Below are 72,089 nucleotides of genomic sequence, written 5' to 3' on the forward strand. Positions count from 1 at the left end.
CAGATAAAATAGTTTAACATATTGTAATTCATCACTTTTCAACTTGTTTCAACAAAATAAAATCAATTCATATAAATCGAGTAATTAACATGGCTTATGAATTTTTTAAAAGATTTGGCTCATGCCAAAATCATTCTCATACTCAATTATTAGGGATACCTTGAACGCGGGCTATCCCAAACCGAGTCCGCCAAAGCTATTAAAAAGTTATGTACTCATAAATCATGTTTTTTATTTTGAAAACATAGTCGTTCCTTGGCGTTGGCTGAGTTCGCTCTCACGTGGTGGTTTGGCATGAAGTGAACTCTAAAAGTTATAACTCTAGAGTTACCCTACTCGCCTCTCCAACCAAGGTAAAATATGTTAGGATTTCGTACCCCTCTAATAGGTTAGTCCACAAAACCCAACCCACTGTAGCAAGCATAACCCACCATACAATAAAATTTTGACAGCACGACATGACTAATATTATACTACCCAGCCTGTAAATGTAAAACAGAACAATTCATACAATTCACAAACCACAATCCCAGCCAGTCATGCCAACACATTATCATAAGCCATCAATTAGAACCATAAATTTACAACACATCAAGTGGTCTCCAATTACTCTATTTTCAAATCCATCATTTAATATCAAGACAATTTATAAAATCATTTCATTTAAACACATTTTGTATATAAAACTGAAAAATTAATCATTTAATTCATTTTCCATAAAATCACAAAAATCGAATAAAAACCACTTTAGATAATTAAGACAATAGAAAGGTTACTCACAGTACTAGGAATTCGATATATTCCTATTCCCGATCTTCGGGCACAATCTCTTTACCCTTGTTAAAGGGCTCACCACCTATACATCATACGTGACACGAATTTCAATAAATTGTGTCAATTTATCATAAACTATTTCAGGCTTTATAGATCTATATGAATGCACGAAATATGATGCCAAATGTTCGAATAGCCGTTTTAATACAGTATTCGACCTAATTTGCATTATTCTCGGTGTAATTGGCTAAAACCTCCAATTTAACTCAAAATCGATTTCTTTCACTTTCTACACTCCAATTATACTTAAAATACCTCAATGACTGTGAATATGATTCAATTTATCAGTCCGAACCATAAATCACCCATGTCTATACATTAGGTAAAAATTTAGATTTTCATGCCAAAATTTCCCATTAAATTTCTAGCCTCAACAATCATTTAATACCACCAAAATATCATGAAATATCATCAATTTCAGCCTCAATATCCTCCCTAGAAAATTTGGCCTCTTGTGGGTTTTTGAAGAACAAAGTGATTCCTTGCTAGATTTTCATAATTTCCATTACCAAACAACTAAAAACACTTAATTAGCTTGAAATCTAGCAAAATCAATGCTCAAAACCACTCCTCTCAAATTTAGCCAACATGGGTTCATCATGCAAACTTGAGCTCTAAGCATGAAAAATGAAAAAGAAAACATGGGTAGTGTAAATCACAAGATAAAATCACAAAATTTTACCTTTATTAGCTTAATCCTTTGAAATCCCACACTTTTTCTTCGATTTTCCCACCTAGGGTTTGTGTTCTTTCTTTTCCTCTTCACTTCAAGCTTTGGTCGGCCATATGGGTGAGACTAAGAAAGTTTTAAATAGATTTTACAAGGAAATTCTAGAATAATCCAAGCTTGACACATGGCATGTTTCCATTAGTCCATGTGTAATACTTATCTATTAAGCAATCTCTCTCCACCACATAAAATGTTTCAATTATCCACAATGTAAAATGTTAATGGCTGAAATCCATGGGCATGACAAGTGTTAGGTGGTGTAAAATTCCAAAATTCTAACTTTGCCCCCGTAAACTCATAAAATTACCGTTTTGCCCTTAGGACTCCAAAAATGTCAGAATTTAAATTTTTCACCTCTCAAACTCAAATCATACTCCAATGAGTCAAATGTGATCAAAATCTTTTCTAAAAATTCTCATTTTGTCCTCGGGTGACAAAATTATCATTTTACCCCTAGAACATGAAAATTCCAAATTGACTCCAATTCAGCCTTCGAACTCCAAATCATCATTTTGAATCATTTCGGGGTTTTAAAATTCTCAATTTAAGCTTAGGATCTCAATTTAGACTAGTTCGAGGCTTAAATCAACTTTGTTCTACCTCTAGGTACAATACCTACTTTTGTAAATTTTTTGGGACTCTCCTAGCATGCAAAAATGCTATCCATCACATATATGTCATGACAAGTATTTTATAAGGTCGGGCTTTACAGTTTATATGGATGATCTCGATTAAGCCACATGTGTTATGTTGGCTAATATGGTTCCATATCTTCAAAAGCAACATGAAGTTATGAATGCCCTAGATATTATTCTAAACTTTAGAGAAATGTTCAATAAGGAAAGTCGCAAAGAAAGATTTGACATTTCAAGGGAATTGTTACGATGTAAGATGTTTGAGGGAATCCCAATAAGGCCTCATGTGCTTAAGATGATAGGATATATCACTCGACTTGAGCAGATGGGTTGGGTTACGAATCATGATTTGAGCATGACCTTGTACTTTCTTTGCCACCAGAAAGCTATTCACAGTTTGTGTTGAACTTCAACATGAACAAGATTGAGGTAACCCTTTTAGGCTTATTAAATATGCTCACACAGGCTGAGAACACCATTGCGAATGAGAAGTCTTCAGTTCATTTTGTTTCTTCTAAGACAAATAAAAATAAGAAAAGAAAATTTTCTAAAAAAGGAAAAGATAAAAAGGCATCAACTTCTAAAGGTATAAAGCCTACTGGAGGAGTAAAGAAGGATAAGACAATGACAAATGCCATTTCTATGGCAACCTAGGGCATTGAAGGCGCAATTACAAGGGTTATCTCAAATCCATCAAAGGGAAGAAACAAAATGAAGCTTCCACTTTAGGTATGAATCACGTGATGATTTATTTTTCACTACTTCGTATATGATACCTTACTCTTTATTAATGGTTTTAATATGTATGACATATTGAAGGAACTAATGACAAGGAGTAGTGAAGAATAAAATCATGAAAAGGACAACCTTATTTGATAGTGATCAAACTTGTCAACCTAGATTAGATTGTGGAACAATAAATAATTTTAAAACATTGAATGTTTTCATGGCATGATTGCCAAGATGAGATGTTTTGGTTTTGGGCCTATGGCTGAATATTTTATTTTATGTTTATGAAACATAGATTTATATTTTGATAGCATGAGATGCTTAGCTTATATATATTTATATATTTACATTACATCTCATTTTATTTTCGAATTGTTCTAAATTACTTATCCTTAAGTATAACCTTGCGTATATGATAATTAATACTAAGTCATAATGATAAGATCATTGTGAGATCATTTTTTTTATTATGAATCAAAAAGGAAATTGATAAGATGACTTAGATAAATTGTGTCCTAACTCAATGAATTCATAATAGGATTATGAACATATTTAGCAAGGAGCATTCTTCTTGAAATCCTATATCTAAACTAAGATTGCTTAGAACTAAATAACAATTTATGATCATATTGAATTCATAAGAGATGAATCACAAAGCATTCCAAACCCAGTTAATCACATGAATTAACCTTTGAGAGGATTTCATCCCATAACCAATGATGAATGACTAATGACATGTAAGTATACATAAAAGTTATGGATATAACGCCCCAAAGGAAAGTAAATAAGTTTACTTTGCAAGATTTCTATACATGATAGAAATAGTGGGAGCTAATGACACTTTAAAGGTCAAAGGTCATAAAATTATGAAATCCAATAGATAAGATCTATGCACAAAGATTGATTTAATGAGATGCATAAGGATGCATAATTCATGAGATGAATCCATTAAATACAAACCATTAGTAGGATGCATATTGATGCACTATTTATACAAGATGAGTCTACTAAATAATCCAACATGAATGATTAGATAATAATCTCTATTCAACATAATAAATTCAAAATAGTTGAATACATTGAATAAGTAAACATATTTTGTGCACATCATAAAATTAATGGGTGTAAGATAAGTTACTCATTAAAAGTGTATAAGATACATTTGCCAGTCTAAGAAAAACAAAATTGGACCAAAGAGTTAGAGCCTAAAAAGGGACTTAACAAAAGAATTTAAGATCACATGTTAAAGGAGTTTAACATAGAGACAATCCTAAATGTTAAAAGTGACATAAAAGTCATGATTGAGCAGTTGTATTGGAATGGTTTCAAAACAAGAGATAACTGCATGATTGTTTCTATAATCGGATATAAACCTTTTGTTTAGGCTACAAAAGAAGAGATATTTGGATCATTGGTTTAATGAACCAATAAATGATTTTGTGTTGTTAAAGTAACAACAAGAGCCATAATAATGGAATCAAGGTCTCATTGTGATCTAAATTAGTATTTCGATTATGCCAATGGAGATTGTCAAACATATAAATTAACATATTCTCAAATATTGCAATTTGAGTTGTCCTAGTAGAGACACCAACATGTAGGTGTTTGTTAAAGAACAAGTTCACTGAACATGGCCCGCTATGAGAACTCCATTTGGTATTTCACTCAAATGTTTATGGAATATGTTCTCATGTGATAGTCATGCAACTAGTCCTTGTACTTGAGACATCAAGTCATCTTGTATGGGGACTGACATTGTTGCTAGCTAAAAATAATAATAATCTTGCCTGTGTAATATGTAAATATGCTCAAACTGAATGTAAATTACTAGCAAAGACTTTGTGCAAGTGTACACGGTCGTGACAAGTAGTAAGTGATGAGTGGGGTGTCGAACCTTGAGGAGTTGGTCTAATGATTACTGCTAATTACCAAAGTTGACACAAGCTAACCTTATCCAAGAAATTAAAATTTTTTTTTACTATGACTAAATAGAAAATGTAAACTAATTAACAAAAATCTACTCTAAGTAATGCAATTAATAAATGGAAATGGTATCAATGGTTTAATAACCTAGGATTATGGTGTCCTTTATTACTTCATTTGGAATTGGTCTTGGTTAGTTATTTAGTCTCAATGGAATTTGATACCAGTCTAGGATCTTAAGTTGTGTGTAATCCTCTGTTAAGGTATTACACACTTGCCTAATCTATTTACCTCCTTATATGTCTATAGGATACAAATAATTTAAGCTCTTTAAGTTAAAGAATTCTTAATTAACTAAGTGTGGCAATTAGTTGTATTTCTACCCTAACTACACATCAAAGCACCAACATTCAAATTTTTTAGTGTTTTGAACACACTTTACTCAAGCCTAAGTCTAATTTAGATTAACTTTTTCAAGTGTCACCCAAATACTCAAACTCAATTAATTGGTGATCAGTCAATTAAATGGACAATAGATTCCAGCTTGAATAAACATCAAGATTTGCATTAAGAATAAACACCCAACCAACCAATATCCCAACTAAATAATAGAGTTAACCATAATCCTAGATAAGTGAGTTTAGCTCAACATTTCAAAGAAATAGAGTACACAATACAGCAGAAAGAGCATAGTTTTACAAAATGAGAGAGAGAGAAAGCTTCAAATCTAGAGAGAGAGATAAGAAAATAGTCTGTTGTAGCTTTAAAATCTCCTCCCCTTGAATCTTCTTTCTTTTCCCATTTTGTTGCAGCTCCTTGTGCCAGAAATGTCTCCGCTGAATCTACCTTTTTCTGTGGCAAAAGAATTTTATTTATAGTCCCCCTCCTTCAGCCTTGACCTAGGATTTCGAGCCCAGAATATTCCTCTTCTATGATGTGTTCTTGCTGCAGCGAACTAAAGCTGATACGGCATGATGTTGACAAGTTCCTCATTTTCGCTGTAGCATGATTGGATTCTCGTCTCAGCAAAAATCCTTCTGCTTCTTTGTGCTATGTTCTCGCTACAGCGAGAAACTCTCTGCCTGGCTAATGTTGTTGCTGCAACTTTGAGCCTTATGCCACCATGTTTTCCTCCTTCAAGCCACCAGGTGCAGAGTTGTTGAGGTCCTTAGTGTCAGCTTCACTTTCAGCCACTATTCCTTCAAAATCAAAGAAAAGTTGAATGATCAAAAGTTGCATAAAAGGGATTTTTGTCAAAACAGATAAAGCTCAAATTGAATAAATGACACTAGACACAGTAAAAATTAACTCCTACTAAAAAGCATGAAAATTTGCTAAGAACTATGCTAGAAATTAGAAAAATAAGTACAATTCATGCTCTACAAACTATATGATAACTCTATGTAATAGAGTTATCACACCCCTAAACTTACTCTTTTGCTAGTCCTTGAGCAAAAATTTAAAGTAATCCGAGAAACTTAAGACTAAAAACATTAAATGATGAATTCATTGCACCAACTCATAGATTACCCTTAACTCCTCATAAGTTGCCTAATTTTCCAAAGCTCACAGCAAATCGCAAATATTATTCAAGTGCATGCATCAACAAACTTACAAGCTCATTTTCAATTGGTTTCCCGTGAGTGTGTGTAAAATTTCTTGCAATACATATCATGTCACTCAGATTAGCTTATACTCATGCAAGAATTTAAATTGTCAAGAGCTTCATATGTTTGCTATTTGTTTCTGTCTCCACTAATGTAGGCTAACACTCAATCAAAGATCCATAGGACTCTATCTAGCTTGTAATGAGTGGCTCGGGGTTAAGGTATGATAAAGGATTAAATGTAGCTCAAATCACCCTACACGCATGATTATTCTAAGATTTCTAACAAGTTTTGCTTCTTACTTCTCCTAGTCACTACCCTTTTTCTTCAATTCATCATCCTCTCAATTCATCAAACACTTTATTTTTCCTTTTTTTTTTTGAACAGACACCCCTAAACTTATGTCATTTAATGGTAAGTAATAGGGGTGATTTTGATTTTTTTTTGAATAATTGGTAACTCCAGTTCTTTACCCTTTTTTTTTTCAACATGTTTACACTCTCAACAACTCCTAAAATTAATCTATGTGCTTAGGAGTGATGGGTGTTAAAAGTGAAAATTTTATTTACAAGTTAAGGCTTTTTATTGAGTGTGATGAAAGAAAGGAAAAATTTTGGCTCAAACAAGGGTGACTAGGGATATAATTGTAATTGGTAGGCTTGAAAAGCTCAATCGGTCCAACAACGGCCTAAGTCATCTCCTTAACTAAGCTTAGCCTAGGATTTCGTCTCGAGAGAAACTAAAGCAAATTCTAAAACTCATGATTTATAAACACTCTCACATTCGCATAAACGTTTTCTAAGTGATCACGATTAGTTAAAGCAAGAAACTAGTGCACCAGAAGATTAGAAAACACAACCTACAATGATGCTTAGCATTCAAGTTCAACAATACACTCAAACCATATTCATAATCACTATGAGCAATAGACTAAAAGGTAACTAATTTTCTTCATCGGATGAGTAAATCTAAGTTATTGATGCAATGAACCATTAAATCCACATTTGCAGAAATTTGAAAAAAACTGACTTGAACTTAAAAAGAAACAAACAATTTAAAATTTTAAAAATAAAGACCTATAAAATAAAGAAATTTTAAAACTCTCCCCCCAACTTAAATCTAACATTATCCCCAATGTTAAATAAAGTATAAGAAAGAGTACTCCCCTTCAAAATGAGTCGTTGTTCTCCTCCTTGTTCTCTTCATCGGTTGTCTCCTCTGTTGGTTGAGGGAAATTAGCCATTTCCATTTCTATGTGCTCTGTCATAGCTCGTAACATCTGCTCCATGTTTCCCATTCTTCGCTCTAAGCGGTTGATTTGTTGAGGCAGTGTCACTAGTCTGCTACGCAATGCAGGCCTTGGTGGAATCGATGAACTGGCACCAGCAGCTTGAGATTACGAATGCTGCATCCTCTGCATGATCCCACTGTCTACTGGGGCTTTCGGGTGCATAATTTCCTTGTAGGAGCTCCATTGGACACCCGCTTGTTTACACAAAACGATGATGAGTGACGGGTACCAAAGACCATCCCTAGCCGAACCAACAGTATGAAGAATGTTAGAAAAAATAAATTCACAAATGTTCAAGGACTTACTTGAGAGGATGGCATAGATCAAGACCGCCCGGTCCTTGGTCACCTCACTTGTATGTTTGTTCGGTAACAACTTGGCTGAGACAAAGTGGTGCCAAACCTTGTATTCATTCTTGAGTGCGCTGGCCTTGAATGTTGTTGGAACCTCCCTAGCCAGTCTTCATGTTGTCCCGAGGTTTCCTAGCAGACTAATAACCTCCTCTAGGTCCACCTCCCCACCAATATACTGAGTATACTCATCATTTTCTATGTCAGGGGTGTTGTAGAACCGATTGATTGTTTGGCTATCAAATGGAACCCTTTTCCCTCTATAGAATGCCACTCCACCTTCGTGCTCTACCACATTGGCGTAGAATTCCCTAACTACGGGAATGATAGCTGCCCCAAGTTGTGCACAAAAAGTGCACCATCTTCTTTCCCTCACTATATTTGAAATGAAATTATACGTAATTTGAGGCAGGTCAATCCCTCTTTTTGGAACCGGGGATTTGTGTAGCAGAGACTGAGTATGCCGATGTAAGGCCTCTGCTGACACAAATTTTAATCCATCGAATCCTGCATTGCCCGTCCTAACTCTTTTGGGTGCCATGATTTTCTTCAATTCCGAAATTCACAATGCCTTTTTTGAAATTGTCGCTAACCACACCCACTAATCACTAATTGCTTATCATAATTGAACTCCCAATCCACAGGCCTCAACTAATTTAAAATAAATCCCACCAATCAAAAACTCAATCAAACTTCTTTTCCAACAACCTTAGAGTCTCACTAATTCAACTAATTTTCTAACAACCAATCGCAATCACAATCAATCTACTAATTAAAATTTGTGCAGCACATTGAAATTAACCAATCACACTCAACAAACCTCAAATGATAGAATTCCCAATTAACAAACCTCAAAATTAACCAATCGTATCGCTAAAACTCTATCAAGTCATACCAATTGTACCACTACTTCTAAAGTTAATCCAAACCCAATACAAATCAATCACCAATCAAACCCAATATAAACCTCAAAATTCCACACAATCAATTTCTTCCAAACTACAAAATTTAGGTAAAAACTTACCCAAACCTTGACTTTAGATGAAACACCCTTGTTTTAAGCCTCAAAAATTGGATTTGGTGGCAAGAATTTGATGTGTAGTAAGGTTTTTAACAATGGTTAAGAGAGAAATTTGGAAGTGTAGGAGGGGTTTTGAGAGGATTCGAGGGTTAGGGCTTTGATTTGGGAAAAAAATGGGAGAGAAAGGAATAGTTGGGCCTTTTATAATGAGGAGGGCCTGACATCGCTGCAGCGAGTTTGGTTTCTCGCTGTAGTGAGAATTTCAGAGGTCAAGGGGCAGCAATCTCGCTGCAGCGAGAAAGTTTCTGGAATTAAGGGTAGAATCTCACTACAGCGAGCTTGGGATTTCGCTGTAGCGAGAAACCTTCTAGAATTTAGTTTTAGGCAGGTCAAATTTCGCTGCAGCGAGTTTAAAACCTTGCTGCAGCGAGAAAGTTTCTGGAAAATGGAATTCAAACTCGCTACAGTGAGTTTGGTTCTCGTTGCAACCAAAAAGTTTTTGAAAATTGAGTCTCGTTCTCGCTGCAGTGAGATTGGGTTCTCACTACAGCGAGAATCTTTTTGCTTCTCGCCCTTTGCTGCCATTGTTCTCACTGCAGGGAGATTGGGTTCTCGCTGCAGCGAGAAACTTTCTGTTTCTCAGCTTTTTTTTGCCTTAATTTCTCTGCAATGACCACCTTCTTCCTGTCAAACAAAATTTTAAAAACAACATAGTTAAAACTATAGTGCTAAGTGTAAAATTGATATGTAAATGAGACCAAAAATGGTAGTATCAAAGTAAACATGGAAGAAATAAGACTAAGGGGTAAAAATGGAAAAAGATAAAAATGTAAGCATTCAACAGCGAAATGATTAAATTTTAAAGCAAGAGACTAAGGAATAAGGAACTTGGGTTGCCTCTCAAGAAGCGCTTGCTTTAAAGTCTTCAACCGAACTCTTCGAGCACTTAGTGAGGGTCGGCTAAGTGCATTGATGAGAGTTGACGATTAACATCCCCTCCAAAATAGTGCTTCAAACGCTGTCTATTAACCTTGAATGTTGCATTTGTCTTACTATCTAGCACTTCCACAGCACCGTGTGGAGAAACCTTCGAAACAACAAATGGCCCTAACCACCTCGACGTTAGCTTTCCCAAAAATAGTTTCAAGCGAGAATTGAATAGTAGCACTAATTGACCGGGCCCAAAGCTTCGTTCCACTATCTTTCTATCATGCCATTGCTTTGTCTTCTCTTTATACAATTTGGCATTCTCGTAAGCTTGAAGGCGAAACTCATCGAGCTCATTCAATTGCAACAACCTCTTCTCCCCAACTACTTGTAGCTCCAAATTTAACTTCTTCACTGCCCAATATGCCTTATGCTCAAGTTCCACCGGTAGATGACATGTTTTTCCAAAGACTAACTTGTATGGAGACATGCCAATTGGTGTCTTGTAAATAGTCCTATATGCCCACAATGCATCATCAAATCTTCTTGCCCAATCCTTTCTTGAAGGACAAACAGTTTTCTCCAAAATTCTCTTGATTTCTCTATTGGACACTTCAGCTTGCCCACTAGTTTGCGGATGGTAAGTAGTTACGACTTTGTGCTTAACTCCATACTTTCCAAAAAGTGCCTTAACATACTTGTTGTAAAAATGACTCCCCTCGTCACTAATGACTGCCCTCGAAGTGCCAAATCGAGTGAAAATATTCCTCTTGATGAACTTCAGTACCACCTTCATATCATTGTGAAGAAATGTTGCTGCTTGCACCCATTTGGAGACATAGTCCACAGCAAGCAAGATGTATCTACTACTGAATGAAAAGACAAATGGCCTCATGAAGTTGATACCCAACACGTCAAAGATTTCTACCTTCAGTATGTTGTTGAGGGGCATTTCTTGTCGCTTAGAGATGTTACCCACTCTTTGGCATCTGTCACATTGCACAGCAAACTTATAAGCATATTTAAACAAAGTAGGCCAATACAAACCTGATTAGAGATCTTTGACAGCAGTCCTTATTCTTCCAAAATGCCTTCCATAATATGAAGAATGGCAATAATGAAGCACGCTTTAAACTTTTTCTTCTGGAACACATTTTCTTAGAATTTGATCATTACATTGCTTAAGAAAGAAAGGCTCATCCCACACATAAGATTTAACATCATGCAAAAACTTCTTTTTTTGGTGAAAATTTAAATCAGAGGGAATGATATTGCTCACCAAATAATTCCCAAAGTTAGCATACCAAAGAGTTGAGCTCTTACTCACTTGAAGGATTTACTCATCCGGGAAGGTCTCTTTGATGATGATTTCCTCATTACCTTGATGTTCAGGCTCCAATCTCGATAGGTGGTCTGCTACTTGATTTCGGTTCCTTTTTTATCACGGATCTCTAAATCAAACTCTTGTAGCAGCAGGATCCACCTAATTAGCCTTGGCTTGGCATCTTTTGGCAATCAAATACTTAATTGCAGAATGATCAGTATACACAATGACCTTAGTGCTAACCAAATAAGAACAAAACTTATCAAATGCAAAAGCTACAGCTAACAGTTCTTTTTCAGTGGTGGTGTAGTGCATTTGAGTTTCAGTTAAAGTTTTACTTGCATAATAAATAAAATGAAAAATTCTAGATTTTCTTTAGCCTAGTACTGCTCCTACAGCATAGTCACTAGCATCACACATCAACTCAAAAGGAAGATTCCAGTCCAGAGTTACAATTATAGGAGCAGATACCAATTTTTTTTTCAATTCTACAAATGTAGCTTGACATGCATCATCAAATTTAAATGGGACATCTTTCTCTAACAAATTGCACAAAGGTTTAGAAATTTTTGAGAAGTCTTTAATGAACCTCCTATAGAAACCAGCATGACCCAAAAACTCCTAATACCTTTCACTGAAGTTGGTGGTGGAAGCTTCTCAATTGTCTCGATTTTGGCTTTGTCAACCTCCAAGCCTCTGCTGGAGACATTGTGTCCTAACACAATGCCTTCTTCCACCATGAAATGGCATTTTTCCCAATTTAGCACTAAATTGGTCTCTTCACACCGTTGAAAGACCTTAGCTAAGTTCAAAAGATTGTCATCAAAGTTAGTACCAAACACGGAGAAATCATCCATGAACACTTCAAGACATTTTTCAACCGTATCAGAAAATATAGACATCATGTATTTTTGGAAAGTTGCTAGAGCATTACACAAATCAAAAGGCATTCTCCTAAAGGCAAAAGTGCCATAAGGGTAAGCAAAAGTAGTATTCTCTTAGTCATTAGGGGCAATAGCAATCTGGTTATACCTTGAGTAACCATCTAAAAAGCAGTAAAATTCCTTGCCAGCCAAACTGTCCAACATTTGATCAATAAAGGGAAGTGGGGAGTGATCTTTCCTTGTTGCTCGGTTGAGCTTTCTATAGTCCATACATACCTACCATTCGGTTACCGTCCTCGTGGGAATCAGTTCATTGTTCGAATTGGGGATCACAGTCATTCCACCATTTTTAGGGACGCATTGAATCGGGCTCACCCATGAGCTATCAAAGATGGGGTAGATGATCCCAGCATCCAACCATTTGATGATTTCCTTCTTCACCACCTCCTTCATAATAGGATTAAGTCTTCTTTGATGCTCAATGGAAGTATGGTGATCTTCCTCCAAAAGGATTTTATGCATGCAAATGGAAGGACTAATTCCTTTAATGTCTGCAATAGTCCATCCTATAGCCTTTTTGTGCTCCCTCAATACCCTCAAGAGTTTCTCTTCCTGTAGGTTAGTAAGTGCAGAAAAGACAATAACAGGAAGAGTAGCTGAATTACCAAGGAATGCATACCTCAAATGTATAGGTAATGGCTTAAGGTCTAACATGGGAGGTTCTTCAATGGATGGTTTTGTTGGTGATGATGAAACAGAGAAATCTAAAGCTTCAAATGGTGCCCTCAACACTCGAGAAAATGCATCCAATAATTTCACACATTCAACAAAATCATCATCCTCCCTCTTGAAACTAGCTAGTATAGATGCTTCTAAAAGGTCTCGGGGGTAACTTTCCTCAAATACCTCATAGGTGACATTATTGACTACACTTACAGCAAAGCATTCATCATGGCCATTGGGAAACTTTAGAGTTCGAAGGATATTAAATGTTACCTCCTGGTCTTGAACTCTCAATATAAGATCCCCTTTTTTTACATTAATAAGAGCTCTTACAGTGCGTAAAAAGGGTCTCCCAAGTATGATTGGTACCTCTCGATCCTCTTCCATGTCCAGAACAATGAAATCTATCGGGAAACTGAGTTTGTCCACCTTGACTAACACATCCTCCACAATCCCTGGCGGATAAGTGAGAGAGCGATCAACTAGCTGTAGCGTCACTATGGTAGGCTTGATTTCCCCCAATCTTAACTTCCGATAGATTGACAAAGGCATCAAATTTATGTTGGCCCCTAAATCACTTAAAGCCTTAGCAAAGAACAGTGTCCCAATAGTGCAAGGTATTATGAAACTTCCCAGATCCTTGAGCTTCGGTGGCAACTTGTTCTGAATTATGGCGCTACACTCCTCGGCTAATGCCACAGTTTCATACTCGCCAAGTCTTTTTTTCTTTGTCAAAATATCCTTCAAAAACTTTACATATGAGAGCATCTGCTCCAATGCTTCAGCAAATGGTATATTGATGTGCAACTTTTTGAACACTTCCAAAAATTTATGAAATTGAGCATCTAATTTATGCTTTTCAAAGCCCTGAGGAAATGGAAGTGGCGGTGGGTTTGTAAGTTGAGTATCCTTGACTTGCTTCTGCTGGTCAGAACGTCCAGCTACTGCATCAATGGTGGTTCGAATTGGGTTTAGCAGGCCATTATAAAAAGTCTGCACTTGCAACCACTTGAGGAGGCCATGGTGTGGACATTATCAGAGCAAATCTTTATACCTCTCCCATGCTTCATATAAAGACTCAAAATCCAGCTGCGTAAAAGAAGTGATGCCGTTTCTCATCTTCGCAGTCTTTACTGGAGGAAAGAATTTGGCCAAGAACTTCTACGCGAGGTCATCCTACGTAGTGATGGATCCGGTGGGGAGAGAATTCAGCCACACTTTCGCCTTTTCCCACAATGAGAAAGGAAACAGTCGCAATCATATCGCGCCATAAGTAACCCCGTTATGCTTGAAAGTGTCATAAATCTCCCAAAAATTAGAAATATGCGAGTTGGGGTCATCGTTGGGCAAACCTCTGAATTGAACTGAGGTTTGAATCATTTGAATGATGGCCGGCTTAATCTCGAAATTGTTGGCTTAGATCGTCGACCTCTGAATGCTTAAGTGAAGACCGTGCACCAACGGGACACATAGTCTCTCAAAGATCGATTATCCACTGCTTCCAGCTGCTGTACATTTTATTCTCTCTTATTTGCACCCATGATGTCAACTTGCTCACCTTCTTGGGGATCTTATCTAAGTAGTCTTTGAAACGTTTCCCCTATCTCTGGATCACACAAAACCTATTCCAAGCTTCTTACCCTTCTCATATAATAAGGGTTCTACGCACCTAAAAATAAAGAAAAATAAAGCTTGAATTAAGACTGGCTTGCTTAGTATTATTATTAGCACAAAAAAAGAAAATAATTTCCCGACAATAGTGCCAAAAACTTATTGCTAGCTAAAAATAATAATAATCTTGCCTAAGCAATATGTAAATATGCTCAAACTGAATGTAAATTACTAGCAAAGACTTTGTGCAAGTGTACACGATCGTGACAAGTAGTAAGTGATGAGTGGGGTGTCGAACCTCGAGGAGTTGGTCTAATGATTGTTGCTAATTACCAAAATTGACAAAAGCTAACCTTATCCAAGAAATTAAAATTTTTTTTTGACTATGACTAAATAGAAAATGTAAACTAATTAACAAAAATCTACTCTAAGTAATGCAATTAATAAATGAAAATGGTAGCAATGGTTTAATAACCTAGGATTATGGTGTCCTCTATTACTTCATTTGCAATTTGTCTTGGTTAGTTATTTAGTCTCAATGGAATTTGATACCATCTAGGATCTTAAGTTGTGTGTAATCCTCTGTCAAGGTATTACACACTTGCCTAATCTATTTCCCTTCTTATATGTCTATAATACAAATAATTTAAGCTCTTTAAGTTAAGGAATTCCTAATTAACTAAGTATGGCAATTAGTTGTATTTCTACCCTAACTACAAATCAAAGCACCAACATTCAAATTTTTTAGTGTTTTGAACACACTTTACTCAAGCCTAAGTCTAATTTAGATTAACTTTTTCAAGTGTCACCCAAATACTCAAACTCAATTAATTGGTGATCAGTCAATTAAATGGACAACAGATTCCAGCTTGAATAAACATCAAGATTTGCATTAAGAATAAACACCCAACCAACCAATATCCTAACTAAATAATAGAGTTAACCATAATCCTAGATAAGTGAGTTTAGCTCAACATTTCAAAGAAATAAAGTACACAATACAGCAAAAAGAGCATAGTTTTACAAAATGAGAGAGAGAAAAAGCTTCAAATCTAGAGAGAGAGATAAGAAAATAGTCTGTTGTTGCTTTAAAATCTCCTCCCCTTGAATCTTCTTTCTCTTCCCGTTTTGTTACAGCTCATTTTGCCAAAAATTTCTTCACTGAATCTGCCTTTTTTGTGCCAAAAGAATTCTATTTATAGTCCCCCTCCTTCAGCCTTGACTTAAGATCTCGAGCCCAGAATATTCCTCTTCTCTGATGTGTTCTCGCTGCAGCAAACTAAAACTGATCTGGCATGATGCTGACAAGTTCCTCATTTTAGCTGCAACGAGAATGAATTCTCGTTGTAGTGAAAATCCTTCTACTTCTTTGTGCTCTGTTCTCATTGCAGCGAGAAACTCTCTGCCTAGCTAATGTTGTTGCTGCAACTTTAAGCCTTATGCCACCATGTTTTCCTCCTTCAAGCCACCAGGTGCAGAGTTGTTGAGGTCCTTATTGTCAGCTTCACTTTCAGCCACCATTGCTTTAAAATCAAAGAAAAGTTGAATGATCAAAAGTTGCATAAAAGGGATTTTTGTCAAAACAGATAAAGCTCAAATTGAATAAATGACACTAGACACAGTAAAAATTAACTCATACTGAAAAGCATGAAAATTTGCTAAGAATTATGCTGAAAATTAGAAAAATAAGTACAATTCATGCTTTACAAAACTATACGATAACTTTATGTAATAGAGTTATCAGGCATACTTTGATTTCACTCTTACAGGTCTAGAGGAGACCAGATGCCTAAATGGGGTGTTTTTAGGTATGCCATGAAACATGCGAAGGTGAATGAGAGGTCAAGAGAGGATTTATCATCCAAGTGATATGAAGGGATGTATGTCACTTGTTCTCAATTCTTGATTAACTTTTATAAAGCCTTTGGCCAAATCATGATGAATTTGAACAAAGTTAGTTTCCTAAATAAATAAGGTTAGTCATGAATTATGAGAACTAATATGGAATGTTATAAGTAGACACTAAGCCATACTTTATGATATATCCAGGATATTTGATGAAAGGATCGTATTGCATTGAAAGGCTCTATCAAATTTTTTAATTGACTCTCAAACATTTGGGTGGTCATGATGTATTTCTAGATGCCGCTTATGATCTATAAATATAAATCAATTATCAAATTAATATTTGATTAGGATTTATATTTATTGCCAACATGTTAGAAGCCTAATGGGTCACACACATTAAGTGACATGATTGAGATTAAATAAGAATAATCAATTAAGTTGGACTTAATTGGAATAGACCAAAATAAAGTGAAAAATTAATTAAATTCACAAAGACTTAATTGAATTAAAATACAACTATTTCATCTAGGGTTACAACTTAGTTTAGTTATATAAATATATTATGTTAGCAAATTAAAACTCTAAGCCTCTAGCCATTTTTCAGCTGTTTCATAAAATAAGAAAAGAAAAATAGTTTTCTTTGTCTGACAAAACTAACATTCGACAAGAAATTTTTGGTCTTTTTGTTTTGGAAACAAAACTTGCTAGCACTGTTGGTCCCAATAATATGTGCTAGAGGGGGGGTGAATATCACAATTTGGCTCTTTCAAATATTGCCTCAAAGTCTAGATAAGGGCAAGACAAATAAAGGAAAAAAATGAAACAAAACAGAGTAAATAAGAGACAACAGAATTTAGAGTGGTTCGGTCCAAGACTTACATCCACTACCTTGATTATTCAATCAAGGATTTTCCCAACAAATCCATTAAGTACCGATGAAATTCATAAGCTTTTACCAAGCTTTACAATGGCTTTTACAAGGCTCAGCGAAAACCTTTTACACTAGTTTTTCTCAAGCTCAACCGTAACCCAACACCTAACTTTTCAAGGCTAAGTTAGAACTTTAACACATTCAAGCAAACCTTGCTTGAAACAACAACTTAGAGTGACTCCCTCACTCTAAAAATACAAAAAGAGAAGTAAAAAAAAGTACATATGATCACAAGTTAATCTAAATGGTACAAGGTTGAGTGTAGAATACAAGTACAAAGAATGGGCATTTAGGTGCAGCAATGTACAAGAGAGATTTTTTGGTTGTTCAGCTTTTATGTCACTCAAATCTCTTTAACACTTCCAAGAATTTGTTTCTAACTATTGGGAGACCTTTTTATACTTGAAGAAACATCTCTGATGGGAGTTTGACAGTTTTCTAGCCGTTGGAGACAGTTGGGAGTTGGTTCTATCCATTACTCTGTCTTTTAGTGCAGATTTCAAACTTGCAAGTAGAATGCTCTTAGTTGACTAACTAATATCTTAGTCGACTAAGTCATCTCTTTTTCTGCTCCTTGTATTTGGCAGTTCTGGCAGTATGCACTTAGTCAACTAACCCATTTCTTGGTCGACTAAGTTGGTTTTGTCTTAAAGTCCAAATTTTGGCAGTAGCTTATTAGTCGACTAACTCATTTCTTGGTCGACTAAGTTGATTCTGTTTCCCAACATTCTTCAGCTCGCCATTTCTCCAATTTAAATTTTAGTCAACCAACATTCTTTATTATTTAACCAAAGTCTTTTCTTTTTGTTGATCAATCGTTTTTCTTCATTTTCATGAATTTTGATATACACATTTGAAAGATTGATTTATTATTTCCATATGACTTTTTGTCCTGCACACTTAGATAGAAATATTAGACACAAATGAAATGGGAATGTTTTATTATCATAAAAAACTAATGGAGCCAACAATCTCCTTCTTTTTTATGATGACAAAACATTCCTTGGTTAACGACATAGTATCTTTTATTCTTTTTAATTTTAGCCGAAAGTAAGGATTGCTCCCCCTAAGTGTGTTCTCCCCCTTAATGTGTGCATATTTAGCTTATTCATTTCAGTAGATTTTATTCATGTCATATAGAAAATAACACCGTTCATTCAGAGTATATATATATGCAGATCTTTTAAGATAATTTGCAGTAGATGAATGTCGACAGTTTGTCATCAAAATTTCAGCAGTGTCTGTCATTAACATACTATTACTAGATTTTGTCTATACCATTCAACAATCATCAGATACACTATACTTAGCATCCATATCCATTCACAAACATAATTTACAGTAAAGATCAGTAGTCAGTATGCAAATCTCAACATTAGTGCAATGATAGACTTTTATAAATAGCAGTTAAAATGTCATAAATAGCAGAATATCAGCTAGGATTCAATTATTAGTAGCAACATACTATAAACATATCAGCCCAGTATCATAAACATGTAAAAATATAAACAACAAGATTAAAGCTAAGTGTTCAATTTGCCATTATGGCACAAACACGAAAAGAACAACAAAAAAGTTTATATTCCCAAATTGCCCCTGATTCATTTCTACTTTCTTTCTTTCCTAAATTCCTGGTTCCTCCACCCTAACATTTTTTTATTACTTTCCTAAGGTTCTGCATTTCTAAGATTTTGCCTGCCTTTCTAAGATTCTGCCATACTTCCCATTTTGTCAACATCAAAGCAAAGGGTTTCTAGTCATCTGAGGTATCAGAAGGTTTGGATTTAGTGTCATAAAAAGGATTAAGAGGAAAAGAAGAAGGTTCTCGTAAAGGTGATGAGTTTTTAGAGGAAGGTTTTGGTGAGGATTTGTCAAAGATATTGACTAGATCTTGAGAAGAAGATACTGGAGCTGGCTTGGATTTTTCTGTCAATCGAGAAGACTTTCTTCTCTTGAGAAATACTGTCTTTGTGGCCATAGTTTTTTTGCCCTTGGTTTGTGGCTTTGATTTTGCTGTTATGGCTTCCTTATCTTGTGATGCTGTAGTGACTTTTTGTTTCTCTTTTCCAGAATTGGCTTTCATTCTGGGGGCTAGTGCAGATGCTGTTTGTTGAGCTTTTCCCTTAACTACTTATTTCTCAGCTTGTTCCTCCCTAGTCATTTGTTGGAAGACATCCATAATGGATACTTCTTTTGAATTTGGACTAGAGGGCTGCTGTTTCTCAGATCCTGAACCAATTAATTCTATTCCTTGGTCTGACTTTCCTTATTCTGGTGTTCAAATGATGGAGCCTTAGCTGGCTGATCAACACTAGGATGTGAGTCCTCTGTTTGAAGGACAGGACTGGCAGTTCTATAAGTGGAGCCTTCAGTCCGAACACCATGACTTTCTTCATGAGGAGCAGACCCTTCTACTTGCACAGCTGAATCCTCAACACCTTGCTGTGCTGGTGCAACACTTGGTGTTTTAGAGGAATCTGTAGTAGCAGATTCTGATGACATTTTCTCTTTTCTTTTTAATTATTTTTCTAGTTCAGCAAATTTCTCTTCAATCCTCTACAATCTAGCTCCTTGATCAATGAGTTTTCCATCTATCCTCATCAAGAAATTGAAAATCATTTCATTAGAGAATTGTGAGGATAGTGCCTCTGTTGGTGCTGGAATTGCAAATACCTTAGGTGTTCTAGTAAATTTCTCTCCATCCAGCTTATAACCCATTTTAGGTAGACTACCTAAGTAGATAGCCCGGTCTCTACTCTTCACCATATCAAGTTCATATCTTTTTGCCCAGACACCTTTTTTCTGCACTAAGGATGTGATCACATTTCCATAAGGCAGATTAATTTTCTCAAGTTTGCATGCTCCTTTCATCTTTTCAATCATGAATCTGCCTACATTCAGAGCAATCCCACTAAAAGCATGTTCCATCAGCCAAAGATCTTGAAGGCTAATGTAACTTAAACTCCCACTTCTGCCCTGGATATTTGCTGCAACAAAATAGTGCAGAATTCTTACTTGGGGACTGGTTATTAAACCAGCATTGCTCTTTGATGAGTATTTCTCTCTTCTCCTAGTGATGATTTCCCACAATGATGATGGGTCATATTTCTCGGGGATCTCAAACTCTCCCACCTCACATTCAACTTTTAACAGATTTCCAAGATCATCAGCAGTAACCACATACTCTTTACCATTCAAAAACACATTTAATCCATTTTCAATGTAATCATCAGAATTGTCTAGTTCTTCTTCTCCTAAAGCTATAATTATTTCATTAAGCTAGCACTGTAGGATCTATTCTTAAGTGTGCTATACTCTTTCAGTTTCAAATCATCAAAATAATATGACATGTTAGTCTGAATTTCTGGATTTTCACTAAAACTCTCCCAATCAATGTATTTCCCGCAGGTAATGAGAGCATTCTCAATTTTCTTAAACCTTTCTTCATGCATTCTATTTCTGAATTTAGAAGAAGAAATAGTACCTTTCTTTGGTGTAGTATCCTTGTTCTTCTTCTTCTCTAATTTATGCTTCTTTTCCTTCTGTTTTCCAAATTTCTCAGTCATTTCAGCAGACACAAATTTTTGTTTTTTCTTCTGCATTTCAGTTTCCGATCCTTCTTCCAATGGTCTTTTTCCTTTCTTCTTTTCAGTAATTTTTCTACTCTGAGAGGTTTTTGCCATTTCAATTTTGAAGATTTTGACTAGGATTCGAGGGTTTTGGTTTTGGGTGAGTCGGTTTCAGAGGTGAAAATCTAGAGAGACTGAGTTTTAGTTTCAGGGGAGAGAAAATGTAAGGAAAAAGAAAGTTGTCAGCAGTTTTAATTTCACTTGGAAAACCGTCCGCCTCCCTCTTAAAGATTGCCTCACTTTATTTACTTAAAAATTTTAAAATTCCCTCTACATTTTGGTTTTTCTCCTAGGCAATTTTTCTTCTTTTCTTTATTGCCCGGTACATATTATTTTATTCTTTCTTCATTTATTTGACTAAGTCTTATTATTTAAGACTAACAGAGCACTTTCAGTTGACTAAGTTTCACCTTAGTCAACTAAATACATTTTGTTTTATGAGCATAAGCCAAGATTTTTCTCACAATTCCTGCTGACTAATCATACCTAAATTCCTTTTAATTTCACAGAATTTATCTTCATTTAAGGGTTTGGTAAAAATGTATGCTAATTGATGCAAAGTATTCACAAAATCAATCTTAATATCACTTTTCACCACATGGTCTTTTACAAAATGGTGCCTAATCTCAATATGCTTTGTCCTAGAATGCTGCACAGGATTTTTTGAAATATTAATCACGCTTGTATTGTCATAGTATATTGGTATATTATGCATTGATAACCCATAGTCCTTTAGTTGTTGTTTAATCCATAATAGCACAACAACTACCTAGTGATATATACCCTACTTCTACTATAAATAAAGCCATTGAATTTTGCTTTTTGCTGGACCATGACACTATCATACTACCTACAAATTGGAATGTTCCACTAGTTCTTTTTCGGTCAGTTTTGCTACCAGCAAAGTCAGCATCAAAATATCCAACTAAACTAAGAGTTGATTCTCTAGAATACCATAATCCTAAAGTTTGAGTTTCTAAGAGGTATCAAAAAATTCTCTTAACAACTATTAGGTGTGATTCTTTAGGCTGTGACTGAAATCTAGCACACAAACCCACACTAAACTGAATATCTGTCTGCTTTCTATTTAATAGAGTACTGAACCGATCATACCTCTATAGAGCTTTCGATCTACATTCTTTCCTTTTTCATCTAGATCAAGTTTAGTGGATGGATTTGGTGTTGAGATTGGTTTCAACTTTAGCATATCGAACTTTTTGAGCATATCTTGAGTGTATCTTTCTCGGTTGATAAAGATTACTTCCTCACTTTACTTAATTTAAAGACCAAGAAAGTACTTCAACTCTCCCATCATGCTCATCTAAAATTCACCTTGCATTTCTTTGACAAAGTTCTTGCATTAAGCCTCATTAGTTGCACCAAATACAATATCATCCACATATATTTGTACAACAATTAAATCATTTAAATATCTTTTAATAAACAAAGTAGTATCAATGCTGCCTCTATCATAACTTTTTTCAACCAGAAATTTTAAAAGCCTCTCCTACCAAGCTCTAGGAGCTTGTTTCAGTCCATACAAGGCTTTATAAAGTTTGTAAACATGGTCTAGTTTTTCAAAATCTTCAAAACCTGGTGATTGTTCAACATACACTTCCTTTTGAATGAATCCATTTAAAAATGCACTTTTTACATCCATTTGGTACAATTTGAAATTCATGAAGCATGCAAAAGCTAACAATAACCTATGGCTTCAATCCTAGCAACGGGTACAAAGGTTTCATCATAGTTTATTCCTTTTTCTTGGTTATATCCTTAGGCTACTAACCTAGCTTTATTTCTTACTACATTTCCTTACTCATCTACCTTATTTCTAAACACCCATTTTGTGCCAACAATAGGGTGATTTGAAGGTCTAAGTACTAGTGACCATACATGATTTCTTTTAAATTGGTCAAGTTCCTCTTGCATGGCTATTATCCAACTTTCCTTATTTTCAGCTTTTTCAAAGTTTTTAGGTTCAATTTGTGATATGAAGGCTAAAAACTCACAAGTCTCTCTTATTGCTCTCCTCTAGTTCTAACTTCTTGAGAAATTTCACCTATGATTTGGTCTTGTGGATGGTCTCTTGCGAATCTCCAACTCCTTGGAAGGTCACTATGTTAATTTTTTGTTCTTTGCAAATTTTCTAGAGGTGGAGTTCCATTTTCTCTTCTAAGTGAGCTCTCTTCATTATTCTTACTGTTCTCTAAGCTCATTTCTTCCATTTGTTTTTCTAGGATTTCTACATCATCATCATCAACATGAATTTCCTTTTGTAAAGCATTTGACTTATCAAAAACTACATGGATTGATTCTTCAACAATTAAAGTCCCTTTGTTAAAAATCCTATAAGCCTTTGAGTTTAATGCATATCCTAAAAATATTACTTCATCACTCTTTGCATCAAACTTTCCTAAGGGTTGTTTTCTATTGTTTAACATAAAGCATTTACAACCAAAACTCCTAAGATGAGAAATATTTGGTTTCCTACCTTGTAAAGTTCATATGGTGTCTTAGATATCATGGGTCTTATTGAGACTCTATTAAGTACATAAGCTACTATGTTCACTGCCTCAGCCCAAAAATATTTTGGTAGGTTATTCTCACATAGCATAGTCCTAGCCATTTCTTTTAAGGTTATGTTTTTCCTCTATACTACTCCATTTTGCTAGGGTTTTCTAGGTGTAGAGAAATTGTGATCTAACCCCTTTTCATTGCAAAATTTCTCAAATTCATCATTTTCAAATTCTCCGCCATGGTCAATCCTTATGCTAACTGTGGCTAGTCCTTTTTCATTCTCTACTTTCCTACAATGACTTATAAAAGCTGATATAACATCATTCTTATGAGCAAGAAAATAAACCCAAGTATATCTAGAATAATCATCAACTATTACAAAGCCATAAGATTCTCCTCCTAAACTAGTTGTGCTTATTGGACCAAATAGATCAATGTGTAATAATTCAAGAGGTCTAGATGTTGACACAATCTTCTTAGTCTTGAAGGATGTTCTAACTTGTTTTCCTAGTTGGCAAGCATCACATATTTTATCATTTTCAAGTTTTAAATCCGGCAGCCCAACAACTAAGTTCTTTCTAATTAATTTTGACATAGTATGCAAGCTTATATGTCCTAATCTCCTATGCCATAACCAGCTGTCATTTTCAGCATTTGCAACAAGATATATTTCACTATTTATGTAAAGCCCGACCTTATAAAATACTATTCATGACTTACATGTGATGATAGCATGATTGTATGCTAGGAGAGTCTCGAAAAATTTACAAAAGTCGGTATTGTACCTAGAGGTACAACAAAATTTATTTAATCCTCGAACTAGATCAAATAGGAATTTTAAGGTGAGATTAAGAGTTTCACAGCTCATGGATGACTTAAAATGGTAATTTGGAGTTTGAGGATCAATTTGGAGTCAAATCGGAATTTTCACTAACTAGGGGTAAAATGGTCATTTGCCACTTGGGGACAAAATGAGAATTTTAGAAAAGAATTTTTTGGCCCCATTTGACTTATTGGAGTATAATTTGACTTATTGAAGTATGATTTGAGGTTTAGAAGTGAAAAATTTTAATTTCGGTATAATTTGGAGTATAGGGGTAAAATGGTAATTTTGCCACCTCAGGGGCAAAATTGTAATTTTCCACCACCAGGATATTTTTTCCAGCACATGGTCTTCCTTTGTCTTCATCTTTGACCCTTGACTAAACATGTGGTGGAGATAAAATGTTTAAATTTTTAAAATTTTAAAAACGGGCCAATGACATGATGCCATGTGTCATGCCTTTATTAATTTATTACTTTCCTTTTTAAAAGGCACAAAATCAGCCCATCTTCCACCCTATGGCTGGCCAAACCAGCAAGAAGAGAGAGAAAACAAAAACAAAACCCTAGAGAGAGAAAATCAAAGAAAAAGTGTGAATTTTCAAGGAAATTAAGTGAAAAAGGTGAGATTTTTTCTATTAAGCTTGAGTTTTCTTATTCCCAAGCATTTCTCTTTATTTTCCATGATTAAATTACATGTTTTCATGATGAATTCAATTCTGGAAAAATGGGTTAGGAGAGAGAAAGTTGTTGGATTTATTTGATTTTAATTTATGTTAGTGTTTTTAGTTAGTTTAGCATATTTAGAAACAAAACAACAAGAAAAGAATTTATTTTCTCCCCAAACCATTAATGGCTGAATTTACCATGTAGTGAGTGAGGATGAGTTTGATTTTATTCTAGGAGAATTGGTTAAGGAATAATGAATTATGAGCCTAGAAAAATAATGGAAATTTTCGGAGCAAAAATAAGAATTTTTACCCATTAGGGGTATTTTCGTAATTTACTGTTGGGACTGATAATTTGCACCACACTGAGGGACATTAAGTTAATTTGGGTGCAATTGAGGTATAGAAACTGAAAAGAATTAAATTGGAGTTTAAACGAACCCGTTAGGAATTTAATCGGGTGATAAGACGAATTAGGCCAATATCGGGTTTAGATAGTTACCAGTGCATTTTTGCATTCCATATCATGCATTGGTAGTCTAAATTAGTTTAATTTTGATTTAGTACCAACTTGGTGAAACTCTCGATTTTGTACTGTGTCAAGGTGGTGAGTCCTCCGATAAAGGCAAGGAAATTGCATCCGAGGACCAGTAGACAGAGTGCTTCGAAAGTCTGCATTCTAGACATTGTGAGTAAACTTACTGTCATTTTAATTATCTAGGGTGATTTTTAGATGCTTTCATGAATTCTATGGAAAAAGGAATTTAAAAAGGTAAATTTTCATGTTTTATGAAAAAATGAGTTTTAATGAAATTAATTTATAAATTGTTTTGGAATTAATAATGATTTTGAAAAATAGAGTACACGGAGATTGTTAATTGTGACAATTTGATTGTTTAAATTGGCTTATGATAAATCGAGCATGATTGGCTAGTTGGCAATTGTATTGAAATGCGAATTGTTTAGTTACCTTGAAAAACTACGAATTACAAAATTGCCATATCATGTTATTGAGTTTTATTATATGGTGGATTATATATTAATTAATCACTGCAGTAGGGGGTTTCTGTGGACCAGCCTTTTAGAGGGGCACGGTAAACCCCATTATATTCTTACCTCGAATGGAGAGGCGCGTAGGGTATCTCCTGGGGCAAAGTTTAGGGTTCACTTCACGCTAAACCACCACGTGAGGGGGAACTCAGCCAACGCCAAGGAACGGCTATGTTTTCAAAACAAAAACATGATTTATGTGAAATGTGAATTTTAATAGCCTTGGCGGTCTCGGTAGGATGCCTCGGTCAAGGTGTCCCCGAGAATGGATTTATGACACAAGCCTAGATTTTTATGAGATTCATAAGCCTTTTTACGTATTTTGAACGAGATGTGTTCTAATTGTATAACCCAGTTTATGATGATTTACTTTATTGTCTCCATATACTCAACTTTAGATGTTTATGATGATGTCTGTTTACTCATTGGGATTTTATAATCTCACCACCCTCATTTCCACCCATTTCAGGTTCAGTATAGACTGTAGATAGCTGATCTCATCGAGGACTACAGTGGGATCTGCATTTTCCAAACCGTAAGTTCATAGTCCTCTTTACTTTTGTTTATTCGGGGGCACTCTTGTTATTGTAAATTAAATTAAATATTTTGGCTTACTGTATTTAAGTATGTATAAATTTATTTAGCTTTTACGCTATAAAAATTATTCACGTATAACTCTATAAATATTGTTTTATAAGAAAATAGAATATTTTACTTAATATTTCTTTTATTTTCTTATTATATTCAAATAACCATAATTTCGTTTTAAATGAAGATTTTAGACTTTTAAACTCATTTTGAATATGAATTGTGTGTTTTGTACTTGTATATTACGTTTTAGCCAGTTTCGAAATTTTTGAGAAAAATGACCAAATTACCCCTATGAGACGAAAAATTAATATTTTATTTGTTTAAAGCTGGAAACAGCTTAAAATCTTTTAGAACACGATATTTGACAATGGTTGCTCACAAGGGAACAGAGAAACTAATAGTAAAGCCTTGCGGGGTTTCGGGTTGACATTCCGGGCAATAAGTGTCTACCGGGACACCGCGGCGGTTGTCACGGGCTCGAGGGGAGTACCGGGTCGTGACAATTCGATTGGTATCAGAGGTTTTGATTTTAAAGATCAAAGTTTTTAGTTTTTAAGTTGTTTTAAAAATTTACAATATCAGTGTGGCCCCGGATTAAGTTAAGTTAGGTTAGGTTGAATAGAATGCATGCATCTGCATATAGAGCCTAAGGTTACCTAAACTTGCTCGTATTTTTTATAGATTACAATGCCTCCTCGACGCGGACGCCCACCTCTCACTAAATCGGTTGGGAGGGGAAGAGGTCGTTCCCAACGTCATCAGCCAAATACAGTAGAGGAGGAATCAGCTGCATCTACCCTTCGGGCAGCACCTGCTGCTGAGCAGGCCGATAATCCTCCACATCCTCCATCTTCTCAGCCACCTACGGGTATTCCCGCCATGCCTACTGAGGCAGCACAAGCATTGGCAGCTTTCTTTGCAGCAATGGTTGGTCAAGCTCAAACTGGTCAAGTTCCACCTGTAGTGCCTCCAACTACTCCTTTAGTTCCACCACCAGTACAGGATGTATCCATTTCCAAGAAGCTGAATGAGGCTAGGCAATTGGGTTGTGTATCTTTCACGGGTGAGTTGGATGCCATGGTGGCAAAGGACTGGATTAATCAAGTTTCAGAGACTCTCTCTGATATGGGATAGATGATCTTTTTGATCAATTTCGAGGTGCTATGGTATTCTCTAAGACTGATTTGAGATCTGGGTACTATCAGTTGAGGATTAAGGAGCAGGATGTACCTAAGACTGCCTTCAAGACGCGTTATGGGCATTATGAGTTTCTGGTGATGCCGTTTGGTTTGACTAATGCCCCGACAGTTTTTATGGATCTTATGAACAGGGTGTTCCATCCATACTTGGATAAGTTTGTGATAGTATTCATCAATGACATCTTGGTTTATTCGAAGAATGATGATGAACATGCTGCCCATTTGCGCATTGTGTTGCAAACTTTGCGCGAGAGATAACTCTATGCCAAGTTCTCTAAATGTGAATTCTGGTTAAAGGAAGTGGTTTTCTTGGGACATTTGGTGTCCGGAGCTGGAATTTATGTCGATCCTAAGAAGATAGAGGCAATCTTGCAATGGGAGCAACCAAGAACGGTTACAGAGATTCGTAGTTTCCTTGGCTTAGCCGTTTATTATCGGAGATTTGTTCAGGGATTTTCTTTGATAGTAGCTCCTCTGACTCGTCTGACTCGTAAAGGAGTGAAGTTTGAGTGGGATGATGTTTGTGAGAATCGATTTCAGGAGCTAAAGAACCGGTTAACATCTGCTCTCGTTTTAACACTTCCTGTTAGTGGAAAAGAATTTGTGGTATATAGCGATGCATCTAAGTTGGGATTAGGGTGTGTGTTGATGCAGGACGAGAAGGTAATAGCTTATGCTTCCCGACAATTGAAGAAGCACGAGCCGAATTACCCTACTCATGACTTGGAGTTAGCAGCAGTAGTATTCGCATTGAAGATTTGGAGACATTATTTATATGGTGAGCGTTGTTGGATTTTTTCTGATCATAAAAGTTTGAAGTATTTGCTCACCCAGAAAGAGCTTAACTTGAGACAGAGACGATGGTTGGAGTTGATTAAGGATTATGACTTAGTGATTGATTATCATCCGGGAAAAGCAAATGTTGTAGCGGATGCTTTAAGTCGTAAATCCTCATCGTCGTTAGCAACACTTCGGAGTTCTTATTTTCCGATGTTACTTGAGATGAAATCTCTAGGAATCCAGTTGAATAATGGTGAGGATGGAACCCTACTTGCTAGTTTCGTCGTGAGACCTTCATTGTTGCATCAGATCAGAGAATTGCAGAAATCTGATGATTGGTTGAAACAGGAAGTTCAAAAGCTGCAAGATGGAGAAGCTAGTGAGTTTAGACTCAGCGATGATGGTACTTTGATGCTTAGAGACCGAATTTGTGTCCCTAAGGATGATCAGTTGAGACAAGCTATTTTGGAGGAAGCTCATTCTTCCGCCTACGCTTTACATCCCGGAAGCACCAAGATGTATCGGACTATTAAAGAAAGTTATTGGTGGCCGAGTATGAAACGAGACATAGCAGAGTTTGTAGCGAAATGTCTCACATGCCAACAGATCAAGACGGAGCATAAAAAACCGTCAGGTACTCTTCAACCTTTACCGATTCCTGAATGGAAGTGGGAACATGTGACTATGGACTTTGTATTGGGTTTACCGCGGACACAAAGTGGGAAGGATGCTATTTGGGTGATTGTGGATAGATTGACTAAGTCCGCCCATTTCTTGGCTATCCATAGCATGTATTCTATTGAGAGGCTGGCAAGACTTTATATAGATGAGATTGTGAGATTACACGGAGTCCCAATTCTATTGTGTCAGATCGAGACCCTCACTTTACTTCTCGATTCTAGTCGAAATTTCAGGAAGCTCTTGGAACTAAATTGAGATTTAGTACTGCCTTTCATCCACAGATAGATGGTCAATCTGAGAGAACTATTCAGACATTAGAGGATATGTTACGGGCTTGTGTCATTGACTTTATCAGGAGTTGGGACAGGCACTTGCCATTGGTGGAGTTTGCTTATAATAACAGTTTTCAGTCTAGTATTAGGATGGCACCATGCGAGGCTTTGTATGGAAGGAAATGCTGAACTCTACTCTGTTGGGATGAAGTAGGTGAGAAGAAATTGGTGAATGTGGAATTGATTGATTTGACAAACGATAAGGTCAAAGTTATCCGAGAGCGATTAAAGACAGCTCAAGATAGGCAGAAGAATTATTCGGATAAACGAAGGAAAGATTTGGAGTTTGAAGTCGACGATAAAGTTTTTCTTAAGGTTTCTCCTTGGAAAGGTGTGATTCGATTCGCGAAGAGGGGAAAGCTCAATCCAAGATACATTGGACCCTTTCGTATCATGGAAAAGATTGGGCCAGTGGCTTACAGACTTGAATTACCCCCAGAGTTAGATCGGATTCACAATGTCTTCCACGTCTCGATGTTGAAAAAGTATGTTCCCAATCCCTCTCACATTTTAGAGACACCTCCCATTGAGTTGCATGAGGATTTGAAGTTCGAGGTGAAGCCTGTACGTATTCTAGATCGAAAGGATCGAGTGCTAAGGAACAAGAGCATTCCAATGGTGAAAGTATTGTGGAAGAATGCTCGAATGGAGGAGATGACGTGGGAAGTCAAGAGCATTCCACATGGAGGACATGAATTGTGTGTTTTGTACTTGTATATTACGTTTTAGCAAGTTTCGAAATTTTTGAGAAAAATGACTAAATTACCCCTGTGAGACGAAAAATTAATATTTTATTTGTTTAAAGTTGGAAACAGCTTAAAATCTTTTAGAACACGATATTTGACAATGGTTGCTCACAAGGGAACAGAGAAACTAATAGTAAAGCCTTGCGGGGTTTCGGGTTGACATTCCGGGCAATAAGTGTCTACTAGGACACCGCAGCGGTTGTCACGGGCTCGAGGGGAGTACCGGGTCATGACAATTTATTTCAAGATCCTCAAGAAAAACAACATACACATTTTTCAATCTCTTTCCTATAAATGACACATTGTTTGTACCTATGCCTATTACTTCAAACTTATTTAAGTCAAAACATACTTTAAATCCTTTGTCACATAATTGACTAATACTCAATAAATTATGCTTCAAACCCTTAACTAACAACATATGACTGATTTGAGTTTGCGAATTCTTACCAACCGTGCCTATCTCATGAATTCTAGATTTTGAATCATCACCAAAGAATACTGTACCTCCCTTTCTTTTGTCCAGCTGAGCAAATAATATTTCATCTCCAGTCATATGTCGTAAGCAGCCACTGTCCATGTACCAAGGCTACTTCTTCTTGAGTTGAGCTCCTGAACATGTCTCCTTTAAGTGCAGCTCAACCTACAAAACAAAATTTCAGTTTTTCTTTATAGGTACTCACATTTTGATGGGTCCTTGAGAGTTAGTTGCAATATAGGATCCTTTAGGGACCCAAATTCTTCTAACTTTCTGAAAATTACTTCTCTTAAAGCAATCATATGATAAATGTCTATATATTCCACAACTATAACATCTAGATGATGCAAAAGCAGAATTCTTCTTGCGGTATGCATTTCTTTTTGGAGTTTCATTTTTTAAACATTTGAGAGCTATGTTTTCATCAAGTAATTTCTGCAAAGCTTCAGATTTGTTGTCCAGCTCTAGTTTTAAAACTTTAAAATCTGTTTTTGAGTGTTCTAATACAATTTGTAGAAAATTTCTTTGCTCAAAAACAAAGTTGAACTCTTGTCTTACTTTTTCCAAATCATTTTCAAGAGATGTAGCCTTTTTCTTTAGATTCTTATATTTTGAAAAAGTTTTTCAAATTCATCATAAAGACTGTCATACTCATCTTGTAAATCATCCATGGAAATATCACATGGGGATAAGGATACCTCGATTTCATCATCTTGTGCCATCTGACAGAAGTTTGCTTTTTCCTCAGATTTTTCATCTTCAGCTTCAGAGCTTGATGTCTCATTGTTCGACCATGCAGCTGCCACCATTGTTTTCTTAGATTTCTTATTTTTCTTTGGAGTCTCATCTTTTAGCAATGGACATTCGGACTTGAAGTGACCAGGTTTCTTGCACTCATAGCAGATCAACTCTTCATTTTTGTTGGAATCAATTTGTTTCTAATTTTCCATGAAGCATCTTGATCTTTTCTAAATCTTTTTCTAGCTAATCTCCGGTTTCTTCTGCTCATAAGCTTTTTGAATTTTCTTGCAACTAGAGCTAACTTTCATCATCATCACATGACAATTCTTCCAGTTCTTCTTCAAGGATGTTGGCTTTAAGTGCAATGCTCTTATTTTTCCTTTGCTTCCCTTTTATCTTCTTCTTCTTCCTTTTTAAGCTCCAGCTCATGAGTAAGGAGAAAGCCCCAAATCTCATCTAAGGTAATCACATTTCGATCTTTGGCCTCTCGGATTGCAGTCACTTTAGGCTTCTAATTTTTTGGTAGGCTTCTAAGAAGTCTTTTAACTATTTCATGCTCAGATATTAGCTTGCCTAGCTGACTCAATTTATTTGTGATGTTGGCGAATCTATCTAGCATGCTGGTGATGTCTTCACTAGGCTCCATTTTGAACATTGCATAGTTATGTGTCAAGAGGGCTATTTTGGACTCCTTGACTTAAGAGGTCCCTTCATGAATTATTCTAAGTTTATCCTACACTTGCTTAACTGTTGTACGGCTTGAGACTTTATTGAATTCAGTGGGGGTTAAGGCACAATGCAATGTATTGATGGCCTTAAAATTTGTTTGGACTTTCTTAGTTTCAGCCTCTGTCCATTCTGACTTAGGCTTAGGCATCAACTCATTGGTAACAACATTCAAGGTTGAAGGAATAAAGGGTCCATCAGTTATAACGTCCCACATTTCATAATTTATAGCTCTAATGTAAATTGACATCCTAATGCTCCAATAAAGATAGTTAAAGCCATCAAAACAAAGGTGGTCTGTTTGTTGATTGTCTCTCAACAACTATGGATTTTTCTTTTAGCCATTTGGATCCTCTCAAATGGTGTTAGACCTTAGTAACAGGGAACTAACTCTGATACCACTTGTTGATCCCAATAATATGTACTAGAGGGGGGTGAATAGCACAATTTGGCTCTTTCAAATATTGTCTCAAAGTCTAGATAAGGGCGAGACAAATGAAGGAAAGAAAATGAAATAAAACAGAGTAAATAAGAGACAACAGAATTTGAGTGGTTCGGTCCAAGACCTATATCCACTACCTTGTTTATTCAACCAAGGATTTTCCTAATAAATCCACTAAGAACCAATGAAATTCACAAGCTTTCACCAAACTTTACAATGACTTTTACAAGGCTCAGCCAAAACCTTTTACACTAGTTTTTCCTGGACTTAACTATAACCCAACACCTAACTTTTCAAGGCTAAGTTAGACCCTTAACACATTCAAGCAAACCTTGCTTGAAATAACCACTTAGAGTGACTCCCTCACTCTAAGAATACAAGAAGATAAGTAAAAGAAAGTACCTATGATCACAAGTTGATCTAAATGGTACAAGGTTGAGTGCAGAATACAAGTACAAAGAATGGGCGTTTAGGTGCACCAAGGTACAAGAGAGATTTTCTGGTTGTTCAGCTCTTATGTCACTCAAATCTTTTTAACACTTCCAAGAACTTGTTTCTAATTATTGGGAGACCCTTTTATACTTGGAGAAACATCTTTGATGGGAGTTTGATAGTTTTCTAACCGTTGGAGACAGTTGGGAGTCAGTTCTAGCCGTTACTCTATCTTTCAGTATAGATTTCAAACTTGCAGGCAGAATGCTCTTAGTCGATTAACTGATATCTTAGTCGACTAAGTCGTCTTTATTTTCTGCTCCCTGTATCTGGTAGTTCTAGCAGTATGCACTTAGTCGACTAACCCATTTCTTGGTCGACTAAGTTGGTTCTGTCTTGAAGTTCAGATTTTGGCAATAGCTTCTTAGTCGACCAACTCATTTCTTGGTCGACTAAGTTGATTCTGTTTCCCAACATTCTTCAGCCCGCCATTTCTCCAATTTAAATTTTAGTCAACCAACATTCTTCATTATTTAACCAAAGTCCTTTCTTTTTGTTGATCAATAGTTTTTCTTCATTTTCATGAATTTTGATATGCACATTTGAATGATTGATTTATTATTTCCATATGACTTTTTGTCCTGCACACTTAGATAGAAATGTTAGACATAAATGAAATGGGAATGCTTTATTATCATCAAAAACTAATGGAGCCAACAAGCAGAAGTAAAATCCTACCTTTGAGAAGGTCATATTCGGTTACTGTATGGATTACTGTTAAAGGTCAAACACTTGGGTGGCTGAAGATTTGATAAATCCTAAAGGTGAAGAAGCAAAGATTTTGGTTATAGGATTTTAGAAAATCTTATTCTCTTTTTGGGGTTTCTTGCTTTATCACAAGCTTTTTTTATTTAATTGGCTTTTGATTACGATTTCTAAAGTAAGGTATGTAACTCTTAAACTTATGAATGTTCATAATTAACTTGAAAATTACATGAAAAACACAAACATTGATTCTATAGGATTTGACTATTTCTCTAATTAAATGCTAGTTTATTATTCTGTTGCATTATATTTTTAATTTCTTGATTATTTTCATATTTGAGTATAAGGTCGAATCTTGGTAGAAATAAGGTTTGTGGAACCAACCAGATGAATGAGTGATTGGGCCACCTAGCATTTCAAGTTTAGTAAAAGAATTATAAATAAGGTTAAATCAAGAAAAAGAATGATAATTAATATGTAATATATATGCATGACATGTAAAATAGTGCCTAAAATAAATAAATGACACCTTCTAATAAGAATAAGGGGGTGGCATGACAAACAGAAGACATGTGAAGACATAAGCATGGATTCATAACAATAGTTTTAGCCAAAGGATGGGAGCCTGTAATGTACAAGAAACAGTTACTATAGTAATTCACATTCCACACTTTATTTAATTTTGAAAATTTAAAGAACAAATTATGTCACGACCCTGTACTTTCTTCGAGCCCGTGACAACCGTTGCGATCTCCTAATAAACATACCTTACCCGGAATGTCAACTGAAATCTCGCAAAGCTCTAGCATTAGTTTTCCGCCTCCCCTATGAGCAACAGTTACTAAATATCATGTTTTAAAGAAATATAGACTATTTTCAAATCAAAGACAATCAAAAGTAATTTCTACCGCACATGGGTATTTTGGTCATTTTTATCTAAAAATTTTGAAACCTGCTAAAAATATAATAAATAAATGAAAAATATACATTTCATATCTAAAAATAAATTCAGGTATCTAAATCATCCATTTAAAGTGAATTTTTATCTAATAGAACAAAATAAAAATATTAGATAAAATATTTCATTTTCATATAAAACAATATTTATAAAATTCTACGTAAATAATTACTGTAGCGTAATAACAAAATAAATTCATATACATAATAGCACACAGTGCCAGGGTATACAAAAATATTTTACAATGACATGTGAGCCCCAAAATAACAAAAATAAACAAGACTGTAGACCTACGATTTCTAAAGGTACAAATCCAAAAGCAAACCCTCGACAAAATTGACTATCTACAGACTGCTCTGAACTTGTAATGGGTGAAAAGAAAGGGGTGAGTTTTTATAAACCTAGTGAGTAAGCAAAGTTCATCTATAACATCTAAAGTCGAGTAAATGGAGACAATTAAAACATCTCTTCATAATATGATTCATAACATTAAAACTCATTGATAATTCTATTTTATAGAATTATTTTATTCCAATTTTATTATTAAATATCAGCTAAGTCCTCAATTTTTAATTATAATTTACTTATTTTTAGTTGTTTTTATAATTAGGTTACTTTTAAGTTAGTTATTTTAATTTTATGTTATTCATGTTAATTTGGTTATTATTTATTAGTTTTTATATTTCTTTTGTAGGAATAAAAGTGATTGGGCTTAATTTTGGAAAGTAAGGTGTAGACAGACCTAGAATCTTCTTGCATATACTTCAGTATTTTGACCATATCTCAAGCTAAAGAACTCTAAATGATGCGATTCTTAAAACAATGGAAAACTAAGAGACAGAGCTACAACTTTCATGCAGATCACTTTGCCCAGTTCTGCTTTGAAGATAGAGGAAATTGGGTCGGAAAATGGCTAGACGTACTGTGCCGGGAATGGAAAATTGTAAAGATTGATAATTGATTTTTGGGCCTTTTAGTATACTTTTAAACCCAATTAAATCCTAGGTCAGCTTAAGGAACTTTAGGTTAAGTTTATTAGTATAAATAGGATATGTTAAACAATATTAGAGAGGAGAACCTTTGGGAGATTCAAGAAATTAGAAGTTGAGGCTGAAACTTGGAGATCAAGACAACAAATATTGTTTTGTTTTATTCCTTAGCTTTTATCGTTCTTGATACTTTCAATGGTTGAATTTTATATAATGTTATTTTATTTTGTGATTATGAGTAGCTAAATTTCTTTTTCTGGGATTGCAATTAAACTCATATGTAGTCTAAGTTTTTAAATCTCTTTCTTAATTATTTTCAATGGGATTTGAATTATTTATTCAAATTTGTTCTTAATGCTTTTAATTCCTTGGCCACCAATTAAATTGATTTAAGAACCTAAACAAACTTGGGAAAGGGAGTTTAGAGTAGACTAAAATTGGGATAGCATATGATCATATTAATTGATTTACGTATAGGATAGGGATACACCTATAGGCCATATGTAGCCAGATTAGAACCTGAACTTAATGAGTCTATTTTAATTTCAATTCACATATGGATGTAGTGTTTTGATTAAAATAGATATTTTTATAAGACGAGTCGGGAGACCCTTATAAATAATTGAGGACTCTAGGTTAGCAATTCAACCCATTGAAATAAGTTAAGTAAGAGAGGTAAGATTTAGATGAAGTGTGAGGGATATTGTGATCCTAGGCTTGTTTGATTTGATATTTTCTCAAGTTATTATTTTGATTTTTCTTATTGGTTTTAATTTTAGTTTTAATTAATTATTAAATTTTGATTATTTGGATAAGATTAAATTGTTCTAATTTTAGTACTTAGTAAAGTTTTAGATTAATTCCCTGTGGGATTAATTCCTTGTGGGATCAATACCCTGCTTGTTAATATACTATCTATTCGATATGTATACTTGCATAGTAGGATTTTAACTGACAAGTTTTTGGCGTCGTTGCCAGGGAATTGTTTCTAGACTTTTTACTAATACTAATACCAAGCAATTTGGTCTTACTTCAAATATTATTTTTCTTGTTTTAATTTTAGCTTTTGTTTTCTTGCAAATATCTTTGGTCATTGTATGCAAAGAAGAGACAACTTGAATCTTGTTCCTTTTGATCCTGAAACAGAAAGAACTTTTAGAAGACATCGAAGGAAGAATTTACAAGTTACAGCTTTAAATCAGACAATGGCTAAGGATAACAATAATAATGGAAATAATGCCATTAATCTAGATCCCGAAGCAAATAGAGCATTGCGAGATTATGCAGTTCCTCTGTTGCAAGGTTTGCACCAAAGCATTAGGAGACCTTCCATCAATGCAAATAATTTCAAAATTAAACCAGCTTACATTTAGATGATTCAGTCTTCGGTCCAATTTGGTGGATTGCCTAGTGATGATCTTAATGCTCATTTAGTTAATTTCTTAGAGATTTATGATACCTTTAAATATAATGGAGTAACTGATGATGCTATTAGGTTGAGACTGTTTCCATTCTCTCTGAGGGATAAAACAAAAAGCTGGCTTAATTCATTACCCAATGGGTCTATCACTACATGGGAGGACTTGGCTCAAAAGTTTCTCGCAAAGTTCTTTCCGCCTACAAAGACTGCAAAGTTGAGGAACGACATCACTTCATTCACACAATTTGATGGTGAGTCCTTGTATGAAGCTTGTGAGAGGTTTAAAGAACTACTGCGAAGATGTCCACATCATGGAATTCCTGATTGGTTGCAAGTTCAGACATTCTATAATGGGTTGGTTGAGTCAATTAAAACCACAATTCATGCTGCTGCTGGTGGGGCATTGATGAGTAAGAATGCTGTAGATGCTTATAATTTGTTGGAAGAGATGGCTTCAAATAATTATCAATGGCCTTCAGAAAGGTCGGGTTCAAGAAAAGCTGTTGGAGCCTATGAGATTGATGCAATTAGCAACTTAGCTACGCAAGTGGCTGCACTGTCCAAGAAATTTGACACATTGGGAGTTCATGCAATTCAAAATCCATTTATAGTTTGTGAGATGTGTGGAGATGGCCATTCAAGTGATCAATCTTCATACAATTTTGCATCAGTCCAATTTATGGGGAACTTCAACAAGCAGCAGAATAACCCATACTCTAATACATACAATCCTGGTTGGAGAAACCACCCCAACTTTTCATGGAACAACAATGCAGGGCCTTCCAATTCAAACCCCAACATGCCTCCTAGTTTTCAACAACAATCTAGACCACCAATTCTTGAAAAGAAGTCCCAAGTGGAAGAACTTATCTTGCAATATATGTCCAAGACTGATGCCATAATTCAGAGTTATGGAGCCTCCTTGAGAAATCTTGAGACCCAAATGGGATAGCTTGCAAACTCCATCAATAGTAGACCCCAAGGTGTCTTACCAAGTGATACACAAGTCAATCCCAAAAGTAAGGAACATTGTAATGAAGTTACACTTAGGAGTGGAAAAGAAGTTGGAGGGGTGAATGAAAAATTAATTGAATCTTCAAATGAGCATCTAGATGATGACAAGGCAATTGTTGAGAAAGAAGTTGAAGTGGAAAAGACAGATAATGGGCAAGCTAAAAATCAAGGGAATTTTGAAGCAAATTACCCTCCACCACCATTCCCACAAAGGTTGAAAAAGCAAAGGCTTGATAAACAGTTTGAGAAATTCCTCAATGTCTTCAAAAAGCTCCACATAAACATCCCTTTTGCTGAAGCTTTAGAAAACATGCCAAGTTATGTCAAATTTCTGAAAGACATCTTAACTAAGAAGAGGAAACTAGAAGACTTTGAAACAGTGGCACTTACTGAGGAGTGCAGTGCAATAATTCAGAACAAGATTCCACCAAAACTTAAAGATCCAGGGAGTTTTTCTATACCTTGTACTATTGGTAGATTTAAATTTACTAAAGCTTTATGTGATTTGGGTGTAGGTGTTTCAATCATACCATTGTCAATTGCTGAAAAAATTGGACTTAAGGAGATACAACCTACCACAGTTTCTTTGCAATTAGCAGATAGAATAATCAGGTATCCTGTTGGGATTATTGAGGATGTATTGGTTAAAGTTGGGCATCTTTACATTCCGATGGACTTCATTGTGCTTGAGATGGAAGAAGATCAAGAAATTCCTTTAATCTTGGGACGACCATTCTTAGCTACCACAGGCGCAATCATTGATGTGAGGGAAGGCAAGATAACTTTTAAAGTTGGAGAAGAGGTAGTTGAGTTCAATATTTTCAAATGCAAATAAACATCCTAGCTCTACAAATTGTTGTTATAGAGTGGAGCTAATTGATGAAGGAAAAGGTGAACTTAATTCTCCACCTATAAGTGAGCAAACACCAATCTTTGAGTTTAAGCCACCACCTCCTCCTGTGAGAGTTGAGCAATCACCAACGGAGCATCCTCCACCACCATCTAATTGTCCTTTCGAGATTGGACAACAAGTAATGCTGCTTTCTAGATCATACTTCAAACTTTTTCCATGGAAACGCAAAGAAAGATGGTGGGGTCTTTTCAAAGTAGCAAAAGCTTATCCTTGTGGAATAATTGAGATTTATAGTGAGGATACAGGAATAACCATGGTTAATGGGATGAGCCTTAGACCATATTCAGAGGATGAAGAACTGAAAAAGTGGGCACTATAGTCAAGCTAGTGACTATAAATGAGCACTTCTTGGGAGGTAACCCAAGTTTCTAAACTTTACTTATTTTAGCTTTTCTTTTATTTAATTTTTTTTTTAGAATCTATCTCTTTTGATTTACTAATTTTTTTTATGCTTCCTTTTGCAGGTAAATAGTATAAAAAAAAAGGTCAGAGCCGTGGCCCTCAAATTGAGAGCCGCAGCCCTAAAATATGCAAGGGACGATAGCTGAAACAGACAGTTTCAGCACCACGGCCCTCAAAAAGAGAGCTACAGCACTGGACGAAGCAACAATTAGTCACTGAAACAGAATGTTTCAGTGCCGCCACCCTCATTTGGAGCGTCGCGGCGCTGAATAAACAACAATTGGCAGAAAGGTTAAGAGTTGCGGCGCTCAAACCCTAAGCGTAAAGCTTCGGGTGAAAAAAAAAATTTTGCGCGCTGCAGCCCCTAACCCTTTGAAAATCTTTTTTATTTTTTTTCTTTTCCTCTATTATCACTCTTCTTCTGCTTCAACTACCATCCCTACTCCCAATATTCCTCATCCTGCCAATCTCTTGCCTTCCTTTATCTTCTCTTTTTCACTCCAAATTTTTACATTTTCTTTCTACTTGGATTTTTTTTTAATTTTAATTTTTATTATTTTTTTTTGTTTTTGAAATCCTGCACTCCTAAGACTTCCTCATGATTAATGATTAGATTGTCGAAAATTGTGAAGATTAGTGCCAATTTCTTGTTACCCATATAATGGATTCATGAACTTTTCGTTTGCTGCATATCTAATTGATGAATGCTTTGTTGCTGAGAGTTGATGATGGGTGGTGGCCATACAGACTGTAGCTTCAGAGTAGGGGAGTATTCTTATCCTTTTCTTTTATTTTCCTTTATCACATTGACGGCAATGTTCATTCTAAGTTTGGGGGAGTAGTTATGTTTTGCATGTTTTATTTATATTTTGCATGTTTAGTTGTGTTTTCAAAAAAAAATTGAGATAGTTGCACCTCATTCATGATTTTCCTAATCTTAGGATGATATTTTAATTATCTTTTGATTCTTAGCTTTTGGGAAGCATATAGTTATGATTTAATTTTATGTGATATTCTTGTGTTAGCTTTATTTTAGAATGTGACTTCCAATAATTTGAGCACTATACTCTTTTACTTAGAATTTTTGTGTGATTTAGAGAAATTTTATGTTGATGAAAAAGTATAGTGAAGTCAAGAATTCTAGAATTTGCTTGATTCTCTCTCGAGGCAAAATCTTAGATAACACTTAGGATAGGAAGTGATTTAGGCTATCTTTGGATCGTTTGAGCCTTTTTGAGCTTACCTTGTTATATTTAACCTTAGTCACCCTTTTTGAGCCTAATTTACCTTTTCTTTGTAATTACATAGTTATATTAGCCTTGGCCTATTTATTTAATTCCACCAATTTGAACCTTTCACCCTCTAAGTATTTTAATCTTTCTAATAAATGATTTGAGCTTGAGAATAAATTGAGGCAGAAGGTGCAAAAAAAAAAAATTGATGGTTGTTAGCAAAATTACCCCTAGTTTATAATTGTCAAAAATAAGTTTGAGGGTTAAAAAAAAAAGATGAAGAAAGAAAAAAAAAGAAAAGAAATAAAGCGTGATGTACAAAGGAAAGTTTACTTCAAGTTTGGGGGTGCCATATAAAAAAAAATGAGCTCTTTATGTGTCCTAGATTGATTAAGTGCATAGGGTGAATTTGAGCCTAAATATATTCTTTATAATACCTTGACCCTAGCCTTACATTGCAAGCTTGATAAAGACCTATTGATCCTTGAATAAGTGTTAATCTACATTAGTGGAGAGAGAGATGAAAAGCAAACCTATGGAATCATAGTACTAATCTATGCTTAGAATTGGCATAAACTAATCCAAATTGCATCATATTCTTTGTAAGAGAGTATTCACACACACACACGGAAGTCCATTCGAAAAATAAGTTTTCACCTGAATTGATGCATGAATTTAAGGATTAGCTGTATGTTACCTTAGGTTGGAATTGGAGTTAATTTCTGAGAAAAAAAATTGAGAAATCATGATTTGGTACTTCTATCTCTTGTTCAAGAATTTTTTATGTTTATTTTTTTGTAATTTTCTTTTACTCAAGGACTAGTAAAATCTTAAGTTTGGGGGTGTGATAATTTTATTTTATAGAATTATTTTATTCTAATTTTATTCTTAAATATCAGCTAAGTCTTCAATTTTTAATTATAATTTACTTATTTTTAGTTGTTTTAATAATTAGGTTACTTTTAAGTTAGTTATTTTAATTTTATGTTATTCATGTTAATTTGGTTATTATTTGTTAGTTTTATATTTCTTTTATAAGAATAAAAGTGATTGGGCTTAATTTTGGAAAGTAAGGTGTAGACAAACCCAGAATCTGCTTGCATATACTTTAGTATTTTCACCATATCTCGAGCTACAGAATTCCAAATGATGTGATTCTTAAACCAGTGGAAAGCTAAGAGACAGAGCTACAACTTTAGTGAAGATTACTTTGCCCAGTTCTGCTTTAATGATAGAGAAAATCATGTCGGAAAATGGCTAGACGTACTGTGCCAGGAATGGAAAATTGTAAAGATTGATAATTGATTTTTGGGCCTTTTAGTATACTTTTAAGCCCAATTAAACCCTAGGTCAGCTTAAGAAACTTTAGGTTAAGTTTATTAGTATAAATAGGATATGTTAAACAACATTAGAGAGGAGAACCTTTAGGAGATTCAAGAAACTAGAAGTTGAGGCTGAAACTTGGAGATCAAGACGGCAAATATTGTTTTATTTTATTCCTTAGCTTTTATCGTTCTTGATACTTTCAATGGTTGAATTTTATATAATGTTATTTTATTTTGCGATTATGAGTAGCTAAATTTCTTTTTCTAGGATTGCAATTGAACTCACATGTAGTCTAAGTTTTTAAATCTCTTTCTTAATTATTTTCAATGGAATTTGAATTGTTTATTCCAATTTGTTCTTAATGCTTTTAATTGCTTAGCTACCAATTAAATTGATTTAGGAACCTAAACAAACTTGGGAAAGGGAGTTTAGAGTAGACTAAAATTGGGATAGCATATGATCATATTAATTGATTTGCGTATAGGATAGGGATATACCTATAAGCCATATGTAGCCAGATTAGAGCCTGAACTTAATGAGTCTGTTTTAATTTCAATTCACATAGGGATGTAGTGTTTTGATTAAAATAGATATTTTTATAAGACGAGTCGGGAGACCTTTATAAATAATTGAGGACTCTAGGTTAGCAATTCAACCCATTGAAATAAGTTAAGTAAGAGAGGTAAGATTTAGATGAAGTGTGAGAGATATTGTGATTCTAGGCTTGTTTGATTTGATATTTTCTCAAGTTATTATTTTGATTTTTCTTATTGGTTTTAATTTTAGTTTTAATTAATTATTAAATTTTGATTATTTGGATAAGATTAAATTGTTCTAATTTTAGTACTTAGTAAAGTTTTAGATTAATTCCCTGTGGGATCGATACCCTGCTTGCTAATATACTATCTACTCGATACGTATACTTGCATAGTAGGATTTTAACTGACACTCATTTCAACCATATAAAACAATTACATTTCATCAAAAATAATCAGTAAGGCTTATGACTCTCTTAAAACTTAGCTCGTGCCAAAACTCGTACTCGGTGACACCTTGAGTTAGACATCCAACCGAGTCCACCAAGGTTGTTAAATTAACATATACACATAAAACATGTTTTTACGTTTAAAAATGTAGCCGTTCCTTGGCATTGGCTGAGTTTCACCCTCATGTGGTGGTTCGGCGTGAAGTGAACTCTAAACTACTTTAGGAGATACCCTCCGCGCCTCTCATACTAAGGTAAAATACAACGGGGTTTACTGTGCCCCTCTAATAGACTGGTCCACGAAAACTCACCCACTGCAGTAAGCTAATCACTTACCCCACCAAATTTATAAAAATTTTAGCAACATGACATGGTTAATATGATATTACCCAGCCTGTCAAGGTAAAATAAAACAATTCATATATTCCACACAAACACAAATCCAACCATTCATGCCATCACATTGTCATAAGCCATCAATTCAAACCATATGTCAAAACATATATATAACACAAGTATATAGTCTCCACTTACTCAATTTCCAAAAACAGGATTCAATTTCAAACCAAATTATGAATCTCATTTCATTTAACCAACACTTCAGTTATAAAACATAATAGTTTACAATTTAAATTTATTATTCTTTAAAATCATAAAAACGAGTATAAACTACTTTAAATAGTTAAGATGATTGTCTATTTACTCACTATAACGAGAGTACTCTTACTCCTGGTCCTCGGGTACAATATCCTTACCCTTACCAGAGGGCTCACCACCTATACATAATACATAACAAGTAATTCAATATATTTGTGCCAAACTATTATAAAACTATTTCAGACTCTTTATGAATTTATGAAATTCAATGAGAAGTGTTCGAATAATCACTTAAAGATGGTGTTCTACGTAGGTTCAATTGTTGTTGGACTGAAATGGTATTCGACCTAACTCGCACTATACACTGTTTAATTAGCCAAAATATCCAATTCAACTCCAAATAGATTCATTGCACTTTCAGTACTCCAATAAGTCCGTATACCTCATTAGAAATCAATTCTAAGTCCATTTACTATAATTTTCTCATTATCGTTCAAGTCGTTTACTAAATGAACTATACTTTTCGATAACCGTTTTTGATATCCGACATCAGGAATCTTCAAATACAAGCTACATAATATGAAATATGACAAAATTCATCTTCAAAATATTCCCTATAGAATTTGGCCAATTAGGGTTTGATGAAGAACATGTTATTTTCTTGCTTGTTTTTCATACCGAATATCACAAAACACTAAAAAAAACAAGTAGATAGCTTGAAATCTATTAAAAACCATCATCAAAACCTTCCCCCCTTGATTCGGCCGGCATGCTTCCACCATGAAAACTTGAGTTTCAACCATAGAAAATAAAAAAGAAAGCATGGGTAAGGTAGATCTTAAGCTAAATCGCGAAATCTTACCTCCAATCGCTTCGTTTTTAGGGAATCCAATGAATTTCTCTTGAATTTTTCCTTCTTAGGATTTTTCTATTCTTTCCCCCTTTGTTCTTTGGCTTGAACGGCAATGAGAGAGTGAATGGGAGAGTTTATGTTGAGTTTATAAAGGAAATTATAAAATAATAAAAACTTGACACATGGCAACATATAATTGGTTCACATTTAAAACTAAACTAATAAGGCTTTTCCTTTCCACCATATATAATCCCATAATTATCGAAAGTATAAAATGATAATAGGTGAAATTCATGGGCTTGACAAGTGTAATGGTGGTGTAAAATTTTAAAAATTCTAATTACATCCTCGTGGATACGTGAAATGACTGTTTTGCCCTTATGCTCGGAATTGAAATTTTTCACTCCTCAAATTCAAATTATGTTCCAACTAGTCAAACTTGGTCAAAAATCTCGTCCAACATTCCAATATTTGCCCTCGAGTGGCAAAATGACCATTTTGCACCTACATTATGAAAATTTCGATTGGATTCCAAATTAATCCTTGAACTCCAAATCACCATTTTAAGACATTCTAAGGTTCAATAACTCTCAAATACATCCCAAAATCTCTATTTGGACTATTTCGAGACTTTTTAATTGACTTAATTGTACCACTAAGTACAATACCGACTTTTAATAATTTTTCGAGGCATCCAAGTATGCAGACATGCTATCAAGTACATGAATGACATAGCAAGTATATTGTAGAGCTGGGCTTGACAAATTACATGGTATGGACCAACTTACTTGTGATGTAATCTCACTTGCATCGCTGCTTGCTATGAAGGAAGAGAATTGAGAAATTGGACTCTGCTACAAAGTCCAAAAACTTCATTCACGAACATATATGAACAAAAGAAAAAAGATTTACCATAATATACAAATGTGAGGGTTTTTTTATTTTTTGTTAATAAGATTACATGAATATATAAAAATTACAATTCATCATTATTATAAAATATATATGGCATAATCATTGCAATTAAGAAAAATAGGTTTTGTTTTAAAAGCATAAGAAGAATAATTAATTTTCTTTAAAATACAAAATGTTTAAAATACATAAAACACACTCCAAATTCAGCGTATTTTCTTACTTGAGATTGACCCCTCTGTAAGCGACTACAATATGCCATCTCACCCTAATGAAATTTGTTTAAGATTAAATTTACCAAACCAGCATAAAATTAGACAAAACTCACACATGATGAAATTTGAATTTAAGAGTAAAATTTTTAGGACTTCTATCTTTTGCTGTTGCGACATTATATTAAGTTTAGTCGTTGGTTAAAATTTGAGACTCTAATTTAGAAGTTTTAGATTCAAATTATGGAATAAAATAGGTGAGATATATTGAAATGACCAATGAGTGAAGACTACCTCTCTAGTGTTTGAGAAACAGAAAAAGAAATTACAGATTCAATCGTTGTACTTGAAAGATGCTAAAATTGTGCTTCTTCTCAAGATCCTTTGCAATAGCTTTCAGCCAGAGATTGAATTTCTGTGCATGACTCGCAATTTGGCTTAGAGTCCTTGTCTTCACTAAATTCTCTGAAATTTTTTTCCTTTTGCCTTGTCCATATACTTCCAAACCTATTAAAAACACCTTATGCTCTTGCTCAGTACAAAACTTCCCTGACCAAGTAAAGAAAATAAAATCAGATCTTACATTAAATACTTTGCCTAATTCAATATATATATCTATACACACACACACACAAACTAATAAACACATATTACAATTATGTTTTGCAAAATTATAATTGGTGATAGAGTTAATAGTCATTATTAAATACTGAAATAAATATATTTATTAGTTAATTTTTGAATTTAACTTCATCAAAACGTTTTTAAAAAAATTATTTAATAATTTCAACTTAAATGTTGACAAAATATTTAAATAAATAATTTTATTTATGCATTGAGAAGATAAATATGTAAATAAGTTTCATTAATGTTTTCAAGTTTCAATATGTAGAAGTATTCTAAAACTATGATATTTTATGGGAATATAATTACTAAAATTATCTTTTTTTTGAAAAGTACATAATTTCATTGTTAAATGTCAAAGATTAATGGCCATTCTAAAATTTTTAGAAGTTTTTATTTATTATATATTTTTTAATGGTCCCTTTCAAAATTTATGAAATTTTTTATTTACTATATATTTTTAATGGTTCCCTCAAAATAATATTTTATTTTAATATTAATATAAATAAAAAATAATAAAATAACTTCATAAATCTTACTTAACTTTACTCTAATTTAAGTTTTTTTACACCTCTTTGTCCCTCTTTCTTTTTCTCTTTTATCCTTTTATTTTTACTTTAGTCTTTTCTCTATAACTCACGATTAAAATACATTTCATTTCTCAAAAAGACATTTATGAGCTTCTAAGCTTGGATAAGGAATGACGGAGACCACTCACCATCATTGTGTGAAATTAAGAGGAGGTGAAATTTTCTTTTATCTTCCTTTTTCTATTTATATTATTTAACTATTTATATATTTAACCATTGTATAAAATCCTGTATATTGTATTTAACTATTTATATTTTATATATTATAGTTTTATATTTAATATTTTAAATTTAAATAGAAATAAAAAAAGAATATTGGATGTTGGCTACACATTGACTGGGATCTAGTATTAGGTTTTTGTACTCTTTGAGCAACCATTATAAGTTTTCAAGTGGTTTAGGAGTCTTTAGTCAATTAGAGGTTCAATAGAAACACTTTTCAAGAAAAAAAATTCTAATTTGATTAAAGTATGAGTAAGTTCTAAATAATTCTCCTATACTTGAACAATCAAACCTCAATAGTTCAAATAATGAAAAAGAGTAATATGAATCAAAATGTCCTAAACTCAATCTTGAAGAAATGGATGCTTTTCAAATAAAATTCAATACTTATAAAACTATTATAAGTCTTTTTTTTCTTATTTCTTTTAATTTATATGTTATATAAAAGTACTGTATATTATGAATCTTTTGATTATTTCTTAAGTGCAGCATATTAGTTTTAAAAATTTTTACTCCTTATACCTTTTTCATCTTTGGTTCCTCCAAATACAAATTGGCTAGCTCCATCCCTGGTTATTATATAGATCATGTGTTAACACTTTAATATTTTATTAAAAAGGAACTTTAATTAAAAATTAATTATTAAATTATAGCATTGAGTATTCAATGGCGACTGAGGGCTCTTTGCGTAAAAATCTTACTCCTATTTTGGACGATAGATCCAGGAAGAAGGTTCGGTTACGAGAGGGAAATAATGTTGCATCGCTTGTGAATGCTTTGATGGTAATGCTGACAACCCCTCTTTTAAAGAGGCGTTAAAGCAGTCAAAAAGTGATGATTTGTTTTCTGAAGGAAACTTGTTCTCATACGAGGAAATGGAGAATGAAAAAGGGATGGATAAAAATAGCGTTATGGAGAATGCTAATGATGTGGAGGATAGATTGGATATTTTGAGGTTGAAACGGTGAATGGCATCCCCTTAATCCAAATTTTAGATAAGAAACAGGAAGAGCTTGTTAGACGTTGGCGTAAATCGATCATAATGAGGATGCTAAGTTGTCCAATTTCATATAAATTGTTGTGTGACAAAATCGTTGCTTTATGGGAAAGCAAGTATTCAATTGTTAATTTGGATGATGAATTTTTTTGGTGAAATTTGCTGAAGAAGGGGACTACCTTCAAGCCTTTCTTGATGGTTCTTGGATGATTCAAGGATATTATTTGATGGTCAGGCCGTGGACACCAAATTATGTTCGGGGTTCGCATGATCTTTCTGCAGTAGTGGCAAGGGTGAGGCTCCCTAGGATGCCACTACACTTTATCACAAATCAATGTTAAGGCAAATTGCATCCCTGCTGGGTCGATTGCTAAAGATTGATCATAATACCAGAGAGGAAAGAGAGGTAAGTTTGCGTGGATTGTCGTGGAGCTTGATTTGTCCAAGTCGTTGATTCCAAAATTTTTTATTAATGGAAAAAGGCAATCGATAGAATATGAAGGACTTCCTAGGGTTTGTTTCTCATGTGGAGTTTGTGGGCATGTGAAGGAAGAATGTCACAAGCACAGGGAAAATCTTACAAAAAGCATTCAGGGAGATCAACGTGTTGAAAATCAGCAACAGAAGGATTTTCCATTCGGACTATGGATGTTGGTTACTAGGAGAAAACCTCGAGGTGGTGATGAGAAGCAGGCCACCACAACCATAATTAGGGTTAATAATAGGACCAGACAAGGATGCAGCTTCTGGTGGCAATATTACACTACATGATGGTGCAGAGGACGCTGTGAAAACTGGTTGTAAAGGTCAGACATCCGTAAAGGTAGCTAGAAGGGATCAAGTAGTAGGTTCCCTTCCCAAGAATCAAAGATTTCCTCATAAACAAGTAAGCTCTAAAAGCAACAGCTTGGAGGTTAGAGCATACAGTAATTAATAATTCGGAGGTTGGAGCTGCAAGTGGCGACAAAAGCACAGAGATGGCGTATGGCAATATCGAGGATAAACTTGTTTTAGATAAGAAGTCGAATGCCAGATCAGAGGATAAGTTGAAAGATAAAGGGAAGGAAGTGTGCGTCATTGAGGATGAAAAGTTTATTCCTATCCCATCACAAACGTCGCAAAGTGAAGAAGTTACAGTTAAAGAAAGATCACTGGACCCGATGAAACATACTGCTATAATCATTGCAAATAAATCGATTTCCTGTAACTCTACGGGTAAGTCTTCTACACAGATGAGAGACCATGTTACCATGGCAGAAAAACTTGGTGGCAAAAGCATTCATAAAAGGGATGATAAACCTCCGGATAAAAGAGGTTCCTTTCACATGCAGAAAGTATCTCTCAAAAAGAAGACAAAATCGAAAAATTCTATCTCGTCATCCCGATCAAATGCTCTACCAATTGTTAGGAGGGGAAGAGCCAATGGAGGTAACTGATTGGAATGAGGGGAGGCTGCTTCGGCAATGGATTTGGTTTGTTGTCAATCCACAACCCTGCCATGTTGGTAGAGGATAAGAATGAGGGTTTGTGAAGCCCATGAGACTCTACTTAATAATTTCATTTATTTATGGAGTTAAAAATATTTGTTTGGAGTTGTCAAGGTGCAGATGACAGAAGCTTTGTTAGTGTGATGAAGGATTTCATTAACCGGCATAAATTCTCGATACTTATCTTAGTGGAGCAACAATGTCAGTGGTGTTGCAGCTGATAAGGTAATTGGATCACTAAACTTTGATAGGTCATATAGAGTGGACGCCTCGGGTTTCTCTGGAGGGATTTGGGTTTTGTGGAAAGACTGGGTTCAACTTTTAGTGGTCAGAAATCACTCATAGTGCATCCATCTGGCTATTGAATGCCCATCAGGTTCTAATTGGTATTTATTAGTAGTGTATGGACAACCCAATCACTTTGTCAGACGAGCTCTGTGGAAAGAGCTTTTTGATTTTACAGGAAAGGTTAACAAATCTTGGTTGATCACAGGTGATTTTAATGCATTTTTTTTTCTCATGAGAAGGTGGCGAGCTTGTAGAAAGGTAATCGCCCTTGTTCTGGATTTCAACAGGTTGTTAATGATTTTGAATTGATTGATTTTGGTTACAAAGGTCCAAAATTCACATGGAGGAGAGGCTTAGTTTCTGAAAGAATAGACAAGCCCTTGTGTAACATAGACTGGCGATTATTATTTTAGGAAGCCATAGTCCATCATATGCCTTGAGTCCAGTCTGATCATAGGCTACTACTAGTCTCATTTGAGAGACAGTCGATGTGAATCTAGTCAATCTGGCTTGTTAGTTGAAAAAGCTTGTGAAATATACCCAAAAGGGGGTGAATAAGATTTTTAAAGCTTTCACCTTTCCTTCAGGAGCAGACAAACTAAACAGCTTTAAGCACAAATCATAGCTACAAAGGCAAACAAGAAAGATCACAGTAGTTTAAAAGAGAGGAGAAAAGAAAGGAACACTTTACCACGATTTTTATAGAGTTTCAGCCATGACAATGCATATGTCCTCTCCCTTAATAGTACAAGAAGTTTGAACCCACTAAATCAATACCTTTCTCAAATAGGTGCAAGCATAACTTTTATTGTCATTGCCTTTTCAAGGTAAAAGCATAACCTATAACAAAACACTACCTTTTCAAGCTTAAAGTACAACCTCTCTACCTTTTTTAATAAAGGTACAACCAAGCTTACTTTTCAAGGCTCAAGTATAACTTATCTACCTTTTCAAGGAGGTATAACATTTACAATAGTGGATCATAACAATATATAGGCTAATCGAAGGCTTTAAGTACAAGAGAACAAAGCAAGGATCAAGGAATATAAGCTCTTGGTTGATGCTATATTTTTGGAGGATTTTGTAGAGTGAGAAAGATGTGAACTTGAGAAATGAAGCTTTTCTCTCCTTTTGGAATGAAGACTTTTTTCCTCTTTCTTTCTTGGTGATTTATATAGCTTCTCACAAAATCTACTCATTAGAAAGAAATGAAAATTCAAAATTCAAATCATTGGGGTCACTTTAACCAAGTTTGTCAGTTTTCAAGAATCAAACATTGCCCAAATGAGAAATTGATTTTTTTTTTTTTTATGTTCTGGGACATTCTGCTTCCAAAGAATTGAACATTCAACTCTTCACAAGTTGATTCTTCAAGCCTTACCTTCAAGCTTGATGCTTTCTATTGTTTAGGAATTGAGCATTGATCAATCAAGTAGTCGATTCCTCCTACCTTGCTTCAAGGATGAGGCATTCTGTTTCACAAGAATCAAGCATTGTTTATCTGACAAGTTGATTCTTCATAGCTTTGGAGCGTTACTATGAAATTTCAAATTTTGATTTTTCACTCAAATTCCCCTCTTGTCGTTTTCAACAAGTTTCTCACTCTTTTTTGGCTTCCTTAACAAGTTTCCAATTTTTCTCCTTTTTACTTTGAGGAATCAAGCATTGGAAACTTGAGAAGTCAATTCTTGTAGTTTAGTGCTTCTGCTTCATGCTTTTATCTTCACAAGAATATATTTGTTGGCTCTCGAGTGTTTGATTTTTATGGTTCGTGGCTTTCTATTTTGTAAAATCGATGGTCCATTCCTTGACAAGTTGATTCCTTCCTGTTACAAGTGAAAGATATATCTTTCTAACTTTCAAGGAATCAACACTTCACTTCTAGAAGTTGATTTATCTTTGCTAGAACTTGTTTTTAAAAGCATTCAAACAATTTCATTCTTTTCAAAATTAGCTTTAAAAACCTTTAAGAAATTTCTTTCATTTCAAAGATGTTTCTTTTAAACTTACAATCATATTCAAATAATTGAGTTTTTCCATTTCAAAACTAAGGGTAATTTCAAAGCTAACAATCTCTCTCTTTTTGATATGACAAAACAATGGTTAAATTTGCAAAAAGCTCCCACTGAATTTGTGCTTATCTTTTCAAATTAAAAAAGATTCAAAGGCTCCGTTCCAACAAAGATTTTCAGAAAGCATATAAAGCATAGCAAATTTATCCACTCAGTTCTCCCTTATTTTGATATACCAAAAAGAGTTAAAGAATATGGGATTCGAATTTCAAAGCTTAAAAGGTAGAAGATTGTTAATAGTATAGATAAACAACCAAGATAGGTATAACCAGAGATAAATATTCTTCATTCATCATCTAAGGTAGATACAAAATAGCATATGATGCATATAAAAGTCATAAAGTTGGTGAAGATATTAGTTAACGATGCCTATTATGTATGAATGTATATGCTACAATATATTCAAGTGAGCAATGCATGGCAGCTAGTTTGAGTCAAAAATCTCAATAAGATCAATGATGGTTGTTTAGGGAAGTTTGTTATGTAAGTCCTATTGATTATGGCCTAGCTTCCTTTGATTATCAGTAAGTTGCACCATTGCTTCCCTCAGTTCTTTGATTGTTGTATTCACTTGATTTATAAAGTGACAGCAACGATTAAAAAGATTTTTGTAGTTTGGAGTATAAGTGGATGTCACTTTATCAAGCTTGCCCTCAATTTTAAAGATTTCTTCTTCAATTTTCTTCCCTTGTTTGTCCACCTTGTCACTTAAGAGTTTATAGACATCTTCGCCCATGTATATTGAGTTTAGAGCCTCAGATGTCTCCCTAGCTGTTGATATATTTGTAGTAAAGGGAATAGTTGATGGATTAGTTTGAGCAGTAGATGGCTCGATTTTCTTCTTTGATTTCTTTTGTTCCCCTATTTTCTTCACCCAGCTATTTGTATTAGTGTTGAATTCATATCCCATTCTGCCAAGTAAGTTTCAGTCAAAAAATTTGATTTTGTTCTGCATATACCTTTCCCAAGTCAAGTATTCACTTTCCATTTTTAAAGCATGTTAGAAATAGCCATCCCATCAACTAACTTATTTTTTAACCCTTTTGTCAGATGGTACATATCCTTGAAGATGAAATGTGCCAAATCAATCGGTGTCTTTTTCTTTATAGATGCATAAGCCACATTTCTTTTAGTGTCACTACAACATGCTTAGATCTAAATGGTCTTAAATTGTAAGATACAATCAAGTGCAAAATTCTATCTTGTAGGCTCAATCTAGATGTACTATTTGGAAACTTAGTTGTAATGATAAAGTTTATCAGGAAATCAACATTTAGTTCTTTTTTTGAAGTAAGATTTTTTAGAGTGATTTGTTTGATGGCACCTTTGATAGTGGGCTTTAATTTGAGCATTTTTTGTAACAGGGTAGGTGTGATAATGAATCTCTTCCTTACGATAACAGTGCTTTTGGAGTCAATGTGATCAATAACTTCATCATCATTTTCTCCTTGATAGAATGAGGTTCCATTTGAGTATAATATCCTAACCAGTTTCTCAGAAACAACCCTCTTAAGACTCAAGTATTTAAACCAATCCATATCTTTGATATTTTCAACATATGGGAAACCCAAATTGGTCTCCAACCATTCGAAATCAGCCACTTTCCCATGAGGAACTTTCTTGGAGGTAAACAAGGCTTTAAACCTCTTTCTTTCATCATCATGAGAAAAGTTAATGTCGAAGGGCCAATCATCTTTCCAACTTCTAATTCCTAGGCTTTATAAGCGCTTTCCTTTTCTCCTATCTTGATCTTTTAAGGGCCATTGATGAATATTTAGAACCAAGATTTTGGTTTGAGGATGATTTTGGATTTGGCAATCGAGATATTTTGACTCAAAGTAATCGACATTTCACTTTGAATCAACTTTCCCCATTTTTAATAAGTAGGTTTCAAGAAAGATTGTCACTTTGGATTTTTTTATTAAGGATGAATCGAAACAGTGAAAGAATTCAAAACCTATCTAACCTTTAAGTTTGTTGCACACACACAATTAAAGAATTTTGAAGAAGATTCTGAAGGGAGAAATAGTGAAAAGAATAGTGTTTCGAAGAGTGAAGCTTAACCATTTTTTAAGCACTCTAACTTTTTTTAAAAAATGACTTCAATAATTCTTTTATAATCAGTTCATATGCCCTATTTTTCTTGTAAGATTTTCAAGGTGGTTTTTGAAATTGACTTTCTAATAAGGAAAGGTCGATTCCTCACACACACAAAAAAATGCAAATGTGATGATTTATTTCTTCAAAAGGGAGTGAAAAAGAATGCCACAACAATCATACTAACAAAGGTTGTATACATTTAGAGCAGTGTAACTTAACTTTCTAACTCTCTGATTTCTCTTTTGTAACTTCTCTTAGGAGTTATATCACTAACCATTTCTCATTTTCTTCTTCTCCTTTGATATGCCTGCTGAAACACAAAATCATATATTCTTTTGTATCCAATCTTCTTTAGATCCACTAGGTTAGAACAAACAGTTATGCTATCTTTTGGAATCCATTTTAACCTTACAATTTTACCATTTAGCTACTTGGTTCCTTTTGGAATCCAAATGCTCTTAATTACCTTCTTTTTTTTTTGCATGCAATATTTCTTGAGGGACAAAAATAGATAGACCAACCAATCTTATGGTAGCTAATACAAACATTGTTTGCATCATATTTCTTTCTTTCATTTTTAATGAGCTTTTGAATTGATTTTGCATTTTTACTTCATTATATCTCAATCCTTTTTCATCAAAGAATGCTTTTTGGCTCTCCAACATTTCATTTAGTTTTGGTGAGCTCATATGCCATTTGGAGTATGTTGCTTCTAATTGATCATTTTTCTTTTCCAACTTCTTGGCATTGTATTTTAGATTTTTAGCTTTTCTTCAAGATCATTTTTTTGGTTCAGCAAGTTTTCATTCTCAACCTTGAGTTTAAAATGGGCTTTTTATATTCTAAAATCATATGTTCAAACTTGAAAGCTAGCTCATCATATGCATCTTGAAGTTTATCAAAAGAGTAAAAACAATTATCTAGATCACTTAAATGATAAGTAATGTTTGAGGAATATACCTTTGGATTTTCAATCGCCATGAAGCATAGATTGGCAGTCTCCTTCTCTTCCTTTTCATCTTATGAATCATCTTCATTAATCCAAGTGGCAATCATTGCTTTTTTCTTTGAATCTTTGAAGGATTTTCTTTGGAAATTTGGACAGTTATACTTGGCGTGACCATGTTTCCCACACTCATAGCAAATAATATGATCTGCTTCATGTTTTCTTTTGGCATATCTCTTCTTTTATGTCTTTTAAATGAGTCTTTTGTTGAGGGTCTCCTATCTCTACCTCCTTGCATATTTCTTAAAAATTTGTTGAATCTTTTTGTCAACAAGGCTACTTCTTCATTTTCTTCATTTCCTTATTCATAACTAGCACTTTTATTGATTTTCTCTTTGGTAGCTTTAAGTGCTACAATTTTTCTTATGGCTTCCTTTTTGAGTGCTTCATTAACCTCATTTTCATGTTTGAGTTGCATTTCATAAGTGAGCAATGAGCTTAAGAACTCACTTAGTTTAAGCTTGCTTAAGTCTTTAGCCTCTTCTATGGCTGTGACATTAAGTCTTTATGACTTAGAAAAATAGCACAAAACTTTCTTCACAAGCTATGCATTTGGAAAGTCGTTTCCTAATGCCTTTAGTCCTCCTATTATCTAAGTGAACCTTTTGTACATTTCTTTTATACGTTTCTCCTCTTTCATCTTGAATAATTCATAATTTAGAGTCAATAAACCAATCTTTAAATCTTTTAATTGTGAAGTGCCTTCATAACAGTTTTCCAAAGTATCTCAAATTTTTTTGGTAAATGTGCACATAGCTACCCTATTGAATTTACTCTCACTAAGTGCACAAAGCAAGGTTGTCATAACTTTATGGTTCAGTTAAACCAATTTCTTATCCTTGTCATCCAATTCAGCATTTGTATTAATATGCCTAACACTTTTTACTAGCTTAGCGGGAACATGAGGTCCATCCAAAATGATATCCCAACTATCTAAATCCATAGATTGAATAAAATTTTCAAATCTTATCCTCCAAAATTTGTAGCTTTCACTGGTGTCATTGACTAGCCTTCTCCCACAAACTTTGTTAGACCCATTTTTATTACTTCAAGCTTCTTGTTTAGGATCTCTCAAAGGTGATTAAACCTACAAAACTTGAGAACCCACTCTTATACCAATTGTTAGTTGAAGAAACTTATGAAATATTTCCAAGATGGGGAGTGAATTGGATTTTAAAGCTAAAGCTTTCACCTTCCCCTCAGGAGCAAACAAAGTAAACAACGTTAAACACAAATCCAAGCTACAAAGGCAAGCAAGAAAGATCACCACAGTTTAAAAGAGAAGAGAAGAGAAAAAAACACTTAACCATGGTTTTTATAAAGGTTCAACCTTGAAAATGCCTACGTCATCTCCCTTGATATAACAAGGAGTTTGAATCCACTAAGTCACTACCGTTCTTAAATAGGCTCAAGCATAACCTTTACAATCACTGTCTTTTCAAGGTTAAAGCATAACTTATAACAAATTACTACCTTTTTAAGGTTAAAGCACAAGCTCTCTACCTTTTGCAATAGAGGTATAACCAAGCATAATTTTCAAGGATAAAATATAACCTTTACAAATGTGGATCACAACAATATATTGCCTCTAAATAGGCTGATCGAAGGCTCTAAGTACAAGAGAACAGAGTAGGGATCAAGGAATATAAGCTCTTGGTTGATACTTTGTTTTTGGAGGATTTTGTAGAGGGAAAACTATGTGAACTTGAGAAATGAAGCTTTTCTCTCTTTTTGGAATGAAGACTTTTTCCCTCTCTCTTTCTTGGCTTTATCTTCTTCTTAGAATGAAGCACTTGGTGGTTTATATAGCTTTCACAAAATCTGCCCATTCCAAAGTAAAGAGAATTCAAATTTCAAATCGTCAAAGTCACTTTAGCCAAGCTTGTTAGTTTTCAAGAATCGAACACTACCCGAAGAAGAAGCTGATTCTTTGATGTTTAGGGACATGCTGCTTCCATAGAATTGAACATTCAACACTTCACAAGTAGATTCTTCATGCCTTAACTTCAAGCCTAAGGCTCTCTATTGTTCAAGAATCGAGTATTAATCAATCGAGTAGTTGATTCTTTTTGTCCTGCGTCAAGGCTGATGCATTCTGTTTCACAAGAATTAATCATTGGTTCTCTGACAAGTCAATTCTTCATGGCTTTTGAGTGCTACTTTGAAATTTCAAATTTTGATTTTTCGTTCAAATTTCCTCCTTTTTCTTTTTCAACAAGTTTCTCTCTCTTTCTCCTTTGGCTTTCTTAACAAGTTTTCAATTTTTCTCCTTTTGACTTTGAGGAATCGAGCATTGGAAACTTGAGAAGTATATTCTTGTAGTTCAGTGCTTCTTCCTCATGCTTCTATCTTCGCACGTATTGACTTGTTGGCTTTCGAGTGTTTGATTTTTCAGTCCAATAGGTTTCTTTTTTGTGAGAATAATTGGTCCACTCTTTGACAAGTTGATTCCTTCTTGTTGCAAGTGAAAGATATAGCTTTCTTGTCACGACCCAGTACTCCCCTCGAGCCGTGACAACCGTCGCGACGTCCCAGTAGACATTCGTTACCCAGAATGCCAACCGGAACCCCGCAAGGCTTTGTACCATTTTTCTCGTCTCCCTTATGAGTAATGATCGCCAAACCTCGTTTTTAAAGAATTTTAAGCTTTTTCCCCATTCAAAATCGTGGAAAAATAATTTTCACCTCACAGGGGCATTTTCATCATTTTTCCTTAAAATTTTTAGAACCTAACTAAAAATGTAATAGATGAGTGGAAAACACATATTTCATGATTTAAAATAAAATTTGGGTGTCTAAAACATTTATTAAAAATGATATTGCAACTATTTGAATAAAATAAAAATATTCAATAAAATATTCTAATTTCTTGTAAAACAATATTTATAGAATCATCGGTAAATAATTTTTGTAATGTAAAAGCTAAATAAATTCATACGTACTATAATACAGATAACCGAGATATGAAATTTATTGTGCAGTGACTCGTGGGCCCACAAGAAACAAAAGTGCACAAAGGCAGTAAACCTACAGTTTTTGGAGTAGTAAAGCCGATTATAATCCCTGATGATATCTGCTATCCAAAGGCTACCTCGGGCCGAAAATGGTTGAAAAAGAGGGTGGTGAGATTATAAAATCCCAGTGAGTAAACAGATACCAACTAAACCATCTAAAGTCGAGTAAATGGAGACAGATAAAACAATTTAACATACTAAAATTCATCACCTTTCAACTTGTTTCAACCAAATAAAATTAATTCATATAAATCGAATAATTTACATGGCTTATGAATTTCTTAAAACTTGACTCATGCCAAAAATTATTCTCATACTCAGTTATCAAGGATACCTTGGCCGAGGGCTATCCTAAACCGAATCCGCCAAGGCTATTAAAAAGTTATATACTCATAAATCATGTTTTTATTTAGAAAATATAGTCGTTCCTTGGCGTTGGCTGAGTTCGCCCTCACGTGATGGTTTGGCTTGAAGTGAACTCTAAAAGTTATACCTCGAGAGCTACCCCCCTCGCCTCTCCAACCGAGGTAAAATATGTTAGGATTTCGTGTCCATCTAATAGGCTAGTCCACAGAACCCAGCCCACTGCAGCAAGCAATACCCACTATATAATAAAATTTTTGATAGCATGACAGGGTTAATTTAATACTACCCAGCTTACAAATGTAAAATAGAACAATTCATACAGTTCACCAAAAACACAACCCAGCCAGTCATACCAACACATTAACATAAGTCATCAATTCAAATCATAAATTTACAAATCGATTTCTTTCACTTTCTACACTCCAATTATACTTAAAATACCTCAATGACTGTGAATATGATTCAATTTATCAGTCCGAACCATAAATCGCACATGTCTATACATTAGGTAAAAATTCAGATTTTCATGTCAAAATTTCCCATTAAATTTCTAACCTCACCAATCATTAAATACCACAAAATATCATGAAATATTATCAATTTCAGCCTCAGTATCCTCCCTAGAAAATTAGGCCTCTTATGGGTAATGGGAGAAAATGAATTTTTCTTGTTGGCTTTTCTTGCTACACATCACTAACTAATTAAAAACACTAGAATATCTTAAAATTTAACCAAAACATCATCAAATTCTCTCTCCTAGGTGTTCGGCCAGCAAGAGTTTCATCATGAAAACTTGATTTCTAAGCATGGAAAATGGAAAAGAAAGCATGGGTAGTGTAAATCACAAGTCAAAATCAAGAAATTCTACCTTTATTAGCTTAATCCCTTGAAATCTCACACTTTTTCTCCAATTTTCCAACCTAGGGTTTGTGTTCTTTCCTTTCCTCTTCACTTCACGTTTTGGCCGGCCATATGGGTGAGAAAATGGGCTCATTTGTGCTGATTTTTAAGCTAAATAATAAATGGGTGAGAATTTGCCATGTGTCACCTTACCATTGGTCCATTTTTAATTTCTTAACTATTAAGTATTCTCTCTCCATCATATAAATTCCTTCAATTATTCATGATAATTTTGGATAAATTCCATATGCTGGACAAGTGTTGGATGGTGTAAAATTACAATTTTGGCCTTGAGATGGCAAAATTACCATTTTACCCTTATACTACGAAAAATACCGAAATTAAAATTTTTCACTTCTCAACCTCAAATTATACTCCAACAAGTCAAATATGATCAAAATCTTTCAAAAAAATTCCCATTTTGTCCTCGAGTGGCAAAATTACCACTTTACCCCTAGATAGTGAAATTTTCGGTTTGACTCCAAATTGATCCTCGAACTCCAAATCACCATTTTAAAGCATTCCTGAACTATAAAATTTTTAATTTCACCCTAAAATCTCTATTTGATCTAGTTCGAAACTTAAATCAACTTTGTTGTACCTCTAGGTACAATATTGACTTTTGTAAATTTTTCGGAACTCTCCTAGCATGTAAACATGTTATCCATCACATTTATGTCATGACAAGTATTTTATAAGGTCAGGCTTTACAGCACTACCCCCCTTAAAATAAAATTTTGACATCAAAATTTCAATTTTCGGATTCCAAGAAAAGATGTGGATATTGGTCTCTCATCTGGTGCTCGACTTCCCACGTCATCTCTTCCATTCGAGCATTCTGTGGCATCCCCCTCGAGGGCCCACTCCAAGGTATTGTTACATCCGGGTCCCCATCACTTGACTACTCGTATTCGCCACTCCTAAGGGTGGCACGACAGGCCCTACAAGACCTTCTCGCCAAGCTTCGAACCCGAGACCTTTTTCTCCTTTTGAAAGGAACGCCTTTAACCATTGGGATGTTTTTATTCCTCAACACTCGATCCTTTCGATCTAGAATACGCACAGGTTGCATCTAAGTCAAATCATCCTTAAATCATCAATCATGCATGTTTACTTAACTATCCACAATTTCTCTACCTCGACCTTTTATTAAACCTTCCCACATTCAAGCATTTATTTCACCATTAATTATGGGTCTAAATGGTCAACCAACTTCTATTCCGTTTTACATACCTCCCTACAAATTCTATTCAAGCATTTCATAATACATAAGGATCAAACACCTTTTATTTATCCATATATATTTAGCATCACAAATAATCTAAATTTGGTAACCATTAGTAACCATATTCTCAAAAAGAAACTCTCGTATTTTTTTTTTTTTATGATCAAGTACTTATTAAGTAGATCTCAACTATTACCACCATACATTTAAATAAATAAACATACTTTTGGATGTATCCTTATGGACTTAATCAATCCTTAAAATTCCTAGGTCATAACCAACTAGTTAGTTATACGTCACATACAAACATATTCAACTTGTGATTCCTCAAAATTACATTCAGATGCTAGATCCCATGGCCTCATTAGTTTATCAATCTGGAAATGAAAATAAACATTTATCTCCCCTCATATACACTTTAAAATCAAAGTATCATTTATTAAGATCTTTTATATATCAACTTCCTTCAGTCCCTTTTTCCTTTGAAGATTAATCCATAATTAATCATTTTGAGTCATGGGCTTATGCCAATCAAGGCAGATTTTCACACCTTTGATTACATGAATTCAATTGCACATATTCACCTATAAGCTATAAACTTTTCCCCAAATCTTTATATATCAAAACTGATATATTATTTATATCATTCCCAAATCATATGCTTGAGTTTCATCATGCTATATCCTCACATCACAATGTCATTAATCACATCTCACTTGCTAAATGTCACTTAAAAACTTAGACTGATTCGAATCATGCATGCCTTAAGCATTTTCAAATTCCAATTTCCATACTACCTTAGGAAATTTTCATTATCAAGCTTCATTATCCAAATTATCTTCATTCATCCTTTGTTATGTTATTCCACACTAATGTGATATCATTCTCCCTAGACCAATCTGCAGTTTGTACTTAAAACTGCAAGACTTGAAATAAGGTTCTTCAAAGTACTTTTCAATGTCAATACGAATTTCTCTTCCAACTTACGGCTTCCTCTTTACAGCCACATAACTTAATGCTAGCTTCCACAAAATTCCTAGCAAAACTCTTCTTGAGTATTTCCTTGGGAATATCTATCTTAGACTTATGTCTCACAGCATAAGATCATTTAACTTGTGACTTAGCTGTTAGGCTCCTCAACAAGTTTTAAAGTCACGCATCTTATGCTCATCATGTATAACTTATAATTCTTTCTTAAAGGCGTTTAAACATTCTTGAAACACTTAATCACTTATTTGCTCTCTTATACACCAAGTATATCATTTCCATAAAGGCATGCCCAACTACTCATGCTTCAATTTATCTCCAAGGGTTTCTAGCATGTCACCTAGTTTACTTGTGTTGTTACTAATCCTTTCCTTTCAACAAGGTCAAGACAAGATCAATATATTCTCATAATAATATTCTATATCAACTCATTTGCTATATCATTATTGAAATCTTTATTTTCATTTTCCTCACTTGGTATTGACATCTCTTATTAGTATCTCATACATTCATCTAACCTTTCGCTCGCTTCCTCATTAGTCTTTAACAAGACTTAATCCTTGTCTTCCTTATTTCTTAAGATTTGACTTCAGTCATCATTTTATTCATCTTAATACCTCCCCAATGCACTTAAAATTCCAAACAACAAAGCTTAGCATCAAAACCAATGACCATTCTTCAACTCGTGAGTTTCATCTTCATGCCACTCTCAATTTGCTCATGCTTTCTAGCCATTAGGGGTTCTTAACGTGACAGCATTTGATAGTCAATATTGTGGCGTTCCAACTGTTTGAATTCACTTTATCCCAGCAACTCTTCTACCTTTAAAGCTACTACCTCAATTATTCACAATCATGTGGCTTCCCTCTAAGTCTATACCACAATTAGCAAGACTAACTTTCTATCACAATTATGTGATCAGAACATTGATTTAACGTATTTATTTTGCCACTAGCATTCCTGTATCTTTACCAAAACATTTAGTACGAGTTTGCTTAAGCAAAAATCTCCAAATCTATTCATAGCTACATGTATTTCAGATTGCACATCACTTATCATCAGTCAATAAATCCCACTTGAGAATACTCTTACCATATTGTATAGTGACTTCACCATATAATATCACGACACTATGTTCCTCCATTCTACTATCACGCATACTCCACAGAAATTAATTAAAAGATTTACGTACCTTAACTAATGCTAATTCCATTTAATCATATCTTAAATACTCCAAACTTGTAAATTACAACTCCAAGTGTATGTCCATATATTGATAATCTTTATATATTTCATGATTATGAAAACTACAACTTACAAACTAGCTTTCTATTATATGCACACTATTAGAACATTATTTTCAACATGTTTAATTCTCCTTTAGTGGTATGTTAAGATCATTCCTGGATACATTTTCATAATAACATTGATATTCCTTTATCATAGCATTTAGTGCAAATTTGATGAAGGAATTGTCTCCAAATAACTCTTAAATACATAATTATCAAATTATATACCACTAAATGTTAAGATCTAGACTTTACTCATCTATAACCAATCACATTTATTAAGTGAATAATTTACTTAGTTATTACGTCTTGCCTTTGCGATTACAAGATCAAAGTTGTCGTAAACTTAGGATGCAGAAGTTCTCTCTCTTAAAGTATATCCAAATATCAACATTTTATAAATTCCTTACTCTAAGGAGATCACCTTCAAAACTGATCATTCGTATCATAAGCCACACTTTAAACTGAATAAACTTTTATATTGATCTTTCAAGTAATTCGTATATCAATCTCAATTATAAAACTTCATAGGGCACTTAGACTAGATTCGACATTTCCAAGTCATTTAACCTCAAGCTGCCAATTCTACATGTAGTCCTTTAATCCCTTGGCTCCCCTTGCTATGCATAGCAAAGTTCAAGCTCATCCTTAGAGCATATTTGTTTACTAACTTCTTACTTCATGACCACACATCAATTATAGTGATCATTGATACTCATTCTCGAGTTAATTCACATGCTTATATCCATCAACTATAATAGATCCAATCAATTCTTGAAATCTCATAGTCCCCAAATCTTTTTCCAATTGACAACCATGAGTTCAATTATAACCCCACCAAATGAATAAATTATCACGGCCTATTAGTCTAACTCCAAATTTCTCCATCCTTAATTGGAGGAATATATTATTTCATTAATCTTTCATTAGGAACATTCGTTTTAAGATCTCTCTAACACTGTCTCGTGTCACGGGTGGAATCTTAAACCCGAACAACGGCCCTACTTATGACCTTTGCATGACATTAACAAGGAAATGGATTACTGGGAACAGGAGTTCATATAGCTCCCATAAGATCTATAACAAGAAACAGAACGAGTCTAAACAACTCCAAGTTCTACATGCAGATGCACGTATTTTATTCAACCTAACTTAACTTAACTCGGGGCCACACTGACACTGTAAATTTTTAAAGCAACTTTAAAATAACTTTAAACCCAAAAACTCTGATCTTTAAAACCAAAAGCTCTGATACCAACTGAATTGTCATGACCCGGTACTCCCCTCGAGCCCATGACAACCGCCACGACGTCCTGATCGACATTCGTTACCCGAAATGCCAACCGGAACCCCGCAAGGCTTTAGTACCATTTTTCTCATCTCTCCTGTGAGTAATCATCGCCAAACCTTGTTTTTAAAGAATTTTAAGTTTTTTCTCCATTCAAAACTGTGGAAAAATAATTTTCACCTCACAGGGGCGATTTCATCATTTTTTCTCGAAATTTTTCGAACCCGACTAAAAATGTAGTAGATGAAAACACATATTTCATGATTTAAAATAAAATTTGGGTGTCTAAACATTTATTAAAAATGATATTGCAACTATTTGAATAAAATAAAAATATTCAATAAAATATTCTAATTTCTTGTAAAACAATATTTATAGAATCATCGGTAAATAATTTTTGTAATGTAAAAGCTAAATAAATTCATACGTACTATAATACAGATAACCGAGATATGAAATTTACTGTACAGTGACTCGTGGGCTCACAAGGAGAAAAAGTGCACAAAGGCAGCAAATCTACAGTTTTTGGAGTAGTAAAGCCGACTATAATCCCTAATGATATATGCTATCCACAAGCTACCTCGAGCCTGAAATGGTTAAAAAGGAAGGTGGTGAGATTATAAAATCCCAGTGAGTAAACAGATACCATCTAAATCATCTAAAATCGAGTAAATGGAGACAGATAAAATAATTTGGCATACTAAAATTCATCACCTTTCAACTTGTTTCAATTAAATAAATTAATTCATATAAATAGAATAATTTACATGGCTTATGAATTTCTTAAAACTTGGCTCATGCCAAAAATTATTCTCATACTCAGTTATCAAGGATACCTTGGCCGAGGACTATCCCAAACTGAGTTCGCCAAGGCTATTAAAAAGCTACATACTCATAAATCATGTTTTTATTTAGAAAATATAGTTGTTCCTTGGCGTTGGCTGAGTTCGCCCTCACGTGGTGGTTTGGCGTGAAGTGAACTCTAAAAGTTATACCTCGGGAGTTACCCTACTCGCCTCTCCAACTGAGGTAAAATATGTCAGGATTCTGTGCCCCTCTAATAGGCTAGTCCACACAACCCAGCCCACTGCAGCAAGCAATACCCACCATACAATAAAATTTTTGACAGCATGACAAGGTTAATTTAATACTACCCAGCCTGCAAATATAAAATAGAACAATTCATACAGTTCACCAAAAACACAACCCAGCCAGTCATGCCAACACATTAACATAAGTCATCAATTCAGATCATAAATTTACAACACATCAGGGGTCTCCAATTACTCTATTTTCAAAATCATCATTCAATTTCAAGACAATTTATAAAATCTTTTCATTTAAACACATTTTGTTTATAAACATAAAGGTTTACCATTTAAACCCATTTTTCATAAAATCATAAAATCAGATAAACACCACTTTAGATAATTAAGACGATAGTAAGGTTACTCACTATACTAGGAGTTCGATATACTCCTATTTTCGAGTCTTCGGGCACAATCTCTTTACCCTTATTAGAGGGCTCACCACCTATACATCATACGTGACACGAATTTCAATAAATTGTGTCAATTTATCATAAACTATTTCGGGCTCTATAAATCTATATGAATGCACGAAATGTGATACAAAATGTCCGAATAGCCGTTTAAATACGATATTCGACCTAATTCGCACTATTCTCAATGTAATTGGCTAAAACCTCCAATTTAACTCCAAATCAATTTCTTTCACTTTCTACACTCCAATTGTACTTAAAATACCTCAATGACTGTGAATATGATTCAATTTATCAGTCAGAACCATAAATCGCACATGTCTATACATTAGGTAAAAATTCAGATTTTCATGCCAAAATTTCCCATTAAATTTCTAGCCTCACCAATCATTAAATACCACCAAAATACCATGAAATATTATCAATTTCAGCCTTAATATCCTCCCTAGAAAATTCAGCCTCTTATGGGTAATGGGAGAAAATGAATTTTTCTTGTTGGCTTTTCTTGCTACACATCACTAACTAACTAAAAACACTAGAATATCTTAAAATCTAACCAAAACATCATCAAATTCTCTGTCCTAGGTGTTCGGGCAGCAAGAGGTTCATCATAAAAACTTGATTTCTAAGCATGGAAAATGGAAAAGAAAGCATGGGTAGTGTAAATCACAAGTCAAAATCAAGAAACTTTACCTTTATTAGCTTAATCCCTTGAAATCCCATATTTTTTCTTCAATTTTTCCACCTAAGATTTGTGTTCTTTCCTTTCCTCTTCACTTCATGCTTTGGCCGGCCATATGGGTGAGAAAATGGGCTCATTTGTGCTGATTTCTAAGCTAAATAATAAATGGGTGAGAATTTGCCATGTGTCACCTTACCATTGGTCCATTTTTAATTTCTTAACTATTAAGCTTTCTCTCTCCACCATATAAATTCCTTCAATTATCCATGATAATTTCGGATAAATTTCATATGCTGGACAAGTGTTAGGTGGTGTAAAATTACAATTTTACCCTTGGGATGGCAAAATTACCATTTTACCCCTATACTTCAAAAAATACCGAAATTAAAACTTTTCACTTCTCAACCTCAAATCATACTCCAATAAGTCAAATATGATCAAAATCTTTCAAAAAAAAATCTCATTTTATCCTCGAGTGGCAAAATTACCATTTTACCCTTGGATAGTGAAATTTTCGGTTTAACTCCAAATTGATCCTCAAACTCCAAATCACCATTTTAAATCATTTCTGGACTGTAAAATTTTCAATTTCACCCTAAAATCTCTATTTGATCTAGTTCGAAACTTAAATCAACTTTGTTGTACCTCTAGGTATAATATCGACCTTTGTAAATTTTTCGGAACTCTCTTAGCATGCAAACATACTATCCATCACATGTATGTCATGACAAGTATTTTATAAGGTTAGGCTTTGCATTTCTAACTTTCAAGGAATCAACACTTCACTTCCAAAAGTTGATTCCTCTTTGTTGAAATTGTTTTAAAGCATTCAAACAATTTCATTCTCTTCACAAAAACTTTAAGGGAATTCCCTTCATTTCAAAGATGTTTCTTTTAAGCTTATAATCATATTCAAATAATTGAGTTTGATCATTTCAAAACTAAAGACAACATCAAAGGTAACATGGCTTTTACTTCTAAGCTGCCTGGCTAACTCATGAAGAATTCGATAATTTTGTTTAGCAATCATAGGGGAATTAAAGTGATTTTGAAGCTAATATGTCGAGTTTTACTAATAAAGCCTCACAATGGAACAAGGAGGTGTTTGGAAATATTTTTTATAGGAAAAAACGGTTGTTAACAAGATTGGGTGGAGTTGAAAAGATATTAAAATCTCAACCACCTCGACATCTTCGAGAGATAGAGCATAATTTGAAGGTAAAATATGAGAATGTGCTTCAGCAAGAAGAAGCTTTTTAGATGCAGTAAGCTAAGATGGAATGGCTTAAATTAGGAGATGGAATACTAAATATTTCCATTTTAAAGTGACACACAAAAGAAATAAATTGAAAATATTACGTCTTTGAGATTTGGATGGAACTTGGTGTGATGACTAGACGGCTCTCAAATCCCAAGCTATGTTATTCTATAAATAGTTTATTCTGGAAAGAATGATATGATTCTATTCAATCGATCGAAGGTAAGTTTCCCATACTTATTGACGTTGACTCTTTGGACCTAGTTCGGCCAGTTGAGAGGAAGGAAGTACATGATGCTTTGTTCACAATGAAACCACTCAAAGCCCTTGGGATAGATGGGTTTCATGCACTATTTTTTCAATCACAGTGGTCTGTGGTAAGACAAAGCTTGATTAATTATGTTTCAAATGCCTTTGAAGGAGGTGAGATTGGTAATAATATGAATAGAACCTTAATAGTTTTAATTTTGAAAGTGGCTTCTCCCAAGTATATCTCTCAATTTCACCCAATTGGCTTGCTTCCTATTGTTTTTAAAGTTTTGATGAAAGTAGTCCCAAATAGATTAAAGCCTGTTATGAGTTTACTGGTTGTAGGGACACAGGTAAGTTTCATTTTAGAAAGGTAAATCGTTGACAACATAGTACTAACACAAGAACTGATGCATTTTTCTAGAAAAGACAAGGTAAAACTGGTTGGAAGATGCTTAAAATCGAATTAGAGAAAACATATGATAGACTTAGATGGGAGTTTATCCAAGATACCTTATTAGATGCTAGAATTTTTGATAAGATTGTCGATATTATTATTTGTAGTTAGCAATGCAATAGTACTAAAGTATTGTGGAATGGATCCCATTTTGATGTTTTTTTTTCATCTTGAGGTGTGAGAAAAGGTGATCCACTTTCACCTTAATTATTTGTCTTGTGCATGGAAAGGCTTGCTTATGAGATCAATATAGCAGTTTCACAAAGGTTACAAAAACAAGTTAAGTTAAGACCACGATGTCCGGCATTGACCCACTTAATCTTTATAGATGATCTTATACTTTTTGTAGAAACCCCAATCTCTCATATGGAGATTATAAATTAAAGGGGTTCTAGATGATTTTTGTGCTTGTTAAGGGGAACGGGTAAGTGTGGAGAAGCTGTTTTTTTTTTATTGTTATAAGAATGTTGACAGGGGTTATATTAACAGCTTAAAAGCTTGCTCAGGTTGTAGCTATTCAAATGACATGGGTAAATATCTTAAAGTATTGTTACTTAATGGGTAAAAAGGGATAAACACATTTAAATACTTGGTAGATAAAGTAAGGAGTAGACTGAGCTCTTGGAAGGCGTCTTCACTTTTACAAGTAGACTTACATTGGTCAAATTAGTGCTTACAACGATACCTTACTACAGCATGCAGACAATTTCGATCACTTTGGGATGTTGTAAAAAGATTGCAATGTTGCGTAGGAATTTTCTTTGGGGTGGTGATTCAAGCAATCAAAAGGTACATCTTATTCGGTTGCTTGATTTATGTAAGCCTAAGGAAGAAAGTTGGATAGGCATTCAACATTTGAAGCTAATGAATGATGCCTTTTTTTAAAAGTTGATTTGGCAATTGGTGACACAGCCTAATGCACTATGGGTGCAGTTATTGAGTGCAAAATACAACTTTATTGCATCTCGGCATCTTAAGAATATTCAACATTCTAGTGCTTTGACTCTATGGTCATCATTAAGTCGATTATGGCATCTTTTAACAACAATATAAGATGGGCAATCGATGATGGGCTTACTGTGAGGTTCTAAAAGGATGTTTGGTTAGGTTATACACCATTTGGAGCAAATGGACACATGTTAGGTGATCTGGAATTAGAAAATTGTTGTCTTCGAGATTCTCTACTACCAAATGGTGAGTGGAATCAAAACTAGTTATTAAGGTGTCTCTCAAAAGAAGAGGCAATGCAGGTTGCAAACTCTCTCTTGCCCATGTTAGCTTTTCGCTCAAATAAGCCATATTGGGCTTTGTCTCCCTCAAGTAAATTCATTGTATCTTCTGCTTATGATCACTTGAGGAAATACCATTGCAGGATTCTATATTAAATAGTAGTGTGTGGAACAAAGCATGGAAATGGCAAAAAATTTGAATGTTTCTACTAAAATGTTTATATGGTCGAATTCTCACTAATAAGGAGAGAAAACGTTGTCATGTGGTGGATGATCCTAAGTGTTTACAAAGCAAAATGGAGGATGAGTATATCATCCATTTGTTTAGAGATTGTCAAGTTGTAAATTCGGTATGGTTAAGACTTCTACTACAGAGTGACTCTAGCCAATTTTCTTTTACTTCCTATAACATAATGGTTAATGATTAATCTTAACAATTAGAAGATTACAGTGCATGACAACCCTTAGTCTATCCCTATTGGTACAGCATGTTGGTACTTATGGAAATGGTGTAACTCTTTTACTTTTAAGGAGAAGACCATTCCCATTGAAGGACAGCTAAATATGATCAAGAGTATAACAATTTCAATTCACACTACTTTCTCTCTACCAGATACCATTAGTGATCCGTTAATTAGAATAAATAAGGTGACAATTCAATTCACGCTACTTTATCTCTACCAAATAGCATTAGTGATCCGTTAATTAGAATAGATAAGGTCCTCATTGGTTGGAAGCCTTCGCTTGTAGGGTCGTTTACAATGAACTCTAATGGTGCATACCAACACATTTTAGATACGGTTGTTACGAGGGGAGTTATTCAAGATTCCGATGGAAATTGTTAAGAAAGCTATGTGGTGAAATTAGGTAAGTGCTCAGCATATCGAGCTGAATTGTAGGAGGTTTACCTAGACTCAAGCTGGCATGGGATCTAGGGTTTAGAAAAATATGGTTGCAAGTTAACAATAAGATGGTGGTACATGCCATTACTTCAACTACAAACCATCCATGTGTGAACTCGGATTTAATTCAAGTAGTTAAAGAACTATTATAATGGCAATGGAAGGTGAAGGTATTTCATATTTCTTGATGTTAGTTGTACCCTGATTTTGAAATGACAAAATTGATTGGTCTAAATATGTTTTTAGAATGCTTGAAAATGTTTCTAAACTTAAAGAAAATCATCAAGAGTTTTAAAGCTGATTTTACAAAGAAAAATATTTTTGAACAAACTCAAACTCAAAGTATTAACCTCAAGAATCGACTTTTGGTAAATGAAGAATTGATTCTCATTACACAGAAAGAAAAATTCTTTATTTCTCCACAGGAAGAATCCATTCTATGAATAAGAGATATCAATTTTTGAAAGACAGAAGATACTGGAATAAGAAAGAATCGATAAAAGAAATCCAAGCACAAGTTTAAAGACAAAGAATCGATTCTTGAGAAAAAAGATATCAGTTCTTGAAACATCAACAACAAAAATCAGAAACTTGGAGAGCAAGGAAAAGATGTGACAAATGGATAAGATTAGAGCCTCAAAGATTAAGTTAGAATTAAAATTTTGGCGTCATACTACAGCAAAAAAACAAACACCTTGAGAAAGAAGAATCGATTCTTGGAAAATTGCAAGGGTGTCACCTTTGAGCCAAGATAAGAAATAATCAACATCTCAAGAAGAAAAAACTAATTCTTTAAAGAGAAAAAGTTTCAGACTTTATGAAGATCCGATAACTCAGGGACATAGAATCAATTCTTCAAGTACAACAGGCTTGATCAAGTTGGCCAGAAGGTATGAAAAAATCATTTCAAACTTTACTCCAATGGGAAAGAAATCACGAGGCCTGTAAATACCTATTTTAAAGATGCCAAAAGTATGAAATTAAGAGCTAGAAAAAGAGGAAAAACAAGCAGAGAACCAAGAGCAAAAAAATCCTTCCTTTGAGTAGAAAAGAAAATCGAGATCACATTTCTATCTCTCATTTGAAACTTCTTAAGCCTAAATATTCTTTCATCATTCACCATCCTTGAAAAAGCTCTCATCTTTTTGTATCTAAATAGCTCATCAACCTTCATAGAGGTTTTAAGCTCAAATTCCTTGAGAATCCACTATTGTTGGTTATACCTCCACGTAAAAAGTAGTGTTAAAGTTATACCTTCGAGAAAAAGGTAGAGAGATTGTGCTTGGTCCTTAAAACGCATTTGGTTGTGAAAGTTGTGCTTGATCCTTAAAAGGCATTTAGTTGTGGAGGTTGGGCTTAATCCTTTAATGATAGTGACTTTTGTATAGGTTGTGCTTAATCCTCAAAAGGTAGTTTATAGTGGATTTTAACTCCTTGTGCTATCAAGGGAAACAATGTAGGCATCAAAGGTCAAACCTTTATAAAAACTTGGCTGAGTACTCTTTATTTTTTGCATTTATTTTTCATTCAACTTATACTTTGCTTTTGCTACTATGCTCTTTATACTTCATCT

The 72,089-nt window shown here is 34.3% G+C and overlaps 2 protein-coding genes, 1 long non-coding RNA gene and 2 other non-coding genes across 5 annotated transcripts; 3 read left to right on the top strand and 2 right to left on the bottom strand.

Annotated features, from left to right (window-relative positions):
* Nucleotides 1-11,746: 11,746 nt before the first annotated feature.
* On the bottom strand, nucleotides 11,747-16,110 carry LOC148761284 (uncharacterized). Its single transcript, XM_088809280.1, has 4 exons — nucleotides 16,036-16,110; nucleotides 12,536-13,986; nucleotides 12,000-12,325; nucleotides 11,747-11,910 (listed from the first exon to the last, which is right to left on the bottom strand). The coding sequence occupies exons 1-4, from the start codon at nucleotides 16,108-16,110 to the stop codon at nucleotides 11,747-11,749; spliced, it is 2,016 nt and encodes a 671-aa protein (XP_088665406.1).
* LOC148761285 (small nucleolar RNA R71) lies at nucleotides 13,994-14,100 on the top strand. The gene has a single exon (XR_016028099.1). It is a non-coding gene; the product is annotated as a small nucleolar RNA R71 (small nucleolar RNA).
* Nucleotides 16,111-24,865: 8,755 nt separating the features above from the next.
* Nucleotides 24,866-26,570, top strand: LOC148761286 (uncharacterized). Its single transcript, XR_016027871.1, has 3 exons — nucleotides 24,866-24,962; nucleotides 25,572-25,695; nucleotides 26,527-26,570. It is a non-coding gene; the product is annotated as an uncharacterized LOC148761286 (long non-coding RNA).
* Nucleotides 26,571-37,122: 10,552 nt separating this feature from the next.
* Nucleotides 37,123-39,583, top strand: LOC108663036 (uncharacterized). Its single transcript, XM_088809281.1, has 5 exons — nucleotides 37,123-37,219; nucleotides 37,364-37,588; nucleotides 37,949-38,193; nucleotides 38,290-39,161; nucleotides 39,217-39,583. Exons 1-5 carry the CDS (start codon nucleotides 37,123-37,125, stop codon nucleotides 39,581-39,583), a joined length of 1,806 nt encoding a protein of 601 aa, XP_088665407.1.
* LOC148761287 (small nucleolar RNA R71) lies at nucleotides 37,549-37,655 on the bottom strand. The gene has a single exon (XR_016028105.1). It is a non-coding gene; the product is annotated as a small nucleolar RNA R71 (small nucleolar RNA).
* Nucleotides 39,584-72,089: the final 32,506 nt, after the last annotated feature.

This window comes from Theobroma cacao, chromosome 8, assembly GCF_053813885.1.
Source record: "Theobroma cacao isolate CCN51 chromosome 8, ASM5381388v1, whole genome shotgun sequence".
In the NCBI taxonomy this organism is placed as follows: domain Eukaryota; kingdom Viridiplantae; phylum Streptophyta; class Magnoliopsida; order Malvales; family Malvaceae; genus Theobroma; species Theobroma cacao.

Coding starts and splice junctions, on each gene's coding strand:
- LOC108663036 (XM_088809281.1), top strand. CDS start 37,123: ATGGCTAAGGATAACAATAATAATGGAAATAATGCCATTAATCTAGAT. Junction 38,194..38,289: donor TTCTTGAAAAGAAGTCCCAA/GTGGAAGAACTT, acceptor CAAATGGGATAG/CTTGCAAACTCCATCAATAG. Junction 39,162..39,216: donor GTTGGAGAAGAGGTAGTTGA/GTTCAATATTTT, acceptor TTGTTGTTATAG/AGTGGAGCTAATTGATGAAG.
- LOC148761284 (XM_088809280.1), bottom strand. CDS start 16,110: ATGGTGGCTGAAAGTGAAGCTGACAATAAGGACCTCAACAACTCTGCA. Junction 12,326..12,535: donor ACGAGGACGGTAACCGAATG/GTAGGTATGTAT, acceptor TTTTGCCTTTAG/GAGAATGCCTTTTGATTTGT. Junction 11,911..11,999: donor ACCACCAACTTCAGTGAAAG/GTATTAGGAGTT, acceptor GCAATTTGTTAG/AGAAAGATGTCCCATTTAAA.